Source organism: Bufo gargarizans, chromosome 3 (genome assembly GCF_014858855.1).
Source record: "Bufo gargarizans isolate SCDJY-AF-19 chromosome 3, ASM1485885v1, whole genome shotgun sequence".
NCBI lineage: Eukaryota > Metazoa > Chordata > Amphibia > Anura > Bufonidae > Bufo > Bufo gargarizans.
Window position 1 is genome coordinate 484,177,820 of NC_058082.1, and position 72,089 is coordinate 484,249,908.

The window sequence follows — 72,089 nt, forward strand, 5'->3', positions numbered from 1 at the left end:
TTACTTCCGACTGCTCAGAAACTGCTGTTTCCAAAGGTATAAAAGGAGTGGTCGAGAACCTAACTGAAAGACGCAAAAAAGCTAAGGCATATTATGATAAAGGAGCCAAGGAACTTCCCGAACTAAGCATTGGTCAGTCCAGTGCGAATACAACCATCGCCGTCGTCAACAGATGAAATTTGGCGACAAGGTATTTGTTTGGAAAAAGTTGCTCCTCGATCTTATATAGTGGAAGCAAATGGACAGTTGTACAGAAGGAATAGGACGTTTCTGAGGACTGCGGATGACAAATCTGACATTGAAATAAGTGAAGTGATTACACCAGGTACATCTCCAGATGAGACAACTCCCAAAGAAACAGGGATGGATGATCTTATGCAACAATGTGAAGCTCCTGCCACACCAAGACGTACTAGAACTAGGGTTATTAGAACACCAACAAGATATAAGGATTTTGTATGCTAGATACATTATAAAAAACATTGTCACCTTTGGAATGTATTATGGTATCCAATCATCTTATGTTATATATTACTTGATTTCACAAGAAAGGGAGGATGTTAGCAGTTATACATGTTAACATGTTTACTGCCACCTGTAGGCTATATAGATATGACAGTTTAAAACCTTTGTTATATTGTTTGTGTCTGAATAAGGTTGTTGTTGAAATACCTCACATCGCCTCAGGAAACAGGTGACACTAGATGTTTCCGCATTATACAGTAAATAGGGTCCAGATGATTTCACATATTGGGTGGGTCAAATATGGCACCAATTGGGGGCAGATTGATGACAGGTGTGGGTGATGGCAGGGGGGCGGAAGTGGAACTGATTTGGTGCACGATTCATGTGGGCAGATTATGGCAGGGGGGGGTTCAGTTTATGGTAAGTGGGGCAGATGGCAATAGTGTGTCTGTCAGCATTTAGGCAGTTTATGGTATGGCACTTGGAGTGTGACAGATGGTACAGGTGGAGGCAGATGGCAATGCAATGCAGCCAATGGCAATGAGGGTGGGCAGATGGCACTGCAATGGGTAATCAAAAACAATTTCATGTATGTTTATTAGAATTTTTTTAGCGTCTACAAGTTAAAACAATAAAAAAATATATTGACACTGTCACCAGGTTGAAAGAGATGCACGCCAATGAAAATACGTTTATAGCTAGTCTAGACGTAGAGGCATTGTACACGAGTATACAACATGATTTGGGCATTAAAGCGGTAGAATTCTACCTATACACAAAGGGCACACAATTCCATGAACACAATTATTTCGTCACTACACTTTAACATTTTTTACTCACTCACAATTTTTCCACATTTGATGGACAGTATTATTTACAGACGAATGGCACCGCGATGGGCACGGTTTGTGCACCAAGTTTCGCAAAATTTATTTTTAGGGTGGTGGGAAGATAAATATGTATTTACAGAACAGAATACACAGTACACTGAACACATTTTATTTTGGTGTAGATACATAGATGATATATAGATTTTTTGGGATGGCACTGAATATGATTTTCATCAATTCACTCAGTCTCAATAGCAATGATATAGGGTTATCCTTTACGGCGGAAATTCACAAGAATTATCTAAAAATAAGTCTTGGACTTGGTGGCAGTGTCACAACGGAAGTGTACAGGAAACCTATATCAACCAACAGCTTTCTACATTGGGAGAGTTTTCACCCACAGCCTCTCAAGAAAGGTATTCCAGTGGGCCAATATTTGAGAGCTAAACGGAACAGCTCCAATGAAACAGCATTTCTAGATGAAAGACGCATTCTATACCAGAGATTTCTAGCTAGAGGCTACCCTAAAAAAGTATTACATAGAGCCTATAATAGTGCAAAAAATAGGGATAGCCTTTTTCAGAGGAAGCAAACAGAGGAGAAAATAATAAGGTGTATATGGACCTATGACTCACAACATCAACGTATATACGGTATAATTAGACGGCATTGGCCAATTTTGAGAGCGGATAACGACTTGAAGGAAGTACTCCCTGTAAATCCATCAATCACGTATAGGAGAGGAAAGAATTTGAAAGAGACAATGGTACATAGCCATTTCCAGAGAAAGAAAAAAATTTACGAAGACGTGGCTGACAACAAAGGGATCATATCCGTGCGGAGGATGCACTTTCTGCAAGTACATGTCTCCGAAAAAAACATTTACAAATACAAGTGATGAGAAAATATATAGCATAAGGGACTACATTAATTGTAGGACGGCAGGAGTCGTGTATGCTATACAGTGCGATTGTCCTAAAATTTATGTTGGGAAAACAACACAAGAATTGAGAAGAGGAATCTCAAATACCAGTGAAGAAACACCCCTGTCAGAACATATAAAAAAATATCATAACGGGAGTCCCTCACGATTAAAAATATGGGGGATACAAAAAGTCAAGTCAGGTCCCAGACAGGAAGATATTGATAGGAAGCTACGACAGGAAGAAACTAAATGGATCTACCGTTTGAAATCTCTCTCACCTACAGGAATTAATGAGGGTTTTACATTTTCCTTGTTCTTGTAATAAATTAAATGAAGATAGAACACGACATGGCATAACATCCTTTATTTATTATAGTATGGAAAATGATAACACTGACAATGACCATTACAATAAAAAATACTGGTGATTTAAGAGGAACCATCCTGATTAAAAATATAAATATAATAAAATTAGCAGAAAGTACAATACTTACTATGAAGAAATAAGAAATAGTCAATCTGGGAAGGTTTTTGGAACCTGTAAATAAAGAAAACAACAAGAGAATATTATTCTTAAAAATACATAGAAGATAAAAAGAATATGCACATATAGTGACATTCCTAGATATAGGCAATAAAAATAAAATATCTATAATAAATAATTAATTATTGATCATTTTGATAAGTAGGCATAAGGGAAAGGAATAAAACTGCCCCTAGGAGCCCTGGCGTATATACATATCTATATAAAGAAATAATGCTGATATACATATGTGAAAAACCTTCATTCGGGAAACAATCTGAAGCTGCTATACCGGTCAGGGGCGTAGCTATAGGTGGTGCAGAGGTAGCAGTCGCTACCGGGCCCAGAAGCCTGAGGGGGCCCAAAGACCCTTGTGCTGCATAAGAAGACACACAAAGCACTGAGGGAAGGGGGGCCCAATCCTAACTCTTGCACCAGGGCCCATGAGCCTTTAGCTACGCCCCTGATACCGGTGTTGACATACATTAGAGGAAGAGCATATTGATGCATACAGTCTGAACAGAATTTTGAAGTTGGTGCGCATGCGCTGAAATGTGTAGATCGTTTTTGTAAAATATCTCTAAGTCCTAAGATTGGAAAAGAAAAATCTTAAAGTTGGCGCGTATGCGCCGAATTTCGGAGATTATGGACACAGATCGATTTGGAGGAATTTTTCGAAAAAAGCCTAAGTGGGCACGCATGCGCAGACTTATTATGTCAAAAAGAATGTGAAAATATCAAGATGAGATTAAAAATCAGAGGATATCCAAGATGGATGTTAGAAAGAGGACTTAATATAGTGTCAAATAAATGTAGATATGATCTATTATTTGGACCTAAAAAAACCGCTAAATAACTGTAAATCGAAAGATCAGTGCAAAAAATTAAACTAATAAGGAAACCATGAATAATGATCACACACAAATTAAAGAGGCAAATAAACGGGAGATAGTAGAAAAAGACCCACCTACCCTGGTTTTGACATACAGCCGGCAGTTCAATAAAATAAGAAGCAATGTGCAGAGGTGTCTGCCTATTTTATTTGATGTTAACATTCTGTACAATGCTTTGAAAAATGGCTGCAAAATAGTACCTAGAAAAGGTTCCCTTTCCCCTTCCCTGTTTGTGGCCAATAAAAATAAAAAATCGCAGAGTGCGTGGATCAAATACAAAGGCTTCACCAAGTGTGGTAGCCATCCTTGTAAAACATGCAAATATGTAACAGTTCAAAAAAGCTTCCACAATGCTGACCACTCAACTACTTTCCTCATAAAAACATACATCAATTGCAATAGCACGGGGGTGATCTATGTTATACAATGTGTGGAGTGTGATTTGATGTATGTTGGCAGCACCATACGCAAGCTGAAAAATAGTCTTAATCAAAAGAAAGAATTTATGTATATTTATCAATAAACCCTTTACACTGGTAACTAGGATCCAACCTTGTAGTTTTCTCTAGATGTCATCTGTCATGTATCATACCATGTGCTATTCATTACATCACATGTAATACCAGGTACGTCCACCATGGTCTATTCCAACACGTCTATTCATATATTATATATTATATTATATTACAATGATATGAGGTTTGCAGCCATTGTTATCCATCTTCATCCATTTTCGCATGTAGAGTTTTCTACAGGTTTACATTTTATTTGTATTTTGATATTTTGTATAGCCCTGTTCACATGATGCGGTTTCTCACACCCTGCACTTGTGCTTGCTTTTGACAAGCGAAAGTTTTAGCCGTACTGTGCATGGCCCAAGCGCAGGGATGCGGGAGGAGGGTCATGTGGGGCCATTTTAACTAATGTTTACTGAGAATGATACTTCAGGTGTGAGTCTGTGGGTTGATTGATTCATGACATCATGTTACCACCACCCACTAGTTTGGGGAGGGTACATGGGTCTTTAAATTTAAGGACCACATTGTTACGACTAAGGAGAAGGTCTCAGAAACGCGTAAACAACAGCTTGTTTGTGATACTGCTCCGCATATGATGTGATTCAATAAAGAGGAAGATTTTATGGGAAGAATAAGTGCCGGAATCGTCTTCTTCATTTTATTTTGTCTACCATACGCCCAGGAACCTGCTGGCTTGACTCCAGGCACACGGGATACTACATGCAGATTAGGTGAGCTGGACGAACGTTTCCTTTATTATGTTTTTGGTAAGAAGTGACATTCTAAGTCTAAAGATATGCGCACTAATGAAAATCCTAAAAAGTCAGTGTGTATGCGCCGTAATTTGGAATGTATGTATGCAGATCGATCTGAACAGGTGAATCGATTTGGAGAATTTTTCAAAAAACATCGCTCTAGATGGATATGCAGGTGCAGACTGTTTTTAATAAGAAGATACACTCTAGGTTCAAAGACATGCGTACTAATGTAAATTGGAAAACATGGAGTTGGGGCGCATGCGCCGAATTTTCGAGTGTATAGGTGCAGATTGATTTAAGAAAAATTGCGCCTGCGTAGATCCCTCTTGGAGAGAAAAAATGCTCGAGGTTTTGGAGCATGCGCAGTACACTTAATATATCGAGGAAATGCCGGAGAGGTGAGTAGGAGGAGCGATGTTATGTAATACTATCGGAGGGTGTTAAGCAGAATATGCTGCCCTATTAGGTGGGAGGATGTAGCGGTAGGTGGAAACAATGATGCATCCCGGCCTACCAGCGTGCGGAGTCTCTTAGGCTGGGTTCAGACCTGAGCGTTCTGAAACGAGCGCTCTGTATGCGCGATTGTACGGGCGTTTACAATCGCGCATACAGAGACAGGCGTGCACACATTGTCGCGCGTTCCCGAATATCTATGTGCGGGAACGCGCGACAAACGCCCAAAAAAAAGCTCAAGCACTTGTTTGAGCGTCGGGGGTTTTACCGCGCGATCGTACGCGCTGTAAAACGCCCAGGTGAGAACCATTCCCATAGGGAATCATTGGTTCTTGCCTGTTGTGCGTTTTACAGCGCGTAGGAACGCGCTGTAAAACGCTCAGGTGTGAACCCAGCCTTAGAGAAGGAAGGATAGCCAATAGAGGAATGATGCGATTGGATGCAGAATAGAGACCAGGTGATACCGAACCTTTAAAAGATGGGTCCTGCCCCCAACACACATACCTGCACGATCCCCTGAAGACGCTGGGTGTCCAGCGAAACATGTCGGGAGGCAGGGGCTTTATATGTGTGTAATTTTAGTAACCGTGGTTAGCAGAGAGGGAACTCCGCAAGAGGAGTAAATTACAGCTAGTATAGTGACCCAGCAAGTGTAGAAACAGGAAAATAGTGGCTGAGAGAGACTACCATACATGCTGCTGTGAGAGACAATAAACAGCAGCAAACCTCAATCCAAAAGAGAAGATCTGTGACCACTGGGGATTTTTAAAGTGTTACAGTATTTTTGGTTTAAGTAGTTTTAATAAATAGACTCAAATAAAAGTGAAGTTTTATAAAATTAGTAGCACATGAAAAAAGACGTAAATAGGTCCCAAGGACCATCAGTAGTGCACTAGTAAACTAATCGTCATACATGTTCTAGGAGGTTCTATGATTCCTTAATAGTAATGAGGCACAGAAAATGGCACAAAACTAAGAGTTATGTTCTCGTCTCGCTGTGATGTTGCTCTCGACTCCTCCCTCTGGTTTTGTAATCTGGGCTCCATCACAATTAATGATGTGGGTTTGTGGTTTCACTCAGGGCATAAAATAAAATTGATTCAGGATTTTATGGACGCTCAGATGAGATTTGTCAATTGGAAATCAGCATCAATTGGTGTGGATTTGCATGCGGATTTGGTGCAGATATAATAACTATTAGTATCTACTAGAGACATTCCAATGGGAAGAGAGTTACCAATGGGTGACACTAGATGTTGAGCATGGGCCTGATTATTGCAGGGGTAGGAAAGATGTCATATAGGGGTCAGATTCCAGAGCAGTGTGGTTGATGGTGTGTGGGGGGGGGGGGGTGTTTGGCGTGCGGGGGGTAGTTTATGATATTTTGGTGCGGTCATGGAATAGGTGGCCGATTGTCGAACGGCGAGGGGGTGTTGGGCAGATGGGTCAGCGGTTGGGCTGATGTCAATTTTGGGCGTGAACAACGCACTTTGGTTTGGTCAGTGAATAGGGGCCAGATTAATGCACGTGTGGGGTCGGGCAAATATGGCACTGATTGGGGGCCGATTGCATGGGTGGCGGGTGTGATTATTTGTGCGGTTATTGAATAGAGGGCTGATTATTGCAAGGTTGGGGAGGGGGGAGCTAGTTTAGGTGGCTCCGAGTTTGGGCTGATGGCAATTGGGGGCATAAACCATCGCAGGCCTCTTAGTCATCGAGGGGAGGTGGAGATAGAATGGACCAGGACCTGCAGCAAGTAAGTATATTTCTCTATATCTATATTAAACAAATATTTTAAAGTTTTAACCATTTTTTTTTTATGGTTTATTAGGAACCTTTTACTAGATCCACCAGGCAGGATCCCCCAGTCCCCTCCAGAGACCGTGGGAAAGGTCGTGGTGATCGGGAACGTGTAATTAGAATTTTTCATTTGTACATTCTGTAATGTATGTTTTCCTTTTTCTTTCAGAGTTGCAGAGTCTCCACTGGGGAAGATAGGGAGTTCGTTGTCCCTCGTATAGACTCAAACTATAATATATATATAAAAAAGACGATATCGCTAAAGATGTTTATTATAAGTAGTCTGCCCGTTTTAGCAGCGAATGTTTTGTCTGACAATTAGTTTACTATCAATGATGGTTGTTCTCTTTTGTTAATTGTCATAGGTTCAATAGCTTTTGAAAACTAGATACTTTTATTTCATTACTTGATTGTTATATATTTTCATTGTAATACATGTCATGACAATGATATGTACACCAACCTTATTTACGTTTATGATTTGATTTACACTATCATTTTATTGTAAAACAAAATTTGTTCTTTGAACTTGAAAAACTTGAATAAAGAAAGAATTTAAACAGTTATATTTAAACAGTTGAACTTTTACTTAAAGGGGTTGTCCGGGTTCAGAGCTGAACCCGGACATACCCTTATTTTCAACCCGGCAGCCCTCCTGAGCCTGGCATCGGAGCATCTCATGCTCCGATGCGCTCCCGTGCCCTGCGCTAGATCGCGCAGGGCACAGGCTCTTGTGTTTTCAATAACACACTGCCGGGCGGTAACTTCCGCCCAGCAGTGTGTTCGGTGACGTCACCGGCTCTGAGGGGCGGGCTTTAGCTCTGCCCTAGCCGTTTTACTGGCTAGGGCAGAGCCAAATCCCGCCCATCAGTGCCGGTGACGTCACCGTGCTGCCTGTCAGCCCCATAGAGAGCCCGGTATGTCACCGGAACTCAGAAAAATGCCTTTGCCCTGCGCGATTTAGCGCAGGGCAAAGGAGAGCATCGGAGCATGAACTGCTCCGATGCTCATGTCAGGGGGGCTGCCGGGGTGAAAATGGAGGGATGTCCAGGTTCAGCTCTGAACCTGGACAACCCCTTTAAATCAATTTTCTCCAGGTAGTCAGTACAGTTCATTTGTATGGCATAAGTAATGACCTCAGAAATTTGTTTAGCTGTAATCCTTTAACAACCTGGTCAGTTGTCAGTTAAGGAGTTTTGTTTTTTTATACAGGTCTACACTAGGTTCACTTTCTAGCACTCTGTTACTGAATATAATAATTTCTTACTGGTCAGTAGCTATCCATAGGGCAGCTCCCGAATGGCAGGCATCAGTCTTCTGCTCCGTTCTATGTCCATAAAGGCATGTGGTAAAGGATCATTTAGCACATTAATCATCCGGTTGTGTCCAGGTACCTTGAAGTTCCTCCTGGTCACTAGTGCTTGTGAAGTCCATTGGCTAGTTTAGCTCCAATCTCCACTAGGCTTTCTCTATATTCAAACGTAGACTTACTGGTCTGTGCTGTGCTGCTGTAATACTGTACTCGGTCCTCCTTAGGGCTAAGGGGGTGAAATGGCAGCTACATGGTGAATTAGGCCTGTTCTGCTCCTCATTTAAAGGGATTCTGTCACCAGATTTAACCCTATTAAGCTAGCTGACATTAGCGATGTGCTAATGTCAGCTAAACCTAACTAGCCTATTCCTACTTTTATCTATGACCCCATTACGCGAGAAATCTAACTTGTATAATATGCTAATTAGCCTCTAGGTGCAGGGGGGTGTTGTTCCTGCTCCTAGAGGCTCCGTTTTTCCCACCTTTGTCGCCTCCCACCAAGTCCTGATTGACAGGGCCAGGCAGCGCTTGCATCTGTCTGCCAGCTTTGTGCTCTGGTGAAATCTCGCACCGGTGCAGGCGCGGTAAGGAAGCTGGCAGCCTGCGAGCATCTTTCCCTCACTGCGCCTGTGCCAAATGCTTAATGGCTCAAGATTTCACCAGAGCAATTTTTGCATACATAAAAGAACATCAAAAGTGAAAAATATGAAAAATATCGTTCTATCCATCTATCTGGGAGATGTAAACCTATTCTGAAGAGATCAACAGAGATCTGCCCCCTTCCTTCAAATTCAATATATGTTGATCTCTTCAGAATAGGTTTACGTCTCCCAAATAGATGGATGGAATAAGATTTTTCATATCCATCCACGTGGGACGCAATGAAAGGATCACCAAACAGTGAGTAACACCACCCGATTGCCTTGCCGCCACATCGCTCCTTCAAAGGTATACGAAGGAGAAAAAGAGAAAAAAACTACTTCATCTCAATCAAATATGTATACATACGATATATAAGATTCTATCCCAACGGTGTGTGTGTTATATACAAACCCCGAACACACAGGGCATGTGAAGGGGAAAAAGACAACAACAAAAATCTATATGAATTCCTACTTCAACAATATTTTTAATATTTGAGATTTCTCCTCAAAAGTGTGTGTCATATGCAAATCCTGAATATACAGTGGTGTGCTGTCTGGGAGAAATGATTAGCTTTATCAGCTCCATTACCACGTTTTTGGGAGATGTATGAATTATTTCTCCAACTCTTTTAATCACAAGGGAGAACCTTAAGACGCAAAACCATCCCTATTCAAGACAGATATTCCAACAAAAGAGAACAACCATCATTGATAGTAGACGACTAATTGTCAGACAAAACATTTGCTGCTAAAACGGGCGGACTACTTATAGGGAACATCTTTAGCGATATCGTCTTTTTTTATAATTTGAGTTTTACGTGATTTTTAGGTGATTTTATAAGCGTGTTAATCCATTTGTATTGTAATAAATACAGTCCTGATCAAAAGTTTAAGACCACTTAAAAAATGGCAAAAAAATCATATTTTACATTTTTGGATCTTAACAAGGTTCCAAGTAGAGCTTCAACATGCAACAAGAAGAAATGAGAGTGAGACAAAACATTTTTTGAGCATTTAATTAATTGAAAATAACGATTAAACTGAAACAGACTGTTTTTCATTTGATGGCAAAGGCAAAAAAACTCTCCCTTTTTGAACGTGGTCGGGTTGTTGAACTGCATAAGCACCATCGCTGCTGAGGTGGGACTCAGTAAGACAGTCATTTCCTAAATGATCCTGAGAGTTATGGAACAAAAAAGTCAAGTGGAAGACCCAAAATAATTCATCAGCACTGAGCCGGAGGATCCAATTGGCTATCCGTCAAGACACTGGACGATCCTTGACCCAAATTAAGGCCCTTACTGGTGCTGACTGCAGCCCCATAACCATCAGACAGCATCTGAGACTGAAGGGCTTCAAAAACAAAAAACATCTTCAAAGACCTCGTCTCCTTGAACGCCACATAACTGCTCGTTTGGACTTTGCAAGAGAGCACCAAACATGGAACATTCAAAGGTAGAAGAAAGTTTTATTCTCTGATGAGAAAAAATTTAACCTTGATGGTCCTGATGGTTTCCAACGTTACTGGCATGACAAGCAGATCCCACCTAAGATGTGTTCTACGCGCCACAGTGGAGGGGGCGCCATAATGGTCTGGGGTGCTTTTTCCTTCAGTGGAACAATGGAGCTTCAGGAAGTGCAGGGGTGTCAAACGGCCGCTGGCTGTGTCCAGATGTTGCAGAGAGCATTCCTCATGACTGAGGGCCCTCGTCTGTGTGGTAACGTCTGGGTTTTTCAACAGGACAATGCTGCAGTACACAATGCCCGCAAGACAAGGGACTTCTTCCAGGAGAATAACATCACTCTTTTGGCTCTTTTGTTCCCCTGATCTAAATCCAATTGAGAACCTTTGGGGATGGATGGCAAGGGAAGTTTACAAAAATGGACAACAGTTCCAGACAGTAGATGGCGTTCGTGCGGCCGTCTTCACCACTTGGAGAAATGTTCCCACTCACCTCATGGAAACGCTTGCATCAAGCATGCCGAAACAAATTTTTGAAGTGATAAACAATAACGGCAGAGCTACTCATTACCGAGTTCATGTTTGGAAGTTGGATTTCTGTTTTCGGGGGGTTTCGTTTTCTTTTGGAGGTGTGGTCCTAAACTTTTGATCAGCTGAAAAACAGCCTGTTTCAGTTTTCTTCGTTGTTTTCATTAAATTGAATGCTCAAAAAATGTTTTGTCTCACTCCCATTTCTTCTTGTTGCATGTTGAAGCTCTACTTGGAACCTTGTTAAGATCCAGTCATGTTAAATATGATTTTTTTTGTCATTTTTCAAGTGGTCTTAAACTTTTGATCAAGACTGTATTATCAAGTTTTTATATCAAACTCTTTTCTTCCATGTGAACTCTCTGCTAGAGTGCCTGCCTCTTTTACACAATCAAGTTTTATTCGGAAAGGGTGATTCTATAGACAAGAGCACCTTGCCAGGGTGATCAGAAGTGAGCCGTCTTCTTACTTTTTATCTATAACATGTTCTCCACTTCTGTCTGCAAAGGGTTGTCTGAGACAAAGGATGGTTTGAAACGTTTCTCACATGCAGCCCCCTATGATCCAAAGGGACAATTGTTCTCCACTTCTGTCTGCAAAGGGTTGTCTGAGACAAAGGATGCTTTGACACCTTTCTCTCATGCAACCCCCTACATTATGAAGTAGACAATGTCATATACTGTAAGTATTAACACAAGGCCTTATATTTTTTCTCTCCACAGAACTGTCAGCAGCACTCGGGAGCCTGGACCTGCTCTTAAAGCGGCCCTGGAACCGGCCGCCACCACCAGCCATCCTGTCCCTCATACACCTGTTGGGGTCAATCCGGGTCCCTCTTTTCAGCGTATGCTCTTACATTGGAGACAAAATGTGAGAGCTATGCTGAATAGCAGGAGATCTGGTAGGAGCCATCGGGAGGACTATGAGGACCTCGTAGAGATCTTTTTCGATGCTCTGGAAGGTTTTGCAGGTGAGATGCGTCGAGCATTGGATGACTTGGCACGCCGAAGTCGGTGCATCAACTCTCTGCGAACAAACATTACCTACAAACCTTTGTCCCCCGAATGGACCAAATAACTCCTGAGCAGGTGCATGAGTTCAGAAATTTGATGAAGAAAAGGTCGTGGGAAATTATGCACCGCCCCCCATCCCACTTTTTTCAACATGCCCCCCATCCACCAACCTTCCCATTTCCACAATCCGTCCCTTTCCCAATCCCCGAGCATGTGTACAATCTGCCATCTTTCTCTTTCACACCTTCTCTTCCTCACTATCAGGCTCCAACTTCTTTGCCTACACCTCCTTCTACACATGCCCGGGAACAATCCAGTTCCGACCCTTCCACTCTCCACACCCCCCAGAATTCTTCCTGCATCTTTTCCTGCGGCCCGTCGTTTTCAGTCCTCAACAGAAGACAGGGGGGCTACTGCTGTCGGTTTGCATAGGTCCACCCCTCAACGCTCCACCTCCCCTCAACGTTTTTCTATCTTATATATTTATTTATTTTTTTATATTTTTTGGTTTAAAATTAAAAAATATTTCTATATGTAAAAAATAAATGTTTACATTACTGTGTGTAATTTTTTTTTATTTCTATATCAGCAACTGTGTCCACTCCAGCTGTGGACACAATGTAAAATTCCTAGGAAAAATATAATTAGAGTTTCTTAATAAAAAAAAAAATGTTTTATATGAAATTTATTTTTCCCACGCCTGCAGTCCCAAAGGTAGGAAAATATTTGATGTAGCATGATCAATAATGGGCTTTCTTAAAGCCTCTTATTGATCAGATTCTAGCTGATTGGCTCATGAACAAGCAAAAGCATGTTCATCGGCCAATCTGGTGCAAATCCACATGAACCCTTGTGGGAGTCACGGTACATGTAAATCGGCCTCATCAACAATTGAATTTACTAGAGAGTAAAAAAAAAATATATATTTTGCTCTTTAGCAAAGATGAAGCTGGCACAGAAAGTAGCGTCATTACCACAAGGGACAGGAAATTAACATAATACTGTCAGTTTTTGACCGGGTTCAAAGCTAAATATGGAACAGCGCCCAGCCAAAGAACTCAGCAGTTCAAGCTGGAATGCTCTCCCTTGCCATGCATTGGATCACGCATAGAAAGAACTGACAATAACACACTGCATGGCGGAGAATTCCTACAAACGGTGTGTTTGAATATTTCATAGTCTGTGAACGCCTAGCTGTAGCCATGTCATAGCTGTTTGACCGGCTATGGCAGGGCTGCAGCTGGCCCAATAGTATGAGTGATGGCATGGCAATCACAGATGGACGCAGGCCAATGCCTGGCAGCACTATGAAGTACGTGTTTATCCATAATGCCAGGACCCTGCAATATTTCACAGTCTGTGAAGGCCTAGCTTTAGCAATGTCATAGCAGTTTGACAGGCTATGGCAGGGCTACAACTGGCCCAATATTGCAGGGGATGGCACGGCAATCACAAATGGACGCAGGCCTACGCCTGGCAGCACTATGGAGAACACAGTACGTGTTTATCCGTAATGACAATACCCTGGTTGGTTAACTAAAAAAAGTTGACAGGTGTAATGCATTAAATTATTATTATTTTTTTATATACAAGAAAACATTTACAAAACATTATCCTGCCAACTCACTCTACCCGCATCAGAGACAAAGTAATCGGCAAAACGGTCCCTCATTCTAGCAACGGCGAGGGTAGAGCGATATGAAAAATGTTGCATCTTGGTGAGTGTACAATCAACCTCTTGTGGGTCCAGGCACAGTGGTTCCTCAGATAAAAGATGGTTATGTAGAACTACACAAGCCTTCACTACATGCAGACTTCTACATTCAGCTTCATTGAGCGAAGTGCGCATGCGCCGGCACTTCCTCAACCTCCCGATGACCTGAACTGTCCGGAGGTTGAGCGAAGTGCCGGCGCATGCGCACTTCGCTCAATGAAGCTGAATGTAAAAGTCCGCACGGGCGCATCAGGCACAGGCCTGTGCGCACGCGCGGGATCTTAGAGAAGAAGTGAGTGAGGGGGGAGTGAGGGAGAGCCGGAGGCGTTGAAAAGGATTCTAAGGCAGCGCTGATGACTGCATAAGAGGAGCTGGGCACATCGCTGATGACAGAAAAGGAGGAGCTGGGCACATCGCTGATGAAAGCAAAGGAGGAGCTGGGCACATCGCTGATGAAAGCAAAGGAGGAGCTGGGCACGAACGGCGGCGGCGGCGGGCGGCATCTTGGAGACATGAGCGTCCTCCTGGGCACCTTAATCTGATGAATGACAGGTTAGATAAAACGTTTTTTACGCTAAATGAGCACACAGATTTAGCTTATAAGACCACATTAGGAATCACAAGGGCACCATGAACATAACCATATTTTTGAATGTGGGGGTCAAAAACTGGTGACAGAATCCCTTTAATAACTGGTTGAACCTCCTTTGGCAGCAACAACTTCAACCAAACGTTTCCTGTGGTTGCAGATCAGACATGCACAATGGTCAGGAGTAATTCTTAACCAAATTTATTTTTATTAAAAGAGTAAAGTACACCTTTCAAATACATACCATCACAATCACGGTAAAAAGGAAATATGACAAACATTCCATAGATGTGACAATCTTTGCATAGTAGTACAGTATATGATATCTGGATTGAAACCATTATTTGAACCAACAATAAAAGTAGCGAGCAACAGGGAAGGGAAGGGAAGGTAGGGGGGGCGGAGGACCTTTCTACTCTGTCAGTTAAACTTCCTATAGTTTTTCCATGGAGACCAGATTTTTAGAAAGCGAGGTTGCGTGAGGGTTTCCCAATGAACCAATTCCTCAAATCTATAGATATGATCGACCTTGTCTCTCCACATCAGCACAGTAGGAGGTTCAACATCTTTCCAAAGCAGTGGAACAAGCAATCTAGCCGCTGTGATAAGCATAGTGGGAAGATCAGATCTAGAGTGAGTAAGCGAGTCATTGGGACACCAGAGGAGGATCAGCTTGGGATCTAGCTTGACTTGAGTAGCACAGACAACGTTAATCAAAACTTCTATGTTTGACCAAAATGCTTTGATCCTCTCACAGTGCCACCAAATGTGTGAAAGGGAACCTGTGTCTTTTCCACACCTCCAACACGTACTTGGGATGTCTGCGTTAAGCCTATGCAGAAATTCCGGGGACTTGTACCATCTTGTGAGAAGCTTATATGAGTTCTCTTGTATTCTGATACAGTGGCTGATACATTGGAGGGGGTCTTTGTTTTCTTTGTGGATTATGGTTATGTGAGCTTCCAATGATTGGGGGGGCAGTGAGCCACCGGACAGGAGGAAGTTACATAGTGTCCGAAAATGAGGGGTCAAAATGTCCCTGAAGGTTTTATGATATGATATGGGGAGTCCGTCTGGATCTGGGCTTTTCCCTGATGGAATGGAGGATAGAACTTTATCAATCTCTTCAGTTGACACCGGGGCAACCAGTTGAGAAGCCTGAAGGGGGCTGATGGAGGGTAATTGAAGAGTAGAGAGGAACTCTTCTGTGGCTTGCTCAATAGAATTGGAGCCAGGACGGTTGGGAGTGGGTAGATTATAAAGGTTGGCGTAAAATGCACAGAAAGCTTTTGCTATATCATGGGTCGATTTGTGCTTATTGCCTTTTGCGTCTATGATTGCGGGAATAAAGGATTCCGCGTGGCGCTGCTTAACCATGGCAGACATCAGTCTATTCCTTTTGTTCCCATGGGCATAGGCTCTAAACTTGGAGCAAACGATAAGTTTCGCAGATTTTGCATTAAGCAGATTTTTCAATTCCGTCCTGGTCTCCGCCAATTCAGCAGCCAGGTCAGGAGTAATTCTTGACCATTCCTCTATACAGAACTGTTTCAGTTCAGCAATATTCTTGGGATGTCTGGTGTGAAACGCTTTCTTGAGGTAATGCCACAGCATCTCAATCGGGTTGAGGTCAGGACTCTGACTGGACCACTCCAGAAGGCGTATTTTCTTCTGTTTAAGCCATTCTGTTGTTGATTTACTTCTATGCTTTGGGTCGTTGTCCTGTTGCAGCACACATCTTCTGTTGAGCTTCAGCTGGTGGACATATGGCCTTAAGTTCTCCTGCAAAATGTCTTGATAAACTTGGGAATTAATTTCTCCTTCGATGATAGCAATCTGTCCAGGCCCTGACGCAGCAAAGCAGCCCCAAACCATGATGCCCCCACCACCATACTTCACAGTTGGGTTGAGGTTTTGATGTTGGTGTGCTGTGCCTCTTTTTCTCCACACATAGTGTTGTGTGTTTCTTACAAACAACTCAACTTTGGTTTCATCTGTCCACAGAATATTTTGCCAGTACTGCTGTGGAACATCCAGGTGCTCTTGTGCAAACTGTAAACATGCAGCAATGTTTTTTTTGGACAGCAGTGGCTTCCTCTGTGGTATTCTTCCATGAAATCAATTCTTGTTAAGTGTTTTACGTATCGTAGATTCGCTAACAGGGATGTTAGCATATGCCAGAGACTTTTGTAAGTCTTTAGCTGACACTCTAGGATTCTTCTTCACCTCATTGAGCAGTCTGCGCTGTGCTCTTGCAATCATCTTTACAGGACAGCCACTCCTAGGGAGAGTAGCAGCAGTGCTAAACTTTCTCCATTTATAGACAATTTGCCTTACCATGGACTGATGAACAGCAAGGCTTTTGGAGATACTTTTATAACCCTTTCCAGCTTTATGGAAGTCAACAATTCTTAATCGTAGGTCTTCTGAGAGCTCTTTTGTGCGAGGCATCATTCACATCAGGCAATGCTTCTTGTTAAAAGCAAACCCAGAACTGGTGTGTGTTTTCTATAGGACAGGGCAGCTGTAACCAACACCTTCAATCTCATCTCATTGATTGGACTCCAGTTGGCTGACACCTCACTCCAATTAGCTCTTGGAGATGTCATTAGTCTAGGGTTTCACATACTTTTTCCACCTGCACTGTGAATGTTTACATGGTGCGTTCAATAAAAACATGGCAACATTTAATTATTTGTGTGTTATTAGTTTAAGCAGACTGTGATTGTCTATTGTTGTGACTTAAATGAAGATCAGATCACATTTTATGACCAATTTGTGCAGAAATCCATATTATTCCAAAGGGTTCACATACTTTTTCTTGCAACTGTATGTTTGCCATCCACAGCTCCTACACAATTAGGGAATTGGCTTGTTTCCATGGACTTGTCTGCTATTTGAAGCCACCGTTCTGTTGTTTGATGTGGTATGAAATCCTCATGCAATACCGCCCACAATGCACGACAAGTATCTTTGACTACTCTTGAGATTGTAGAAATTCCAATGCGATATTGGTAATGTAACGATGTCAGACTTTCTCCAGTAGCAAGAAACCTTTTAAAAAAAGAATACAATTTAAAAAAAGAACTAAGTTATATAATATATAAAACACTATCTACAAACGACAAATTTTTTACCTTACTGTCACCATTAGCCGCTCTGCCGGGGAAATGGCCCTTCTGTAGCGGGTATCCTGTCTTTCAATGCTAGATGATATGCACTGCAGGAGCTGGTCATAACTGTCAACCGTCATGCGCATATAATTGAAAAAAAAAAATCTGGATTCGCACGCATCTCTAAATACATTACTGAAATAAAACCTCTGGTCATCCGTTTGGAAATTATAGGGTATATCCAATAACGGCGTCTTCTTCATTCCTGGTCTCATCTTCTCCATTTTGCTTTCAGGATTACAAACCTAAATCGGAGACGCAAGTGTGCTGGCAACATGCTTCCACAATACAATGAGCCTGAATGGAGGGGTACCAGCTTTAATTCTCTTTCAATGTGGGTGGACTGTGAGAGACACCTTTTTATTAAAAAACAGATCCGCTGAACGGAAGCCAAAATGGAGGCAAATGGAAAGAACAGATCCGATTTACAGGCGGATCCGTTTAAATGAATCCGTTAAAAAGGTCTCCGTATCCTTCCGTTTTGCACTTCTTATGACAGATCCGTTATGAACGGATCCTTGAAACACCAGTGTGAAAGTAGCCTAAGAAGAAACTGTTCAGATAACAAAACCTTAAAAGAACAGATAGGTGTACTTAAGAAAAGATTTAAAGATAAGGGCTGTCCTGCAAAACTAATAAACACATCCACAAAAAGAATCCTCACAGTTACCCAGAAGGACACTTTAAGGAGTAAAAGAACCAAACAGGAGAATTCAAAACCCTCACATCTCAACCTGATTACCTGTTACATTACAAAGCACCCAGAAATAAGGAAGTTCCTAATGAAACATTGGGTGATCCTACAAAAAGACCCCATCATAGGAAAGAACAACCCAAAATTTCCAAACTTAACCTTTGGGAGAGTACAAACACTTAAGAACATACTGGCACCATCCTGTCCCAAACTAATTAAACATCTCACCAACCAGACGACACCTAGCAAAAAAAGACAGATAGAAATAGGCTCCTTTAAATGTGGCATAAGGAGATGTAAATGTTGTAATATTATTGCAAATGACACAGAAGAAATAAAGTTACCAACATTAAAGGGACACTGACAGGCCCAATTAGCATATTTAGGTATATATATGTCAGTACAGGTCTTATAAAGTCTATTAAAATCATCTAAGTATCCCCCCTGTCCACCTTATAAATACCGAAATATAAAGTTATAAAACCTGCTTGTCTGGTCACCAATCTGCCCAAGGGGCGGCGTTTCATCACAAAATGCGCCCAGCCAGCCGCTCCCAACTGCCGTTCTGAAGCCCCGCCCAGCTCATCAATATTCACTTCGCTGGGCGGCGGCTACAACTCTCCCGACTCAAGTGCCCGGCGCATGCGCATAAAGCAGGGGCTGCAGCGCTCTGTACGCAGGCGCGATGTGACCCCGGCCGGGCGCATGCGCTGAAGATTGGACGGAGGATGTGCCCAGAGGATTGAATGGGCCATGCGCAGGATCTTGAGTTGGGAGAGTTGTAGCCGCCGCCCAGCGAAGTGAATATTGATGAGCTGGGCGGGGCTTCAGAACGGCAGTTGGGAGCGGCTGGCTGGGCGCATTTTGAGATGAAGCGCCGCCCCTCGGGCAGATTGGTGACTGGACAAGCAGGTTATATAACTTTATATTTCGGTATTTATAAGGTGGACAGGGGGGATACTTAGATGATTTTAATAGACTTTATAAGACCTGTACTGACATATATATACCTAAATATGCTAATTGGGCCTGTCAGTGTCCCTTTAAAAAACTCCATTACATTGCGGTCCAACATGACTTGTGGTACTACTAATGTTATTTATTTGTTACAGTGCCCCTGCTTTACTTTGGGCGCACCACACATACTTTGGGAGCATAGGTCAAACATCAAACGTAAGATCAGTGGTTTTATAGATCAGGTTGTTACGGACGCGATGATAACAAACATGTGTAGTGTATTATTTTTTTTTTTTATTTTTTTTTTATCAATTATAAATGTGTGGCTATAAGAAGAAATTCGATTTTTTTCCCCTTTTTTGTTTCACTTTTTTGTTTTCCTTTCTTCTTTTTTTTTTTTGGACCCAGATCCGTTTGGTTCTTGAAGATCCAGTGGGTCTGATGGTTTACAATACACTGCAGTACACTATATAGTGTACTGAAGTGTATTGTCACTCACAGTAAGCCTGATGGAGACTCCTGCCTTTAGCAGGAGCCTGATCAGCTATACCAAGGCAAGCCGGATGACTGCTAAGGCGTCCAGTTGCCATGGTAACTATCGGGATGCTGCCACAGCAGCGCGGCGCCAGATGGGGAAGGGAGCTCCCTCCCTCTTTTAACCCATCAAGCATCAGGCCGCTGCCACAGCACATCAGAAGCCCGATGGGAGAGGGAGCTCCCTCTATCTCTTAACCCCTTCCATACAGTGGTCCCTATGGACCGATGTCGGCCATTTCAAGCAGAGTGTGAGCTGTATATTATAGCTGACACTCTGCTAACCCCTCGGCCATCCTGAAACAGATCGGGGCGGAAGGGGGATCACCAGCGCTGACGGCGGCCATCCTGAAATTAGGGGGACACAATGAGGGCTGGAGCCCACAGGGGGGGATATTATATATACATACATTTTAGAAGGTTCTGATCCCCACAGTCACAGACTATGTGGATCAGAATCTTTCAGCCGGCATTAGGATCGTGTGATTGACTAGTCTGTACAGACTAGCCAATCAGAGCGATCGCTGGGGGCAGATTGGGCATGTGCTGCTCTTAGGCAAATTAGGAAAAGCAGTGCAGTTACAATAACAGGCATGGACGAGCTTTCTACATGTCGCGTGCAGCCATGTACGAACTTGCTGCACCACAGCAGAGCAGGACTCAGGGGGCGTGGCTTACTATAAAAATATTACCAGACATATATTATTTAAATAAAGTATATTTGGAATATCTTTTTTTTAAATGTTTTTTAATAAAGACATTGTATACACAACATAGAAGTACAATCATCAATTTTATAACAAGATGGAGACTCACATTATGCTAATCTTTCTTTACTGATTTGATAGCAGCAAACAAAGGTTATTCATCAGTTAATAAGAATGGAATGTATGGTTCAGTAATTGGACAATAATGGTACCGTCCAGGTGAATATAATGACCCCTCAGGTAAAACACCCCCTTTTTCTTTGCTGCTCAGTCAAGGATAAGTACTAATAATTATTTTTCTCTGTTAACTTGATAAATGTATATATATATATATATAATATATATACATACATTTTGTATATATACATAATATATTCCCCTTATTACCTAATCATTTTCATTCCCTTAATGATTCCATATTCCTAGTTACTGCTTGGTGTCAGTAACTGTCCTGTTTTTTCCATCTCAGTCACAGCTTGCCCTGTGTCTCTGTTTTTTTTTTTCCGCACTTTTACCTCCCCTTAGACGCGTCAGCCCTCTCTCTGCATCGCATCATTCTGTTCCTGTCAGCCGACATTTTCCTCAGCTGTGACTCAGCTAACTATCCGGCATCAGATTTAACTGTGGTGTGCTGACGCCACCTTCAGCTAGTAATACTAACTGTCCTGCTACAGTATCCTTTATTAATCCTCCATTGGTTAACCTCTCTCCTTGCCTTCATATCAATTTCATTAATCCCTATGGTAATAAGAATTAATTGATAAATATTATTAGGTAAATTAATAATATTAAATAAATAATTTCATATACATATCTTTATTTTCCTATATATATATACTTCTCTCATACATGGAGAACGAAAAAGTTACCATAATGTCTAAAACGAAGCAACATTTTGAACTTATTGATGAAAATCTACTGCAATCCATGGTAGACCTATCGGTCTCTAAATCCGTGCAGACTGCAGTTCGCTCAGCAATGTCTTCCATTCATGAAGTAATTGCAAAATCAGTTACATCAGCAATGAACCGCTCTACCTCCATTGAATCACTTTTGGGTCCATCCACACCCTCAGATTTCTTTTGGTCTGCAGAAGACTCAACCTTGCATATGGTGGCAGGTTTAAAACAAGGCAAAGCTAGCCAAAAAAGACGACAAACACCAAAGAATGGAGTCACATTCAGAGGATCAGGTTCATTTGGAAGCTTTATCAAAAAGCACTAGTCAAGAGGTCTCTAAATTACCTCAGAAAACCCTTGGCCCCTGAGGAAGTATACCAAAAGCGGGTGATTAAGGCCTCTTCTAACAGAAAACCAAACTCCTTCTCTATATCACCAAGTCAATCCTCCTCTATTAAGGCTGATATTTCAGATCCTGATGACAAATCCTAATATGAGGATATATCTGAAGAAGGAGATAATATGATAAACCCACTGAACATATTATTCAGGATAGCGCGGCATACCATACTTTGATCTGGGTCAGATCAAACGTCCGTGATCAGGGGAGTGGATTCCTCATCCCCAAGTTTCTAAATTTGTTAGCTTATGGGGGAAAAAATCCCTAGACAAAAATGCGAGAAGTAAATAAAAAATCTGAGTTCCCCAGGCCTACCCTTACCTATAAGTTAGCCACTACTCTGGATTTGGACCCAACATTGGTCAAATATCTGGCCAAGTCGGGTAAGAACCCAAAAAAGGGCGTGGACCGTTCATTCAGATTGGTCCAAGACAAATTCCTAGACCTACTAGGACCTTTAACCAGAATTCTGGATTTAACGGAGGAGGCAACCATGTATGGAGATCCCATAGACTTGCCTACTCTCAGAGGATGGGCACAACGAGCAACGAGCCCTATGTTTATTTCGCAATGCAAATGCCTCCTTATGTATGGAACGAAAAAGGTCAATTTTAATGAAATTGGATCCACAACTCGTTCACTTGGCATCTTCCAATTCTACCCCATTAGCTGATAATTACCTTTTTGGGAATCATATATTAAAGAAATCAATAAATTTGTAGGCTTGTTCTCATCCCTAGACAAAGCCCAGTCAGCCATATTGAGTCTTCCTGCCAGGAAACTGAAAATAATTCGGAGGGAAATTTGCTCCATCTTGAACAAACAATTAGTATCCCTACGAGCCATCGCTCGTATTGTGGTATTACTTTCTGCTTCCATTCAAGCAATATTTCCCGCACCTCTTCATTACAGGGCACTTCAACGCCTCAAAGCCCAACACTTGAGAGATGGCTTGGGTTACTCGAACGACATATCCCTTACCTTGGACCCCAAAGAAGAACTTCTATGGAGTCTTCATCATATTCAATCATGGAATGGAAAAACTATTTTCAGTTCCGTTCCAGATCTGATCATAGAATCAGATGCCAGTCGTCTCGGTTGGGGTGCTCGGTACAGTCCCCTTTCCACAGGGGGGAAATGGTCAGAAGAAGAAACACTTCTTCATATCAATTGCTTGGAACTTTTGGCGAGTTCTTTTGCCCTCAAGAGTTTTGCCAAAGACAAGTCTCATTGCTGTATTCTATTGCGGATGGACAGCATCCCAGCAGTAAAATATGTCAATCGACTAGGAGGTACCAAATCAAAAATGTTAGCCAATATCGCAAAAGATTTCTGGCATTTGTGCCCAAATCAAGATATCATATTGAAGGCAGAATATCTCCCAGGATTGTCCAATTCCGTAGCAGACTGGAATTCTCGTTTCCTGATTGACAACAGCGATTGGAAATTAGATCCTCTGGTTTTAATCAGATCGACTCTCTCTGGGGCCCTCTCCATCTGGACTTATTTGCATCCCGTCTAATCCGTCAACTTCCTTGGTTCTTCAGTTGGCGTCACAATCCGGAATATCTGGGCACGGATGCGCTACTTAAAATTTGGCCAATGAAAACCATTTATGCATTTCCACCGTTTGCCGTAATTCCAAGAATTCTTCTCTTGACTAGAGTTGAGCGGACACCTGGATGTTCAGGTTCGAGAAGTTCAGTCCATTCTCAGATATTTAGGCCCCGGCACCCAGGCAGAGGAGAGAGGTCCCGTAACAGAGAATCTGGCTTCATGTCAGCAGAGACTCAGTCTGCATGTCATAGCAGAGAATCAGGCTTCACGTCAGCCACCAGTGCAACAGTCCATTGTCATATATTTAGGCCCAGCACCCAGGCAGAGGAGAGAGGTCCCGTAACAGAGGATCTGGCTTCATGTCAGCAGAGAATCAGTCTGCATGTCATAGCAGAGAATCAGGCTTCACGTCAGCCACCACTGCAACAGTCCATTGTCATATATTTAGGCCCAGCACACAGGCAGAGGAGAGAGGTCCCGTAACAGAGAATCTGTCTTCATGTCAGCAGAGAATTAGTCTGCATGTCATAGCAGAGAATCAGGCTTCATGTCAGCCACCAGTGCAACAGTCCATTGGCATATATTTAGGCCCAGCACACAGGCAGAGGAGAGAGGTCCCGTAACAGAGAATCTGGCTTCATGTCACCAGAGAATCAGTCTGCATGTCATAGCAGAGAATCAGGCTTCACGTCAGCCACCACTGCAACAGTCCATTGTCATATATTTAGGCCCAGCACCCAGGCAGAGGAGAGAGGTCCCGTAACAGAGAATCTGTCTTCATGTCAGCAGAGAATCAGTCTGCATGTCATAGCAGAGAATCAGGCTTCACGTCACCCAACATTGGAACAGTCCATTGGCATATATTTAGGCCCAGGCACCCAGGCAGAGGAGAGAGGTCCCGTAACAGAGAATCTGTCTTCATGTCAGCAGAGAATCAGTCTGCATGTCATAGCAGAGAATCAGGCTTCACGTCAGCCACCACTGCAACAGTCCATTGGCATATATTTAGGCCCAGCACCCAGGCAGAGGAGAGAGGTCCCGTAACAGAGAATCTGGCTTCATGTCAGCAGAGAATCAGTCTGCATGTCATAGCAGAGAATCAGGCTTCACGTCACCCAACATTGGAACAATCCATTGGCATATATTTAGGCTCAGGCACCCAGGCAGAGGAGAGAGGTCCCGTAACAGAGAATCTGTCTTCATGTCAGCAGAGAATCAGTCTGCATGTCATAGCAGAGAATCAGGCTTCACGTCAGCCACCAGTGCAACAGTCCATTGTCATATATTTAGGCCCAGCACCCAGGCAGAGGAGAGAGGTCCCGTAACAGAGGATCTGGCTTCATGTCAGCAGAGAATCAGTCTGCATGTCATAGCAGAGAATCAGGCTTCACGTCAGCCACCACTGCAACAGTCCATTGGCATATATTTAGGCCCAGCACCCAGGCAGAGGAGAGAGGTCCCGTAACAGAGAATCTGTCTTCATGTCAGCAGAGAATTAGTCTGCATGTCATAGCAGAGAATCAGGCTTCATGTCAGCCACCAGTGCAACAGTCCATTGGCATATATTTAGGCCCAGCACACAGGCAGAGGAGAGAGGTCCCGTAACAGAGAATCTGGCTTCATGTCACCAGAGAATCAGTCTGCATGTCATAGCAGAGAATCAGGCTTCACGTCAGCCACCACTGCAACAGTCCATTGTCATATATTTAGGCCCAGCACACAGGCAGAGGAGAGGTTCATTCAACTTTGGGTAGCCTCGCAATATAATGGTAAAATGAAAATAAAAATAGGATTGAATGAGGAAGTGCCCTGGAGTACAATAATATATGGTTAAGGGGAGGTAGTTAATGTCTAATCTGCACAAGGGATGGACAGGCCCTGTGGGATCCATGCCTGGTTCATTTTTATGAGCGTCAGCTTGTCCACATTGGCTGTAGACAGGCGGCTGCGTTTGTCTGTAATGACGCCCCCTGCCGTGCTGAATACACGTTCAGACAAAACGCTGGCCGCCGGGCAGGCCAGCACCTCCAAGGCATAAAAGGCTAGCTCTGGCCACGTGGACAATTTAGAGACCCAGAAGTTGAATGGGGCCGAACCATCAGTCAGTACGTGGAGGGGTGTGCACACGTACTGTTCCACCATGTTAGTGAAATGTTGCCTCCTGCTAACACGTTGCGTATCAGGTGGTGGTGCAGTTAGCTGTGGCGTGTTGACAAAACTTTTCCACATCTCTGCCATGCTAACCCTGCCCTCAGAGGAGCTGGCCGTGACACAGCTGCCTTGGCGACCTCTTGCTCCTCCTCTGCCTTGGCCTTGGGCTTCTACTTGTTCCCCTGTGACATTTGGGAATGCTCTCAGTAGCGCGTCTACCAACGTGCGCTTGTACTCGCGCATCTTCCTATCACGCTCCAGTGCAGGAAGTAAGGTGGGCACATTGTCTTTGTACCGTGGATCCAGCAGGGTGACAACCCAGTAGTCCGCACACGTTAAAATGTGGGCAACTCTGCTGTCGTTGCGCAGGCACTGCAGCATGTAGTCGCTCATGTGTGCCAGGCTGCCCAGGGGTAAGGACAAGCTGTCCTCTGTGGGAGGCGTATCGTCATCGTCCTGCCTTTCCCCCCAGCCACGCACCAGTGATGGGCCCGAGCTGCGTTGGGTGCCACCCCGCTGTGACCATGCTTCATCCTCCTCCTCCTCCTCCTTATCCTCGTCCTCCAGTAGTGGGCCCTGGCTGGCCACATTTGTACCTGGCCTCTGCTGTTGCAAAAAACCTCCCTCTGAGTCACTTCGAAGAGACTGGCCTGAAAGTGCTAAAAATGACCCCTCTTCCTCCTCCTCCTCCTCCTGGGCCACCTCCTCTTGCATCATCGCCCTAAGTGTTTTCTCAAGGAGACATAGAAGTGGTATTGTAACGCTGATAACGGCGTCATCGCCACTGGCCATGTTGGTGGAGTACTCGAAACAGCGCAACAGGGCACACAGGTCTCGCATGGAGGCCCAGTCATTGGTGGTGAAGTGGTGCTGCTCCGTAGTACGACTGACCCGTGCGTGCTGCAGCTGAAACTCCACTATGGCCTGCTGCTGCTCGCACAGTCTGTCCAGCATGTGCAAGGTGGAGTTCCACCTGGTGGGCACGTCGCATATGAGGCGGTGAGCGGGAAGGCCGAAGTTACGCTGTAGCGCAAGGATGTGAACGCCGGAAGCGCGAACAGACGGCCCGCACTTTATGCAGCAGCTCTGACATGTCGGGGTAGTTGTGAATGAACTTCTGCACCACCAAATTCAGCACATGCGCCAAGCAAGGGATGTGCGTCAAACCGGCTAGTCCCAGAGCTGCAACGAGATTTCGCCCATTATCACACACCACCAGGCCGGGCTTGAGGCTCACCGGCAGCAACCACTCGTCGGTCTGTTGTTCTATACCCCGCCACAACTCCTGTGCGGTGTGGGGCCTGTCCCCCAAACATATGAGTTTCAGAATGGCCTGCTGACGTTTACCCCGGGCTGTGCTGAAGTTGGTGGTGAAGGTGTGTGGCTGACTGGATGAGCAGGTGGAAGAAGAGGAGGAGGAAGCCGAGAGGGAGGAGGTGGCAACAGGAGGCAAAGAATGTTGCCCTGCGATCCTTGGCGGCGGAAGGACATGCGCCAAACAGCTCTCCGCCTGGGGCCCAGCTGCCACTACATTTACCCAGTGTGCAGTTAGGGAGATATAGCGTCCCTGGCCGTGCTTACTGGTCCACGTATCTCTGGTTAGATGGACCTTGCCACAGATGGTGTTGCGCAGTGCACACTTGATTTTATCGGATACTTGGTTGTGCAGGGAAGGCACGGCTCTCTTGGAGAAGTAGTGCCGGCTAGGAACAACATACTGTGGGACAGCAAGCGACATGAGCTGTTTGAAGCTGTCTGTGTCCACCAGCCTAAATGACAGCATTTCATAGGCCAGTAGTTTAGAAATGCTGGCATTCAGGGCCAGGGATCGAGGGTGGCTAGGTGGGAATTTACGCTTTCTCTCAAATGTTTGTGAGATGGAGAGCTGAACGCTGCCGTGTGACATGGTTGAGATGCTTGGTGACGGAGGTGGTGGTGGTGTTGGTGGTACATCCCCTGTTTGCTGGGCGGCAGGTGCCAACGTTCCTCCAGAGGCGGAGGAAGAGGCCGAGGCGGCGGCAGCAGCAGAAGAGGTAGCAGGGGGAGCCTGAGTGACTTCCTTGTTTTTAAGGTGTTTACTCCACTGCAGTTCATGCTTTGCATGCAGGTGCCTGGTCATGCAGGTTGTGCTAAGGTTCAGAACGTTAATGCCTCGCTTCAGGCTCTGATGGCACAGCGTGCAAACCACTCGGGTCTTGTCGTCAGCACATTGTTTGAAGAAGTGCCATGCCAGGGAACTCCTTGAAGCTGCCTTTGGGGTGCTCGGTCCAAGATGGCGGCGGTCAGTAGCAGGCGGAGTCTCTTGGCGGCGGGTGTTCTGCTTTTGCCCACTGCTCCCTCTTTTGCTACGCTGTTGGCTCGGTCTCACCACTGCCTCTTCCTCCGAACTGTGAAAGTCAGTGGCACGACCTTCCTTCCATGTGGGGTCTAGGACCTCATCGTCCCCTGCATCGTCTTCCACCCAGTCTTGATCCCTGACCTCCTGTTCAGTCTGCACACTGCAGAAAGACGCAGCAGTTGGCACCTGTGTTTCGTCATCATCAGAGACATGCTGAGGTGGTATTCCCATGTTCTCATAATCAGGAAACATAAGTGGTTGTGCGTCAGTGCATTCTGTGTCTTCCACCGCTGGGGAAGGGCTGGGTGGATGCCCTTGGGAAACCCTGCCAGCGGAGTCTTCAAACAGCATAAGAGACTGCTGCATAACTTGAGGCTCAGACAGTTTCCCTGGTATGCATGGGGGTGATGTGACAGACTGATGGGCTTGGTTTTCAGGCGCCATCTGTGCGCTTTCTGCAGAAGACTGGGTGGGAGATAATATGAATGTGCTGGATCCACTGTCGGCCACCCAATTGACTAATGCCTGTACCTGCTCAGGCCTTACCATCCTTAGAACGGCATTGGGCCCCACCAAATATCGCTGTAAATTATGGCGGCTACTGGGACCTGAGGTAGTTGGTACACTAGGATGTGTGGCTGTGGCAGAACGGCCACGTCCTCTCCCAGCACCAGAGGGTCCACTAACACCACCACGACCATGTCCGCGTCCGCGTCCTTTACTAGATGTTTTCCTCATTGTTATCGTTCACCACAACAACAAAAATATTATTTGACCCAATGTATTGAATTCAAATTCAGGCCTTTTTTTTAAAGACAACTAACACTATCTGGCTATCTATTTAGGTACCGTATTACACTAATACAGGCACAGCAGTAACCACAGATTTAGCTGACTATAAATTTGAGGCCTATTATTTAGGCGCTGGGTGACAGGTTTAGGTTTACTGACAGAATTAGACTTTGAAATGCACAGTAGCGTGTGTGTGAAGTTATTCAGAATGACCCTATGTGCACCTTGAATATTATATACCCTTTTAGGGATAGATTTCAAATAGCTCTGATACAGCAGAAACCACTAAATTAGGAAATTGCTAAATTGGGAATTGTATTTCAACCCAGAACAAAAACTGTGCTTTGACGGACACTAAATAACTTGCCCAGCCACAACAGTACAGCAGTAACGACAGATTTAGCAGGATATAAATTTGAGGCCTAGTATTTAGGCGCTGGGTGACAGGTATAGGTTTACTGACAGAATTAGACTTGGAAATGCACAGTAGCGTGTGTGTGAAGTTATTCAGAATGACCCTATGTGCACCTTGAATATTATATACCCTTTTAGGGATAGATTTAAAATAGCTCTGATACAGCAGAAACCACTAAATTAAGAAAATTGCTAAATTGGGAATTGTATTTCAACCCAGAACAAAAACTGTGCTTTGACGGACACTAAATAACTTGCCCAGCCACAACAGTACAGCAGTAATGACAGATTTAGCAGGATATAAATTTGAGGCCTAGTATTTAGGCGCTGGGTGACAGGTATACGTTTTACAGACAGAATTAGACTGGGATATGCACAGTAGCGTGTGTGTGAAGTTATTTAGAATGACCCTATCAGCACCTTGATTCTGATATACCCTTTTAGGGATGTATTTAAAGTAGGCCTGATACAGCAGAAACCACTAAATTAGGAAATTGCTAAATTGGGAATTGTATTTCAACCCAGAACAAAAAATGTGCTTTGACGGACACTAAATAACTTGCCCAGCCACAACAGTACAGCAGTAACGACAGATTTAGCTGGATATAAATTTGAGGCCTAGTATTTAGGCGCTGGGTGACAGGTATAGGTTTACTGACAGAATTAGACTTGGAAATGCACAGTAGCGTGTGTGTGAAGTTATTCAGAATGACCCTATCAGCACCTTGAATATTATATACCCTTTTAGGGATAAATTTAAAGTAGGCCTGATACAGCAGAAACCACTAAATTAGGAAATTGCTAAATTGGGAATTGTATTTCAACCCAGAACAAAAACTGTGCTTTGACGGACACTAAATATCTTGCCCAGCCACAACAGTACAGCAGTAACGACAGATTTAGCTGGATATAAATTTGAGGCCTAGTATTTAGGCGCTGGGTGACAGGTATACGTTTTACGGACAGAATTAGACTGGGATATGCACAGTAGCGTGTGTGTGAAGTTATTGAGAATGACCCTATCAGCACCTTGATTCTGATATACCCTTTTAGGGATGTATTTAAAGTAGGCCTGATACAGCAGAAACCACTAAATTAGGAAATTGCTAAATTGGGAATTGTATTTCAACCCAGAACAAAAACTGTGCTTGGACGGACACTAAATAACTTGCCCAGCCACAGCAATAACCACAGATTTAGCTGGATATAAATTTGAGGCCTAGTATTTAGGCGCTGGGTGACAGGTATAGGTTTACTGACAGAATTAGACTTGGAAATGCACAGTATCGGGTGTGTGAAGTTATTCTGAATGACCCTATGTGCACCTTGAATATTATATACCCTTTTAGGGATAGATTTCAAATAGCTCTGATACAGCAGAAACCACTAAATTATGAAATTGCTAAATTGGGAATTGTATTTCAACCCAGAACAAAAACTGTGCTTTGACGGACACTAAATAACTTGACCAGCTACAGCAGTAACGACAGATTTAGCTGGATATAAATTTGAGGCCTAGTATTTAGGCGCTGGGTGACAGGTATAGGTTTACTGACAGAATTAGACTGGGATATGGCCAAAAAATAACCACACTATTGATGGTTAAATGCACTTGGTGTGACAGCTTGACCAACCACACTACTGAGGGTTAAATGCACTTGGTGACAGGCGCACCTTGCCCCTGATGTAGTATATGGCCAAAAAATAAACAGACTATTGCTGGTTAAATGCACTTAGTGTGACAGCTTCACCCTGATGTAGGATTTAGCCAAAAAACAACCACACCATTGAGGGTTAAATGCACTTGGTGACAGCTTGCCCCTGATGTAGTATATGGCCAAAAAATAACCAGACTATTGTTGGTTAAATGCACTTGGTGTGACAGCTTCACACTGATGTAGGAATTAGCCAAAAAACAACCACACCATTAAGGGTTAAATGCACTTGGTCGCAGCTTGTGCTGGCACACCACAAGACACAAAATGGCCGCCGATCACCCCAGAAAAAAGTGACTGACAAACGGTCTGGGCAGTCAAAAACAGTGAGCAATTGAGTATCAGCAGCTCAATGATCCACAGCTGCAGATCGATCAATTAATCAAGTCCTTTGGAGGAGTTAATCTGCCTAATCTCGCCCCCTACTGTCGCAGCCGCAACCTCTCCCTATGCTGATCAGAGCAGAGTGACGGGCGGCGCTATGTGACTCCAGCTTAAATAGAGGCTGGGTCACATGGTGCTCTGGCCAATCACAGCCAAGCCAATAGTAGGCATGGCTGTGATGGCCTCTTGGGGCAAGTAGTATGACGCTTGTTGATTGGCTGCTTTGCAGCCTTTCAAAAAGCGCCAAGAAAGCGACGAACACCGGACCCGGACTTTTACGAAAATGTCCGGGTTCGGGTCCGTGTCACGGACACCCCAAAAGTTCGGGTTCGCTCATCCCTACTCTTGACCAGATCACAGAAATCGACAATGGTCCTGATAACCCCACTCTGGCCGACTCAATCTTGGTTCCCTCAAATTCTAGGGATGTCCATAGATTTTCCACGCATCCTTCCAACTCATCATTTGATTCTAGTGGATCCATCAGGGAATCATCATCCCCTTGTCTTATCAGGCCTACTATCTCTAGTAGCTTGGTTCCTCTCAGATCAACAGAACCTAATAGTGAACTTTCACAATCGGCTCGAGATATCCTCTTGGACGCATGGGATCCAGGTACCAGATCAGCTTATGGATCAGCCTGGACAGTTTGGTCTGATTGGTGCATACAACGGGATTTGGATCCCATACATGCATCTATAACCCAAGTCATTAATTTCCTCTCTGATTCCTTTGACGCAGGTAAGGCTTATCATACCATCAGTATGTATCGTTCAGCCATATCCTTTTACCATGCACCGATTCATGCTTTACCATTAGGGAAACATCCCTTAGTTTGTAAACTTATGAAAGGTATTAAATATAGGAGACCCCCTTTACCTAAATACCAATCTATTTGGGACATCATGGCAATTTTAGATTTAATTAACTCATAGGGAGACAACAATCTTCTCCCATTAAAATTATTATCCTACAAGCTTACAATGCTTTTGTGTCTCATCTCTTTTAAAAGAGTCTCATATGTTGGAGCTTTAGAAATTTCTCAAAGGCATTTTTCTCCTCAGGGAGTTACCTTTTCTAACCTTCGCATAGTTTTCTTCCCAGCTTTTCCTCATCAAGGAAATTTGTGTGTTGTACGTTGTTTAAAATCTTACGAACAAAAAAACTGAATCTCTCAGGAGTCGTTCGACTTCTCAATTGTTTATTTCTTTTTGCAGACCTCACTTACCTGTGTCTTTTCCGACCTTAGCTAGATGGATTAGACAAATCATGTCACTAGCGGGTATCGATACCTCCGTTTTTGGAGCCCACTCGACTAGAAGTGCCATGTCCACTAAAGTTAGGAAGGCAGGAGGTTCCTTGGCAGACATATTAAAAGCTGCTAATTGGTCATCAGAGTCTACTTTCAGAAACTTTCATTTTAGACCCAATCTACATGTTTCTATGTCTTTGTTTTAATTTAATGCCTTTATATGTGCATTCATATGTTTTCTATTAATGTATAAGCTTTAAACAAGCATAATGTGAGTCTCCGTCTTGTAATAAAATTGGGATTTTCCTGTCCTTGGTGACGGAAAATATGGAATTTATTAAAGTCAGGAGACAAACATTATGCTTATCTTTCTTTACTGATTTGATAGCAGCAAACAAAGGTTAATCAACAGTTAATAAGAAAAAAAAAAAAAATTTAGTCATGTATGGTTCAGTAATTGGTCAATAATTGTACAGTCCAGGTGAATATAATGACCCCTCAGGTAAAACACCTCCTCTTTCTTTGGTGGAGTAGTAGAGAATGAAGACACAGGAAATTGAAGAAACACGTGTGGAATCGGGATAAACAAAACTGGAAACAGTTGAGTATGGAAAACTGAGTGGAGATCAACTTTAAGGATGGATGATCCATTTGAAGATTAGTAATAACCTGAAAACTAGAGTCGTGACTTGGTTAGACTGTAAGAGAAAACAAAATATAAACAGATAGGGTTGGGTAATGAGGGTGAGATAATGTTCGTCTCCTGTCTTTAATAAAATCCATATTTTCCATCACCAAGGGTAGGAAAATCCCCAATTGTATACACTACACATTATAGAAGTACAGTCATTATTAAAACATGTACAAAATGTCCTGCCTTTAGAAAAAAGGAATATCTTTTTACCCTACCTCCAACAATGTTGTGTAAAGTACTGACCAACCCCTTTAAGAACTATCTTCCGCATATACTGTAGAATGTTCCGCTCTCAAAACACTGACTCTGTGTGGTTCTAAATAGACAGCTAAACACTTGTCCTAGACTCCGGTAAACAGAAGCCCACTGGTTGAGTTGTCTACCAAAGGAATCCAACTTTATTTTATAAAATTTTCTTACAAGTTTGCTGTTTGTGAAACTGAAATACAATACATAACAAAAAACACATTTATCACTGATTAAAAATGAAAAAAAAAAAATTCCCTACACATGTTTGATACCACCGCGTCCATAACGACCTGATCTATAAAACGGTCATGTTACTTTACCCGAGCAGTGAACGCCATAAAAATAAAAAATAAAAAACCTATACATATTAGGTATCGTCGCGTCCGTAATAGCCTGCTCTATAAAAATATCACATGACCTAACCCCTCAGATGAATACCGTAAAAAAAAAGTGTAAAAAAGCAATTTTTTGTCACCTTACTTCACAAAAAGTGAAATAGCAAGCGATCTAAAAGTCATACGCACCCCAAAATAGTGCCAATCAAACCGTCATCTCATCCCGCAAAAATCATAGCCTACCAAAGATATTTGCCCAAAAACTCAAAAAACTATGTCTCTCAGACTATGGAGACACTGAAACATGATTTTTTTTGTTTCAAAAATGAAATCATTGTGTAAAACTTACATAAATAAAAAAATTGTATACATATTAGGTATCGCCGCGTCCGTGATAACCTACTCTATAAAAATATTACATGATCTAACCTGTCAGATGAATGTTGAAAATAACAAAAAATTTTAATGGTGCCAAAACAGCTATTTCTTGTTACCTTGCCTCACAAAAAGTGTAATATAGAGCAACCAAAAATCATATGTACCCTAAACTAGTACCAACAATACTGCCACCCTATCCTGTAGTTTCTAAAATGGGGTCAATTTTTGGGAGTTTCTACTCTAGGGGTGCATCAGGGGGGCTTCAAATGAGACATTGTGTCAAAAAAACGGTCCAGCAAAATCTGCCTTCCAAAACCGTATGGCATTCCTTTCCTTCTGCACCCTGCCGTGTGCCCGTACAGCGGTTTACGACCACATATGGGGTGCGTCTGTAAACTACAGAATCAGAGCCATAAATATTGAGTTTTGATTGGCTGTTAACCCTTGCTTTGTAACTGGAAAAAAATAATATTAAAATGGAAAATCTCCAAAAAAAGTGAAATTTGGAAATTGTATCTCTATTTTTCATTAAATCTTGTGGAACACCTAAAGGGTTAACAAGGTTTGTAAAAATCAGTTTTGAATACCTTGAGGGGTGTAGTTTCTTAGATGGGTCACTTTTATGGAATTTCTACTCTAGGGGTGTATCAGGGGGGCTTCAAATGGGACATGGTGTCAAAAAAAAACAGTCCAGCAAAATCTGCCTTCCAAAAACCATACAGCGCACCTTTCCCTCTACACCCTACTGTGTAATCGTACAGTCATTTACGTCCACATATGGGGTGTTTCTGCAAACTACAGAATCGGGGCAATAAATATAGCATTTTGTTTGGCTGTTAACCCTTGCTTTGTTACTGGAAAAAATTTATTGAAATGGAAAATTTGACAAAAATTTTATCACCATTTGCCATTAACTCTTTTGGAACACCTAAAGGGTTAACGACGTTTGTAAAATCAGTTTTGAATACCTTGAGGGGTGTAGTTTCTAGAATGGGGTCATTTTTGGGTGGTTTCTATTATGTAAGCCTCACAAAGTGACTTCAGACCTGAACTGGTCCCTAAAAAGTGGGTTTTTGAAAATTTCAGAAAAATTTCAAGATTTGCTTCTAAACTTCTAAGCCTTGTAACATCCCCCAAAAATAAAATATCATTCCCAAATTGATACAAACATGAAGTAGACATATGGGGAATGTAAAGTAATAACTATTTTTGGAGGTATTACTATGTATTATAGAAGTAGAGAAATTAAAACTTGGAAATTAGCAATTTTTTTACAAATGTTTTGTAAATTTGGTATTTTTTTATAAATAAAAATAAATATTTTTTGACTTCATTTTACCAGTGTCATGAAGTACAATATGTGACGAAATAACAATCTCAGAATGGCCTGGATAAGTCAAAGCTTTTTACAGTTATTAGCACTTAAAGTGGCCTGCAAAAAATGGCCTGGTCCTTAAAGTGAAATAAGGCTGTGTCCCTAAGGGGTTAATGATAGCCATAACTTCTGCCATGAAAGTACTTAAAGTCTCATGAGTAAAATGAGTAGGTTTAGCTTGTAGTAACATTCTATCTAAAATGCATCTAGCTTCACCTATTAATCTATCCCAAGCACCACCCATGTGAGATGAGTGTTAAAAATCCATGTGCATACTTTGTCTTGAAGATAGTCTAGAAGTTCTGCATCATTTGAGCATATACAGACGTGGACAAAATTGTTGGTACCCTTTGGTCAATGAAAGAAAAAGTCACAATGGTCACAGAAATAACTTTAATCTGACAAAAGTAATAATAAATTAAAATTCTATAAATGTTAACCAATGAAAGTCAGACATTGTTTTTCAACCATGCTTCAACAGAATTATGTAAAAAAATAAACTCATGAAACAGGCATGGACAAAAATGATGGTACCCCTAGAAAACACAGAACATAATGTGACCAAAGGGACATGTTAATTCAAGGTGTGTCCACTAATTAGCATCACAGGTGTCTACAACCTTGTAATCAGCCATTGGGCCTATATATATGGCTCCAGGTAATCACTGTGTTGTTTGGTGATATGGTGTGTACCACACTCGACATGGACCAGAGGAAGCAAAGGAAAGAGCTGTCTCAAGAGATCAGAAAGAAAATTATAGACAAGCATGTTAAAGGTAAAGGCTATAAGACCATCTCCAAGCAACTAGATGTTCCTGTGAGTACAGTTGCACATATTATTCATAAGTTTAAGATCCATGGGACTGTAGCCAACCTCCCTGGACGTGGCCGCAGGAGGAAAATTGATGACAAATCTAAGAGACGGATAATCCGAATGGTAACAAAAGAGCCTAGAAAGACTTCTAAAGAGATTCAAGGTGAACTTCATGCTCAAGGAACATCAGTGTCAGATCGCACCATCCGTCGTTGTTTGAGCCAAAGTGGACTACATGGGAGACGACCAAGGAGGACACCATTGTTGAAAACGAATCATAAAAAAGCAAGACTGGAATATGCCAAACTACATGTTGACAAGCCACAAAGCTTCTGGGAGAATGTCCTGTGGACAGATGAGACAAAAATCGAAGTTTTTGCCAAGGCACATCAGCTGTATGTTCACAGACGAAAAAATGAAGCATATCAAGAAAAGAACACTGTCCCTACTGTGAAACATGGAGGAGGCTCTGTTATGTTCTGGGGCTGCTTTGCTGCGTCTGGCACAGGGTGTCTTGAATCTGTGCAGGGTACAATGAAATCTCAAGACTATCAAGGAATTCTAGAGAGAAATGTACTAGCCAGTGTCAGAAAGCTTGGTCTCAGTCGCAGGTCATGGGTCTTGCAACAGGACAATGACCCAAAACACACCGCTAAAAACACCCAAGAATGGCTAAGAGGAAAAAATTGGACTATTCTAAAGTGGCCTTCTATGAGCCCTGACCTCAATCCTATTGAGCATCTTTGGAAGGAGCTGAAACATGCAGTCTGGAAAAGGCACCCTTCAAACCGGACACAACTGGAGCAGTTTGCTCATGAGGAGTGGGCCAAAATACCTGCTGAGAGGTGCAGATGTCTCATTGACAGTTACAGGAAGCGTTTGATTGCAGTGATTGCCTCAAAAGGTTGCGCAACAAAATATTAAGTTAGGGGTACCATCATTTTTGTCCATGCCTGTTTCATGAGTTTATTTTTTTACATAATTCTGTTGAAGCATGGTTGAAAAACAATGTCTGACTTTCATTGGTTAACATTTATAGAATTTTAATTTATTATTACTTTTGTCAGATTAAAGTTATTTCTGTGACCATTGTGACTTTTTCTTTCATTGACCAAAGGGTACCAACAATTTTGTCCACGTCTGTATGCAGCTCCTTGCATGCTCCTACAAAGTTAGTACCTATATCAGAGCGAATCAACTAAGCTGGACCACAAACAGAAAATAATGTTCTTAGAGCATTGATGAAACTGGATGCAGACATGGACTCAATCAATTCTATATGCAATGCTCTTGTAGAAAGACATTTGAAAAGAAAAGCCTAGCGTTTGCTGTCAGTGCTACCTCCTCTAGTGAGGCGTGTTACAACTGCCCAAGGACCAAACACATCAACACCCACACTAGTGAATGGAGGCTCAGGATTGACTCTATCTTTTGGTAACTCTGCCATCTTTTGGCTTTTCAATCTCCCTCTGAGCTTATGGCATATGATACATTTATGAATGATTGTAGACACTAGACGTTTTCCACCAAGAATCCAGAAACTTGCAGCTCTGATTGCACCTTCTGTTATGTGGCGCCCTTGGTAAACTATTTGATTGTGATAACATCTTACAATCAATGTAGCAATGTGGTGATCATGAGGAATGATGACAGGCTGCTTCTCCTCATCTGACAGGATGGCAAAGGATAAACGGCCACCTACTCTCAATAGTCCATCTTGATCTATAAAGGGACTGCGTTTTGTAAGACGGCTTTGTTTTGGAAGTGTCTTTTGTTGTTCAATACAGTCGTATTCTTGTCTGAAATATGTGTGTTGTACAGAAGAAATTATAGCTGTCTTGACTTGTGAAAGTTCTTCTAAACTGACTCTTTCATGGAAAACCCCAGCTTCCAGGTCGATCATCATTGGTTTTCTTCTGGAAGCTTTTGGCAACATGAATTAATCTTGCTATAACTCTGCTTAGTCTCTTCCAGTTAGAAAATCTTTCAAAACAATGTGCCCGCAGTCTAGTGTCAAAGGCTTTAGTACTGAAGCTTACTAGTGTTGATCGAGCATCGCGGTGTTCGGCCTAATACCGTGTGTGCTTGAGCGCGATGTTCGAGTCTCCTCCCCGCCAATAAACGTGCAGGTAAGTACTGCCACTCACTGTAATGCCGTAGCCATGTTGGTTCCTGGCATTACAGTGATTGTCTGGCCGGAACGCGTCATCGGGTGCTTTATACACGTGGTTGGGCCAGTCTTAGTCAGGGAGAGCTGTGCTGTAGAAGAGACAGATACTGTAGGGAATTGAATTTTATTTTTTTGTTAGGCAGGGTTGGTGTTAGAGACCCAAAAGTCCTTTTAAGGACTATAGTTGTGTCTGGCAGCAATATATATTATTAGCGCAACCTGTGCTAATTTGCATGCAATTGTTAGAGACCCATAAGTCCTTTTAAGGACTATTGTTTTATCTGGCAGCAATATATATTTTTAGCGCAACCTACGCTAAATAGCTTGCAACTGTTTGGCTGCTGCAGACAGTGACATTATTTGCGCTACATCTCCTGTGTAACTCTCCTGTGTAACGTGTTAGCAGCCCAAAATTATCAGTGACATCTAGTGTACTTTTTAGGTAGACGCTGCGGACAGCAACATTATCTGCGCTACATCTCCTGTTTAACGTGTGCTCATAATAAAAATATCTGTGACATCCAGTGTACTTTTTCCGTAGACAGTGTCCGCTGCGGACAGTTACATTTCCTGCGCTACATCTCATGTATAACGTTTGCGCATCTTAAATATCAGTGACATTCAGTTAAATTTTTTCGCTGCTGGTGACAGCGAAATTACCTGCGGTAAATCTCCTGTATAACGTTTGCACATCCTAAATATCAGTGACATTCAGTTTAATTTATTTGCGCATACACTTACAAAACCTGCGCTAGTGTATGTGTGACATACTAGCAAGCATATATACCATTTAATATGCAGAAGGCGAGCAGTAAGGAGCGGGGAAGTGGCCATGCTGCTGATGGTGCACGCAGAGGCCGTGGTCCTGGCCACGGTGAAACTGTGCCTGCTGCCAGAGCACAAGAAACACTCATCCACGATACCTAGCTTCATGTTCCAGTTTGCAGGGCGGTGCAGGACACCACTCTCGAAGTCAGACCAGTGCGACCAGGTGGTCGGTTGCATTGCAGCAGATAATGTTTCCAGTTGGTTAAGCACCATCCTGTCTTCCGCAAAGTCCAGTCTCAGTAGCCAAGAGTCTGGTCAACAGAATCCTGACCTTCCTTCCTCCCACCATGGAGAGTCTTGCCAAACAAGTGATCCCACACTTGGATATTCCGAGGAGCTCTTTTCATCTCCATTCCTTTATTTGGGCCTCTCGCCAAGCCCGCTTGAAGAGGCACATGAGATCGTGTGCACCGATGCCCAAACTCTGGAGCATCCACACTCACAAGTAGATGACCGTGGGGAAAGGCAATTAGTGTCTCAAGAGGTTGATGATAAGGATGAGACACAGTTGTCAATAAGTGAGGTTGTTGTTAGGTCAACAAGTCAGGAGGATGAACAGAGTGAGAAAGTGGAAGAGGAGGTGGTGGACGATGAAATCACTGCCCCAACCTGGGAAGGTTGCAAGCCAAGCGAGGACAGCAGTACAGAGGGGGAGGGATCCTCAGCACCGCAGTGGGGTGGCAAAAGGGAGAAGGTGGGCCATACCAAACAGGTCTGCAACTGTTCCCCGGAGCACCCCCTTGTGGCAATCTCCCTTGCCAAGGTGTATGTGTTCCGCAGTCTGGCGCTTTTTTGAGGAATTGTAATTTGCAAACTGTGCCGTACCAAAATGAGCCGGGGCGTGAACACTAGCATCCTCACCACCACCAGCATGATCCGCCACATGGCATCATCCGCCACATGGCATCAAAGCACCCTAATAGGTGGACCGAACGCCTGGGTCAACAATCAGAGTCTGCGGGTCACACCACTGCCTCGTCTTCCCCTGTGTTACGTGCTGGCCAATACCCTGTCCAAGACGCAGGGGGATGCCTCCCGCCCTGCACCTGGACCTTCGCAAGCACCATCAGCTAGCACAGTGTACAGATGTCCATACCCCAGGCCTTAGAACGAACACGCAAATAGGCAGCCACCATCAACAGGCCACTAAATACGCACCTTGCTAAATTGCTGGCCCTGTAAATGTTGCCATTTAGGCTTGTGGACACTGAGGCTTTCCGCAGCCTGATGGCGGTGGTCCCTTGTTACTCAGTCCCCAGCCACCACTATTTTTCTGAGTGTGCCGTCCCCACCTTACACCAGCATGTGTCCCATAACATCACCAGTGCCCTGACTAACGCAGTTATTGAGAAGGTCCACTTAACGACTGACACATGGACAAGTGCTTGTGGCCAGGGACGCTACATTTCCCTGGTGGCACACTGGGTGAACGTTGTGGACGCTGGGAGCGAGTCGTACACTGGGGTGACATAGGTGCTACCAGCGCCAAGGATTGCGGGCCCTACTTCCATTAGGATTTCCGCCACCACCTACATTAGTGGCTGCAACCTCCCCCCCTTTCTCCACCTCCTCCTCCACTTCCACCTCTGAATTCTTATCTTGCAGCACCAGTCAGCCATCAGTCAGTAGCTGGAAGCGGGGAAGCAGCAACAGGCCGTGTTGAAACTAATTTGCTTAGGTGACAAATAGCACACCGCCGCAGAGCTGTGGCAGGGTATAAGGGACCAGACTGAGCTGTGGTTCTCGCCACTCAACCTACAACCAGGCATGGTTGTGTCTGATAATGGCCGTAACTTGGTGGCGGTTTTGTAGCTCGGCAGGCAAGCTCACACACATACCATGCCTATCCCACGTGTTCAACTTAGTGGTTCAGCGGTTTCTCAAAACCTACCCCAATTTGCCTGAGCTACTGGTGAAGTTACGCCGCATGTGTGCCCATTTCTCAAAGTCATCTACAGCTGCCGCCGGTCTGGCCACGATGCAGCAGCGCTTGCAAATGCCAGCTCATTGACTGTTGTGCGACGTGAGCACGCACTGGAACTCCACTTTCCACATATTGGCCAGGCTTTGTGAGCAGCAGAGGGCAGTAGTGGAATACCAGCTGCAACATGGTCATCGCCTTTCCAGTCAGCTTCCGCTCTTCACAAGCGACTAGTGGGCATTGATGTCTGACCTCTGTGAGATTTTACGCAACTTTGAGGAATCAACACAGATGGTGAGCGGCGATGCCGCTATTATCAGCGTAACCATCCCACTTCTGTGTCTACTGAACGCTCGCTGCTCACAATGAAGGCAGACACTTTGCATGTGGAAGAGGTGGAAATGGGGGAAGACAGTACACAGGGTGATTGCCAGACCACCCTCCGTTCGTCTTCTCAGCGCAAATTGGATAATGATGAGGAGGAGGAGCAGGAGACTGTTGCGTCCGCTACAGAGGTTAGTACCCACAGCAGGGTTATTTCATCCGTTCAGCTTGGATGGGCTAAAGAGGAGGAAGAGGATGAGGAGATTGAGAGTCATCCTCCTGATGAGGACAGCGAAGTCTTGTCTGTTGGGACTCTGGCACACATGGCTGACTTTATGTTATGCTGCCTTTCCCATGGCACTCGCGTTATAAGCAGTATGGCCAACACCGATTACTGGTTGTTCATCCTTCTTGACCCCCGCTACAAAGAGAACTTCTCATCTCTCATTCCTGTGCTGAAGATGACTAGCAAAATGGTGCAATACCAGAAGATCCTTGTGGAAAAATTGCTCCAAAAATGTCCAGCTGACAGCAGAGTATGTAGTTCCTTGGGCAACCAAGGAGGGGAGACGAGGGGAGCACACAGCTGTTCCAACAGATACAATGCAACACTCTCCAAGGCCTGGGACAGTTTCATGACACCCCGCCAGCAACCTCACCCTTATGCGCGGCCTAGTGTCACAAGGAGTGAAATGTTTTGGAAGATGATGAAGGAGTACGTAGCAGACCATGTCAGCATCCTCAATGATCCCTTTGTGCCTTACAACTATTGGGTATCACCAAAGAAATTGCACAAAAATCGGCTATTGGGTGTCTAAGCTGGACACGTGGCACAAACTGGCGCTCTACGCCTTGGAGGTGCTGGCCTGCCCTGCCGCCAGCGTTTTGTCGGAACGGGTATTTAGTGCTACTGGGGGATAATAACTGATAAGCGCATCTGCCTGTCAACTGAAAATGCTGACAGGTTGACTCTTATTAAAATGAACAAGGCCTGGATTGCCCCTGACTTTTCTACTCCACTAGAGGAAAGCGGCTGAACATAAAGGCACTTTAAATGTGGCAGTTATGGTGTATTGAATACACTGTATTCCCATGCACCCCTTCTACCACAAAAAAGGTATATGGTTCAATCTTCCTTTTCTCATCCTCCTCCTCCATCATATCCACATGCTTATTAGGCTGCCCTCGCTCCTAATGTTTTAGATGGTCAGCTCAGCAGCAGGCCCTCAACCATAATTTTTTTGATGGTCAGCTCAGCAGCAGGCCCCCAACCATCATTTTTTCGATGGTTAGCTCAGCAGCAGGCCCTCAACCATAATTTTTTTGATGGTCAGATCAGCAGCAGGCACTAGCCCCTAATGGTTTAGAGAGTCAGCTCAGCAGCAGACCCTTAACCATAATTTTTTCTATGGTCAACTCAGCAGCAGGCCCTCACGCCCAATGTTTTAGATGGTCAGCTCAGCAGCAGACCCTCACTCCTAATGTTTTAGATGGTCAGATCAGCAGCAGGCCCTCACCCCTAATGTTTTCGAGGGTCACCAGCAGGCCCTTGCTCCTAATGTTTTTGAGGGTCACCAGCAGGCCATTAATCATAATTTTTCAAGGGTGTGTATGGAACCCTCCTTTATGTATAATAAAAGGTGTATTGGAGTGCCGGTTCCTTGTAATTTTTGGCAGTCCTTTCACTTAGTGCATAGGCTTTATGAGTGTAGGAGTTCCACTACCTGAACAATTGTATCACAATGTGAATGAGGCCCTCCTTTATGTGATATACAGGTTGTATCGGAGTGCCTCTTCCTTGTCATTTTTGGCAGCACTTGCACTTTTTATACAAGTAAATATACAGGAAAGAATGTTTCCTAACAATTTTCCCTCTAAAATCGATTTTTATCTTCGGTTTTGTGCGTATTATTGTCAGTCTGTAAAAGTGGCGTACTACTCAAACAACATCGTTCCCAGCAGCGACCTGGGAGTCCCAGATGCATCCAGACATCCTCCCCATGCTGTTCCCGAACCATTTCAGTGGTGTTTCCATCAATTTTTGACCTTTTTATGTGATCCTGAAATTAGGTCAGAAGTAGTAAGCTTTAGTGTTGATCGAGCACCAAAGTGCTCGGATGCTTGAGTAGAACACCTCGGGATGCTCGGGTGCTCTACCGAGCACCCGAGCACAACGGAAGTTAATGGGAGAACCCGAGCATTAAACCAGACACCCCTGCTCTGAAGAGGGAGGGGTGTCTGGTTTAATGCTCGGGTTCTCCCATGAACTTCCGTTGTGCTCGAGTGCTCGGTAGAGCACCCGAGCATCCCGAGGTGTTCTACTCAAGCATCCGAGCACTTTGGTGCTCGATCAACACTAAAGCTTACTACTTCTGACCTAATTTCAGGATCAGCTTCAGGTTCCACTAAAGGGTAAACATTAGTGTCATCAGGATTATCTACAACGGTCTAATACAGAAAAGGTGGGCCTGAGAACCATATAGAGTTCTGAAGGCAAGCTATAGGTAGCATAATCTGCAGGATTTTGTTCTGAGGGCACATAGAACCATAGAACCATTGCTCTGGACAGGTTGTTTGTCCTATTCACCCGATACTATTTGATCCTATTCACCCGATTGGAGACATATAAGAAGAATCTCTTTGTAGTGTTGCAGATATAGCTTAGGACAGTTCTACTGTCTGTAAATAATTTCACAGCATCTAGGTTTAGGTCTATCTTATCTCTCACTAGATCATACAGTTCAACCGCTAGTACAGCTGCACATAACTCTAGGTGTGGAATTGTATGTGCCAGCCTAGGGCTCAGTTTGGATTTTCCCATAACAAATCCAACATGGCAGACTACCTTCAAGTAAGCGACTGCACCTATTGCTATAACAGATACTGTACATCTGAAAAAATGTACCCTTGAATACCTTGAGGGGTGTAGTTCCTAGAATGGGGTCATTTTTGGGTGGTTTCTATTATGTAATCTTCACAAAGTGACTTCAGACCTCAACTGGTCCTTAAAAAGTAGTTTTTTGAAAATTTCTGAGAAGTTTTAAGATTTGCTTCTAAATGTCTAAGGCTACTTTCACACTAGCGTTCGGGTTTCCGTTCGTGAGCTCCGTTTGAAGGGGCTCACGAGCGGACCCGAACGCTTCCGTCCAGCCCTGATGCAGTCTGAATGGAGGCGGATCCGCTCAGACTGCATCAGTCTGGCGGCGTTCAGCCTCCGCTCCGCTCGCCTCCGCACGGACAGGCGGACAGCTGAACGCTGCTTGCAGCGTTCGGGTGTCCGCCTGGCCGTTCGGAGGCGTGCGGATCCGTGCGGATCCGTCCAGACTTTCAATGTAAGTCAATGGGGACGGATCCGTTTGAAGATGCCACAATGTGGCTCAATCTTCAAGCGGATCCGTCCCCCATTGACTTTACATTGAAAGTCTGAACGGATCCGCGCAGGCTACTTTCGCACTTGCGCACTTGCGAATTTTTTTAAAGTTATTAATGCAGACGGATCCGTACTGAACGGAGCCTCCGTCTGCATTAATATGAGCGGATCCGTTCAGAACGGATCCGCCCGAACGCTAGTGTGAAAGTAGCCTTAGCCTTGTAACATACCTAAAAAATAAAATGTCATTCCCAAAATAATCCTAACATGAAGTAGACATATGGGGAATGTAAAGTAATAACTATTTTTGTAGGTATTACTATGTATTATAGAAGTAGAGAAATTGAAACTTGGAATTTTTTTTTACTCCATTTTACCAGACGATCTCAGAACGGCCTGGATACGTCAAAGCGTTTTGAAGTTATCACCACATAAAGTGACACTGGTCAGATTTGCAAAAAAATTGCCTGGTCCTTAAGGTGAAGTTGAGCCCAGTCCTTAAGGAGTTAAAGGGAACCTGTGACCTCCAACAAACATCCCAAGCCGGCAGCAGTACCTGACAGTAGCCAGCAGCATGTTTGTAACGATCATTTTCTGCAGGCAGATGAAGCAAAAGTTGTAAAAACGTTCTTTAATCCCCTGGCCGGCGCACTTCTCTAGTCCGGCTTGAAGTCACGGAGACAGCGGCCTCATTGCTTCAAGTCACGTATTCACGCCCCCTTCCCTCCCCTTCGCTGTGACTGACAGCCGGCAGTTCGGCAAAGCCAGCCAACCTGTCGTGCATAAGCGCTGTCAATCACAGGTAAGGGGCAGGGAAGGGGGCGTGGTTACCGTGACTTGAAACAAGGAGGCCGCTGTCTCCGTGACTTCAAGCCGGACTAGAGAAGCGCGCCAGGCAGGGGATTAAAGAACGTTTTTACAGCTTTTGCTTCATCTGCCTGCAGGAAGAAAATGATCGTTAAAAACATGTTGCTGGCTACTCTAAGGTACTGCTGCCGGCTTGGGATGTTTGTTGGAGGTGACAGGTTCCCTTTAACTATCTAAGACCTCGTTGAGTGGACATATGCCTGGGCTACATCGGCATGACGCAATTCAACTGGACTAGTAAGATCTAACCATTTTTTTAACAGTCTTTCTTCTTACACACCGCCTCTAGGGTGTAATCTATTAAAATTAAGTTTTACATGCCATACTGCCCCCCTTTAATACCCGTTTTCTAATTCCGCAGTATCCTGGGGGAGGTCATCACTTGTATCTCTCTCAGACAGACGACCTTCTGATTTTTGAGGATGATGAAGGGCCACTTCTAGTTAAGGGATCACACTATCAAAATGGGAAGTGCGAGATGGACTCTCTTGTCAAGAGACTCAATAGTAAAGTCAGTAGCTCTTCTTCCTGAAGTTTCTATTACTCCTGCACATGTCTTTAGGCTAGGTTCACACCTGAGCATTTTACAGCGCGTTCCTACGCGCTGTAAAACGCTCAACAGGCAAAAACGAATGTTTCCCTATGGGCATGGTTCTCACTTGAGCGTTTTACAGCGCGTACGAACGCGCTGTAAAACGCCCTACGCCCTAAGAAGTACAGGAGCTTCTTTGGGGCGTATTGTCGCGTGTTCCCGCCCATAGACTTCAGCGGGAACGTGCCTAAATGGGCGTTTGCTTGTTTCCGCCTTTAAAAACGCGCGTACGTACGCGCTTTTCTCACATGACAACAGACCACTCCCAGGTGACCAGCCACATTTCTTGGCAGACATCATGGAGGATTGTGCCATAGACAGCGAGACCCTGATTCGGCTGGTACAGGAGAAGCGATTCCTGTACGACATGCAGGATCCGCAGTACAAGAACAGGCGAATTAGGCAGCAGGCCTGGGAAGACATTGGAAAAATGATATGGCCAGAATGGGAGAGTATGTTAAAGCAAGTGAAAGAGGCAAAAGGTACAGACATGTGTGCATTGGCATGTGTATTGTAAATGGATCATTATATTCCTCCATGTGTGCACAGGTGTGCCAACTGTATGTTATAGTATATATAGTATATGCACAGTTATTGAATGTGATTTCTGAGACTGCTGATGTCACCACCAGCCTCCATTGTGTGTGGTGTGAGAGTAGGTGTGCCCATAATTGCAACATGCAAATTCTCAAAAAAAATAAAAAAAGGTGTTTACAACATAGTCTAATCAAAATCAACTTTATTAATACAAACTACAACTACACAATGCACCACAGAACAAAGAGAAGGCAAAGTCTTTATTATAATAATTAAGCTTGTATAGCTTGCAATTGCCATGGCATCTCCCCCTCCGGTGATATGAAATAGGCCACAAACGTGTCCCTAATGGTGGCTCCATGTGTGGTACCACGGACGCCGGTGCAATTTGTACTCTCCATGGAATGCACCAATAAATCCTCAAAACTGAATCCATCCCTTTGGCGTACAAAATTGTGAAGGCAACAAACTGCCTTAACCGCAGAGATGGCGTTCTCCAATTTCAGGTTGATTGGAGAGTGCAGAAAGCGCCATTTATTTGACAGTATGCCAAATGCACACTCCACCACCCTGCGAGCTCTGGTTAGTCTATAATTAAAGACCCTTCTCTTAAGGCACTGTCCTTGGCTTGAGTAGGGCCTCATAAGATGCTCACCTAGAGAAAATGCCTCGTCTCCTACAAATACGAAAGGCATAGCCTGATCAGCGGTGCCAGGCAGCTTGGTGTTCCCCGGAAGGTCCAGAGCATTGGTATTCAACATTTGTCCAAATTCTGAATGAGCAAATCCTGCAGAGTCTGAGCTGCTTCCATACGATCCAACATCTATGTATCTGAAGCAGTAGTTGGCATCAGATACGGCAAAAAGGAGAACGGAAAAGTATTTCTTATAATTAAAAAATCTACTGCCACTCCTCTTGGGTTTTATCACGCGGATATGCTTTCCGTCTAGCGCTCCCACACAGTTAGGAAAATTGTATGTTTGGTAAAATGTGTGGGCAATTTTCTGCCACTCATCCTTTTTCAGTTTGGACATCACAACAGCATGAAGGATATCCCATATGGCACTGCATGTTTCCCGGATGATGTTGCTTGCTGTCGATTTACCAATCATGAAGGCATAGTGCAGACTGACCAATGACTGTCCAGTTGCTAAATACCTAAGAAATGGAAAAGGAAAGATAAATTACATTAGTTGATGTTTATATCTCTTTTCAACAGTCAATATCCTGAAATCAAAATGGAAGAGCCTCAAGGATGCCTTCATACGGCACAGACGCAAGGAGCGGGAGTACAGAAGCAGAGCTGCTGCAATGGCCCCATCCAGCTACGTTCATTCTGAACAATTGGCTTTCCTAGCGCCCTGCACAGAAATGCGTAGGTAGGTCAATTCAATACTAATGTTTGTGAGGGTTATGTGTGACAGTACATTCATTCACAATCATATATTGCACTTACTTATATATACTTTACTTTTTACAGCACTGACAGTAGCTGGAAGGCTACAGAGAGGCAGGATGAGGAAGATGAGGAGGCCACCAGGGAAAGTGACGCCTGCGTCTCTACTAGGCCCGCAAGTACACCGCCACCAAATCCCACCACACCATCATCAACCCCCACACCTACTGCCCCATCTGCCCAGGAACCGACCCGTGGTAGGGCATTTACCAGATCACGGAGAAAGAGGCCGGAACGAGAAGAGGACGGCTCATTGATTGCCTGGATGCCATGGCCCATCCGGTCCCCAGGGTCTCGTGCGAGGCCCTTTTCCTCCTCAGCATGGAGGACAAAATGAAAAAAGGTGCCCAGTAGTCGACAGACTGAAGTACGGGACGCAATCACACGCTGTATTGACTCCTTCATTCCACCTGATGGTACCACACATCAGACTATTGCGCCTATACATGCAACACCCATGCACACACACACGCCCCAAACATACCCACAAACACCCATGCAACACCATCACGACACATGGCAGCCACGCACACATTCGTCCTATGGTTATCCCTCCACCAACCTGGGGCACAGCACCACCACCACACAAACGCCGATTGGTGCCCGCTCATGTGGAATGAGGGAGGGAATGCAGGAGGACGCGCCGGACTTTGCGTTCTCACAATACCAAAACTTGTGAGTTAGATCTGTCACTCTAGGCACCTTTTTCATTTTGTCCTCCAGGGTGTTTAACCACGTTGAGGAGGCAAAATGCCGTTTACCTTGTCTTTGTTTCATTGAAAATATTGCACTTGTTTCTTTGCAACGTTTGCACTTTTATTTATAATTATAATGTTATTAATATTTAACTCTCAAGCGTTGGTGTCTTTTTGGTTATATTTTGGGGGGTTGGTAGTTTATTTGGTTAAACTAGGTATGGTTGCGCTACACATATTTCAGACAGTCACACATGCCATACCCCCTGCACAAACACACATAGGTCACAACCTGCAGCAGCACAGGATTATTTGTGCAGTGATTTGTCTACTTACCGCAACGTTATGATCAGTCTTTCCGCTGGTGCTATGCTGTCCCTCATGAATGTCTCCTGCCGTTGCAAATGGATGGACATCAATCCCAAGAGCTCATCAAAGCTGTTGAAAAAAAAAAATTGTGAGGGTTAACTATACTGACAAAAAAACAAATGTAGCATGCTACCATTATGAACACCACTACAATAAGCTTTGTATATGTACTAACCTGTATATGGACATCTGTATGTACGAAAAAAAAATCTCCTCGTGTGCACGTAGGTTATCGTACATCGCCCAGAACTGTCCTCTTTGCTGTCGGTTCGCAATCACAGGATGGACCCAGAACCGTCGCCTGCTCAGTCTCCTTCTCCACAAAAAACGCATTATATGCACTGCTGCGACTATTGCTGCTGTTCGCTGTCGTTTGCGGAGATCCATGGTTATTACAGACTGTCACCAACACACTCTACTCTATACAAAAACACACAGGAAATAGCTCCGCAGGAAGTCTCTTTCATTGGACACCTCGAGTGTAGACATGGCAGTTTTTCATTGGATGCCTCTTTGGTCAATCACACAAACGCGCGTTTCCAAAATACTACGCGCGTTTCCAAAATACAAAAACGCCCCAAAATACACCTCAAAAACGCCCGATAAAAACACCTGTAAAAATCGCTTATCGAATACGCTCAGGTGTGAACCCAGCCTTAGGGTGTATGGGACTGCACTCGATGTAATGTTGAAGGCATTAAAAAAGTCTGACCTTGCCAGTGACCTGTTACTCTGTTCATCCAGTACCACATACATCTTAACTGCTTTCTACTTTTCCCCTGTGGGTACACTGTTGCTAGGCAGATCTTGGAACATGCAACTCTTGCAGTTTCAATTTGTTTTTGTTGTTTAGCTTGGGGAAAGACTCAAGTCTTTTCATTAGAACACCTTCAATTGCCTCTGGTGATCCATATCTTTCCTCTAGCCTTTACCAGGCCATATCAAGTCCTGTTGAAGAGTTAAATATGTGTATCCTGTGCATCCTTCTTGCATGCTCTGCTGACTGAGTCCCAAGCCATTTTATCATCATGTCTAGCATCTCAGTTGATGGTAAGTCTAAGTCTTTGACTGCATTCAGAAAAGAAGACCTTCCATGCCCAGTAAGTCTCGGGGCATTCATCAAACTTGAGAAAGCCCAAATTAACCATTTCTTTACGGATAAGATATTTAGTGACATATTATAGTGTACTCTGGTGTTTGGATTGCTGTAGTAAGGATTCATCTTTAATCGCTCTGGTACTGCTGACCTCATGGGTTTGTTTTCGTACACTCAGGGATTCTGCTGGTTTTGGTTTAAATCCAGCTGACTCTGGATAGGGGAACTTTTTTGTTGCATTGCTGCTTGAAAGTTCTTGGACATACTCCCTTGTGCGTTCTACTGAGGAAAGGGGTTTCTCAGGCACATCTGGGCCTTCGTAGATAGACCCACTTCCAGACCGCTCAATATCACATAAGCTGCAGCCTCTACTGCTGCAGCGGCGGCTGTACACTGACGCTGAAGAATATGCAACCTTGCTTCTGTTCAGATTTTTCTTTTTCTTTCTCTTCTCTTTCCTTTATAATGGCGGCCTCTTTCTCAGCAAATTCTTGCTAAATATGAGCTGCCTCTGCTTTGGCTCGAGCCCTGACTAAAAGGGCACTTGCTGATGAAATCTGACTAGGCCTTGATGATCTAGACGGGTGTGAGCGTGTATGATCTTGCTGGACACTTAGCATGCTCTCCCTGCCTTGATGTGTCCCGGGTAGCTGATCTTCAGCCTTAGGGTCCATTCACACGTCCGCAAATTTTTTTCGGATCTGTTCCAATTTTTGCGGAATAGGTGCGGAACCATTCATTTTCAATGGGTCCCGAAAAAGATGAGGACAGCACAATGTGTGTTGTCCACATCCGTAATTCCGTTCCGCAAGTATGAAAAAATATGAAGCTTGTCCTATTATTATCCGCAAAATGCTGATGACATGCGGATGTCATTCCGTATGCCATCCGCATTTTGTTCCTGGAAATTAAGTCCTGCCCTCAGAAACCAAAGAGCAAGGCCCTGGCAGAGCAGGATCCTGTCTTCACCAGAGAAGAGTTGCCAAGTTTTGAAGATGCCACTTGTTGATGTGGAAAAGCTGATAACCCTCATTGAAGAACGTCCCAACCTATGGGATACCAGGTCTGACTCCTACCACGGCCGAATTCTAAAAGACAGGTCATGGGAGGAGATAGCAAAAGAAATGGAAGGATCAGAATGGGAGAAAGCTGACTCCAAAAAGCGTCACACCATCAGTGAGTAAGACTTTATATATGTATATGTATGCCCATCTTTTTGGTATGAACTGCGTGTATTCAGGACTGGGCAAACTGTAGCTCTCCAAACTACAACTCCCACCATGACGTGCTGTAGAGAGTAGTCATTTTTCAGCATTTGGAGAGCAGCGGGTTGCCCATGCCTTCCATATTGCATCAATATATGTACAGCTGCATATGCATGCATTTTTCTTGCCTTTCAAACATTTTAACCCCATATAGCAAATACAGTATATGTACTAGAATAGTGGTTGGATAGTTTGATATTCTCATATATGATGAAATATTAAATTTATGAAAATATTAAAATATATGTATTGTTATTAAAAAAAAATGTATTCCTAGTTTCTCGGATCAAAAATCGATGGTATTCCTGTCGAGATCAGTTCAAAAGGGAAATTAATATGAAACAGAAAAGTGATGACGGGACATTAAAAAAGAAGCCATATCTGTATACCGCCCACCTACAATTTCTAAGACCAATAATGGAAACAAGACCGCAAGTAATTTTTTATTATTATTATTTAAAATTATTCTATTTCTATATTTTTTTGATGAATTGAGTTAGATTTTAAAGGGCTCATGTAAACTACCATATACCCTCCGATACATACTGTCCATGAGCGGGCCATATGTCCTGGAGTGGCATATTTTATTTGCGTGTTAGTACACAGCATCATTGATTACAATGATACTGTGCACGTTGGGCAGAACTTGAGACTATGGTCCTACACTCATATGATCATATTATATGACTGCAGGACAATAGAACAGCGGGTGACCCGACGTGCACAGCATCATTGTAATGTGCTCCCATACGCAAATATCCGATCCAAATAGGTATGAGCGAACCTCAACTTGACCCCGAAATTAACTTACTTATTTTCTATAATAAAATGGTAATAAGTGAAAATTATAACATTCCTAATACAGATTGCTAACTGAAATGTCCATTGAGGGTTTTTATTTAAAAAAACTAACTCACCTAATCCACTTGATTGCACAGGTATACTCTTCTTCCTTCTTACAACAGTACCTGCAAAAGGACCTGCGCTGACGTCATGAACCTGCAGCCCTCCAGCTGTTGGAAAACTACAACTCCCACCATGCCCCTCTGTAGGCGGATTTCTGTAGGCTGTCAAAGAATAATGGAAATTGTAGTTTTGCAACAGCTGGAGGGCCGCAGGCTCATCATGCCTGTCCTATACTATTCATTAAAAACCTATAGAAAGTTTATTTTTTGTATATTATATAAAAATAAAAATTATATATTTTTTTTATATATTTATAGGACTGTTGATAACCTGAGCATTGACACACAAGAATCTACCAGTCAAGCTGCAGGAACGTCTGTGCAGGCTTCTGTGGAAAATCCAAATGCACCTCCACCTCAGTCATCTGAAGAACATGTGCAGACCGAAGGTGTATCTGAGAGTGTGCCACAAGATATTCCAGCAGAACAGCCGGTAAATACACAGCGTCGTTCTTCTGGTAGACGTAGGGGTCCCCCTCCCGAAGATTCTGCTTTATATACTCGAACCATTGTTGAATCAAAGGTTCTGGAGTATCTAAACCAGAATTGTGGTGAGAGTCCCGATGAAACTATGTTAAAAAGTTTGGCCCCATTATTAAAATGTCTACCAGAAGAACGAAAAGCTAGATGTATTTCAGCTATGGCACTTGTCCTGGACCTATTTGAACCACAATTTAGAGGTACAGTAGCTCGGGATGCCATGCTAAATTGGAGGCCATTCAGACCTACTGTTTCCCATAATCCGCCTCCTCATAGATATTATACTTCCGAAGCTTCTTCCCAGGGGAGTGCACAATATGTAGATCAATACCAAGGATCATCAGCAGGAAGTCGTCTCCCCATTTCCAATCCTGGCCCTTTTACTAGGGAACTTTTTGATTTATAATTTAAGTTATTTTCTGATTTTGTTATTAATCTAATAAATGTTATTCTGTTTAAATATAATGTCCAATAGTTTTTATTGAATTTTTTTTATTTTCTGTAGTGTATCAGGCCGTGCCTCCACACAACAAAAATTTTGTGCATGCACTAAATTTTTGGAGAATGGACGGATCACGAACCCATTCAAGTTGAATGGGTCTAGATTTGTCATCATCAGTGATGGCCATACTTACACTATATATGAAAATGCACTAGCTTAGGTACAGACACATGTTCTTGGCCACCAGAGCGGGTAAAGTTTTTTACTATTGTATGCAAGCATGGCCACCACTGGTTTTCAGAGTGGTCTTTTACCATGGAAGCGAGCAGTGTATAATGTGATGAAAAAAATATTATATCCAGTAAAATAAGCAATATGGACTATTTATAGCAGGGATGGCCAACCTGCGGCACTCCAGCCGTTGCAAAACTACAACTCCCAGCATGCAAAGACTGCCTACAGCTATCAGCCTACAGCAGGGCATGGTGGGAATTGTAGTTTTACAACAGCTGGAGAGCCACAGGTTGGCCACCCCTGATTTAGAGAGTCAGTAATGAGTCATTTTAAAAAAATCTTTATTAATTATTTATTACTTAGCAATTTTTTACAATACTTATATTTTTTTATTTTTACATTAAAAATTATTTTTTAAATCACTGCTATCCTCATTTCTATATTGATGTAAAACACTGTAATAAACAGTGTGGGTACAATTGAGTCTTGAAAAAATCGAGTAACGATTATTACGCTTTTTAAGATGTCATTTGTACTGAGGTATTGGAAGGTATTTAAACCAAATTCAAAAAAAATTAAAATTATAATTCACTATCAATATATTAATTTAAATTGATAGTGGAATTTGGAAATGACAAAATACCTTAGCCCGCAAGCCCACGTCAAGGGTCTTCATTCTCTTGCGAGTCCCTAAACTAAACTAACAGAGGATCTAACTAAACTAAGAAAATTTAAATTTGTATAGTAATTTGGAAACCAGAATCAAGCTGAAATCAACAACTTTCACGGATGGCTTCCTACTGCCATGGTAATGCTCCCTCTAGACTGCAGAAAAAGTCGTCATGGACTTCCCGAACAGCTAGTCCAGTCCGGCTCTGATCAAAAATCACTGAAGATGTCATATTTTGACAAATATCTGCATCGTGTAAAGGAGCACATAGAAGAATAAGAAGGCATGGAAGTGATAATATGACTCCCACAGAGCCCTGATCTCAACAACATCAAGTCTGTCTAGGATTACATGAAGAAACAGAAGGATCTGAGCAAGCCTACATCCATATATGTTTTGAACAATCTCTCTATTGGGGTCATTTATTAAGACCGGCGTCCTAGACACTGGTCTTAATAACCCTGCCCTAGCGCTTGATGGGCCTATGTTATGTAGAGGCGCCGGCCTCTATGCCTAAAACAGGTGTAAAAAATGATAAATGAGAGGGGCCTGCTCCTTCCCCACCAAAGCCACGCCCATTTTTTTAGAACTGGTCTAAGTGGTGTGGAAGGAGAAGGAGAAGAAGTCGCTGATTCAGCTGAAAATCCCCTTTGTGACAGATATATGCCAAAAAGGGGCTTATATCTATTATTAAATAACCCCCCGCATACCTAGAAGAATTGATGCGGTGTGGAAGGCAAAGGGTGGTCACACCAAATATTGATCTGATTTTGATTTCTCTATTGTTCATCCATCCATTTTCGTTTTGTTTATGGGACTGATCTATGCCTAGGCCATGTGACTGATGAACATGACGCCACTTGCCTAGAAAGAGGCTGTGTTGCTCACCGGAGCACCAAGGTCTCTTTAAACAGCTGATCGGTGAAGTGCCAGGACTCAGACCCCACGATCACATACTGATGACCTGTCCAGAGGATAGGTCATCGATATAAAACATCTTCATATCCCTCTAGGCTAAAACTGTTCTATGTTTTAGATGCAATGACCTACTGTACCAGCAGAGGGAAGCAAATGCATACAATGTGGTAAACTACAGCTACAGCATATGGTGACCCTGCACACAAGTATAATTTAGATAGAATAATACATCCATACACACATTACATATTTAAACAAAAGGGAAAAACAGCACATCAATAACGCTAAAAGTCCAAATACTAAGGGGGAGATGGAACAAAACTGGCACTTTCTTTATATCCCCTGTGCTGATACGCCTTATTAATGACAAAGCTTAGCCCCTGCAGTCCGTGCACCTAACCAGAAGTCTATGACAGCTCAGAACTGCCGTAGATTTCTGTCTCCTTTTACGGCAGAAAACTGCGGCTGGCCATGCCCCCTTCCAACCTTCGTCACATCCCCTATTAGAAAAGTGGTGAGGACAGCCAAAAAGGGGAGTTAAGCTAATTTTTCTCCAAAACAGCAGGACTTGTTCCCAGTATGCCATGGACCAAAAATGTAAAGACAATTGGTGAATCAGGGACAGGGTCTGCTTGTAACTTGTCATTGTTAAATACCACAGGATGCCCTATACATGAAAAGTCTGAAGACCTAAACTGAAAACAGAACATCCTCTTGCTCCTCTATTTGCGACTTCTCTCCGCTCACGCCAGGTTTAAAATTGTGGCCGGGGAAGGGCTGGCAGGCCCCTCTCATTTATCATTTTCTATCCCTGTTTTAGGTGTACAAAATGGTCTGAATGTAAGACAGCTCGGAAGCTGTCTTACATTTCGAACTGGTGCTAGATGCTCTGAAGTTAGAAAGGCCTGCGCCTCTTCATAACTCCGGTGGGTCCACTGCCAGCTATGGGACTTAATTCAGACCAGCATCTAAAATGTCGGACTAATAAATGTGCCCCTTAGTCTCTATCATATTTCTACAGGTGGCAGTAAAAATGAGCTTTATTGGCTAGGACCTCTTTTTCCAGGACATGTCCTCTTTCTGGGACCTGAAAACTTTTTCCAACTGCCAATTATAAGTTAACAAAAATATTCAGGATTCTCACTGGGAGGAGAAGGGGCGCTGTCGGGAGGACACTATATGAATGCTTCCAGCCCCAAGTGTCCTCCTTTTTGAAAACCATAATATGACCACCCTACCCCAATGTCTTTTCCTTTCTTTAAGGGGTTATCCCATGCTTTATGTAAAAAATGAAAATCAGACATCATATATAACATGACAATCTCTTTCTAACAAAGCTAGAACCAGCCCTGTATCTCACACATTCATTCTCTGCTAGATTTATATCAATCTGAAAGCTCAAGGGGAGTGTCTTTTCTGCTGCAGCTAAGGGGGCGTGTCCATGATCTCCCTATCACAGCTCAGGAGGCAGCTGAAGGATGAAACTGAGCATGTGCGGCCATCTCAGTGAGCAGGTCAAAGAAATAAGGAAAAAAGCAAACCGCAGGTGGCGCTATACAGATACATTTCATTGAATAACTCAGTGGCTATGCCAAATTTTTAATTACATGCAATTACAAAATTATTCAGATGCAAGTGCTGGTTTGAAAACTGTAGAATATTTTTCGTGGGACAACCCCTTTAAGGCAAACATTCACATTAGATATAAGTAGGGTGTCAGTTCAACGATCGTTACAGGACCGGTTTACAGATTACTCACTTTAGTCCTTATTGCTCGTTATAGTTATTCGAATAGCCAATACACAAATGATCATAGCCAGCAAGTTATGAACTATCGTCTTGACTCCACCTTTTGTGGGATGGGATCTACTGAACATTTGCAGAAGATTTAGGCCTCTTTCACACGACCGTGTCCGGATAAGGTCCGGATGCGTTGCGGCAAACCTGCGCGAGTAGGTACCCAATTGCAGTCAGTTTTGACTGCGATTGCGTTCCGTTGTTCAGTTTTTATCGCGCGGGCGCAATGTGTTTTGCACGCGCGTGAGTGATAAAAAACTGAATGTGGTACTCAGACCCGAACTTCTTCACAGAAGTTCAGGTTTGGGTTCAAGGTTGTGTAGATTGTATTATTTTCCCTTATAACATGGTTATAAAGGGAAAATAATAGCAGTCTGAATACAGAATGCTTAGTACAATGTGGCTGGAGGAGTTAAAAAAATTATAATTTAACTCACCTTAATCCACGTGCAGCCGGCATCTCTTCTGTCTTCTTGTTTGAGGAATAGGACCTTTGATGACGTCACTGAGCTCATCACATGGTACATCACATGGTACATCACATGATCTTTTACCATGGTGATGGGTCATGTGATGGACCATGTGATGAGCGCAGGGACGTCATCAAAGGTCCTTTTCCTGTGCACAGCAAAGAAGAAGACAGAAGAGAAGCCGGGCTGCGCGATCAAGTGGATTAAGGGGAGTTAAATTATTATTATTTTTTTTAACCCCCTCCAGCCCTATTGTACTATGCATTCTGTATTCAGAATGTTATTATTTTCCCTTATAACCATGTTATAAGGGAAAAAAATAATGATTGGATCCCCATCCCGATCATCTCCTAGCAACCGTGTGCGTGACAATCGCACCGCATCCGCACTTGCTTGCGGATGCTTGCGATTTTCATGCAGCCCTATTCACTTCTATGGGGCCTGCGATTTTCACGCAACGCACAAGTGATGCGTAAAAATCACCGCTCATGTGCACAGCCCCATAGAAATGAATGGGTCCGGATTCAGTGCGGGTGCAATGCGTTCACGTCACGCATTGCACACGCGGAAATCTCGCCCGTGTGAAAGAGGCCTTATCCAGTTGCACCACACAGAATCAACTATTGTCTATCGCCCAAAAATATTAATAGTGGCCGACTTATTTCCAGATGATTATGGTTGTCCAACAGACTTTCAAAATGATCATTTATTTAACGCAAATTACCTGAGGATTGTCTTTGTTGATTGAAATTGTTCATTTTTAACAACTTTTCACTAATGTGTATGGGCACCTAATATTCTACTGTGCCAGTACTACTGTGATGAATAGTGTCGTAATTACCCCTTTGATATTTTTAACTCTGCATTTTTTGTTCTTAAATACTGTACATCTGAGAAAATTACATTAATATTAGTTTATTGAAGTTTGAGCTGTACAATTTCAACACTTGGTGAGTCTGACATGTGCATTATGTAGTAAAGCCATTCAGTTGTAATGTGCTGAAGAATAATGCCAGGAGGGTGGTGGTGGTGGTAGGTGGAGGTCAGCAGAGACAGCCTGGCTTCTGGATAATGGACCATTGTTCTGTACATGACATTACTACAGCGCTTATTGTGATGAATGTGACTGTAACGCTGAATGACACAGGAAAAATATAGATGTGAAACGTCCAATATGTTAATTTAACCGCCTCCGGATCGCCTAAAGCAGATCTGCGGTCTGGAGGCGGCAGCTGGGCGCTCAACGACGCGTCATCTCGCGATACCCGAGATTTCCTGTGAACGCGCGCACACAGGCACGCGCGTTCACAGGCACTGAAGGTAAGCGAGTAGATCTCCAGTCTGCCAGCGGCGATCGCTCGCTGGCAGGCTGGAGATGTGATTTTTTTTAACCCCTAACAGGTATATTAGACGCTGTTTTGATAACAGCGTCTAATATACCTGCTACCTGGTCCTCTGGTGGTCCCTTTTGTTTGGATCGACCACCAGAGGACACAGGTAGCTGTGTAAAGTAGCACCAAACACCACCTACACTACACTACACCCCCCCTGTCACTTATTAACCCCTTATGAACCCCTGATCACTTCATATAGACTCCCTGATCACCCCCCCCCCCGTCATTGATCACCCCCTGCCATTGATCACCCCCCTGTCATTGATCACCCCCCTGTAAGGCTCCAATCAGACGTCCGTATGATTTTTACGGATCCACAGATACATGGATCGGATCCGCAAAACACATACGGACGTCTGAATGGAGCCTTACAGGGGGGTGATCAATGACAAGGGGGTGATCACCCATATAGACTTCCTGATCACCCCCCTGTCATTGATCACCCCCCTGTAAGGCTCCATTCAGACGTCCGTATGATTTTTACGGATCCACAGATACATGGATCGGATCCGCAAAACACATACGGACGTCTGAATGGAGCCTTACAGGGGGGTGATCAATGACAAGGGGGTGATCACCCATATAGACTTCCTGATCACCCCCCTGTCATTGATCACCCTCCTGTCATTGATCACCCCCCTGTAAGGCTCCATTCAGACGTCCGTATGATTTTTACGCATCCACAGATACATGGATCGGATCCGCAAAACACATACGGACGTCTGAATGGAGCCTTACAGGGGGTGATCAATGACAAGGGGGTGATCACCCATATAGACTTCCTGATCACCCCCTGTAAGGCTCCATTCAGACATTTTTTTTGGCCCAAGTTAGCAGAAATTGTTTTTTTTTTGTTTTTGTTTTTTCTTACTAAGTCTCATATTCTACTAACTTGTGTCAAAAAATAAAATCTCACATGAACTCACCATACCCCTCACGAAATCCAAATGCATAACATTTTTTAGACATTTATATTCCAGACTTCTTCTCACGCTTTCGGGCCCCTAAAATGCCAGGGCAGTATAAATACCCCACATGTGACCCCATTTCGGAAAGAAGACACCCCAAGGTATTCCGTGAGGGGCATATTGAGTCCATGAAAGATTGAAATTTTTGTCCCAAGTTAGCGGAAAGGGAGACTTTGTGAGAAAATACAAAAAAAAAATCAATTTCTGCTAACTTGTGCCAAAAAAAAAAAAATTCTATGAACTCGCCATGCCCCTGTCACGACCCTTGGTCATGGTCGTGACTCCTTGGGAGCCGCATGCAGTTACCCGCGGTTTTGGTGTTGTGTCAACCGCAGCTGGGGGCACTTAGGGGTTTGCCTCAGGTGCGGTTGCCGCGGATAACAGGCATGCTGTCATGGTCGTACCTTCTTACTGTTCTCCTTCGTTTGACATGTGCTGGCGGCCATCTTGGTTTCTGGGTTTCTTGTAGCCTCCCACCCTGCGGCTTCTCCTTCCCACTGGGAGGAGCTGGATGCCCAGCTCATATATATAGGAGGTCTGTGGCTTCAGTTCCTTGCTTGGTCCCCCTGTGTTCACATGCTTCTAAGACTGCTGCTGCTTCTGGTTCCTGATCCTGGCCTCGTCTGACTACCCCGTTGGTTCCTGATCCTGGCTTCGTCTGACTACCCTGCTGGTTCCTGATCCAGGCTTCGTCTGACTACCCTTCTGGTTCCTGACCTCTGTCTACGCAAGACCCTGCTTCGGTTTAGCCATCCGTTTGGACTTTTGCTTACAGCTTGATTTTCAATAAAGCCTTCTTATTTCCACTTATCTCTTGTTGTACGTCTGGTTCATGGTTCCATGACATTAGGACCAAGCCATGAATTCTGACGGTACAGGGCCATCCTCGCTACCTACGCTGGTTGCCAGACTTGATCAGCAGGATCACCTGTTGGGTCGGTTCGCTGTGGCGTTGCAAACCCTGCTTGAACGCACGGCTCATTTCGCTTCCGTTGCCGATGGGTCGGTTGTCGCTCCTGGGCCCGCTCCTACTGCCGCTCCGGTTGTTGCGCCAGAGTCTACCCCGACACCTGTTGCTGCGCCTGCGGTGTCTCGGGGTATGACCGGTTCTGCCCCCCTTCCACAGCGCTTTGGGGGAGAGCCAACTCAGTGCCGAGGTTTCCTTAACCAGGTGGGCATTTATTTCGAGTTGCTGCCACATGCCTTTCCTACTGAGAGATCAAAGGTGGGCTTCTTGATCTCGCTGCTCTCGGACAAGGCCTTGGCCTGGGCCAGCCCTTTATGGGAGAACAACAATCCGGTGGTTGCCGAGTTTTCCGGTTTTGTTGCTTCTCTTCGGAAGGTATTCGATGTGCCGGCTCGTGCTGCCTCTGCTGCGAAGCTCCTTATGTCCATCAGACAGGGTTCACGATCCGTAGCTGAATACGCCATTGAGTTTCGTACCCTGGCAGCAGAGGTGGGCTGGAATAATGAGGCTCTGGTCGCTGCTTTCTCTCATGGTCTCTCGGATGCCTTGAAGGATGAGGTTGCAGCTAAGGACCTACCAGTGGAGCTCGAGTCTCTTATTTCTTTCCTGATTTTGATTGACACCAGACTCAGGGAGAGACCTTCCTTTAAGGAGAGCCTGCGGAGGTCTTCTAACAGATTGGCGCCTACGTTTGCTGTCCCACCCGTGCCTCCCTCTCCTCCCACGCCTCCTGGGGATGACTTGTCTGGGGGTGAACCCATGCAGCTGGGGTTTGCTCGCCTGTCCGAGGGGGAGAGGGTACTCCGGAGACGCGAGGGCCGATGCATGTACTGTGGTCTCGGTGGGCATTTTCGGTTGGCATGTCCGAACCGTCCGGGAAACGCTCGCACCTGAGATCCTGTCGGGGGCAGATCTTGGGTGGAGTCTCCTCGTCCCCGGTTTCCCGTGTTGACAAACCACTGATCACTGTTGTCCTCTCCTGGGTCGGGGGCTCGGTGACGACCCAGGCGTTGGTGGACTCTGGTGCTGGTGGTTTGTTCATTGATAGTGTGTTCGCTGCCGCCAATTCCATTCCTCTGCAGCCTCGAGGTTCCCCACTGGCTCTTGAGGCGATAGACGGCAGACCCCTTCTGCCGCCACACGTGACTCATGAGACCCTTCCAGTGGGGATAGCCATTGGTGCCGTTCACAGAGAGTCGGTCTGTCTCCAGGTGATTTCGTCTCCACACTACTCGGTGGTCTTGGGGTACCCCTGGCTCCAGAAGCATAATCCGACTTTCGATTGGAGATCGGCCGAGATCCTCTCGTGGTCACCGCAGTGTGGGGCTAGTTGCATCCATGGGCCTGTCAAGTTGCTGTGTACTTCCTCGGACTCTCTGTTGCCTCCTGAATACGAAGAGTACCGGGATGTATTCGATAAGGTGCGCGCGGTTGCCCTACCTCCGCACCGCCCATACGATTGTGCCATAGAGTTACAATCTGGTGCCGTTCCTCCTCGTGGCAAAGTCTATCCACTGTCGGTAGCGGAGAATGAGGCCATGGAGGAGTACGTGAGGGAGGCGCTTTCACGCGGACACATTCGCAAATCCTCGTCCCCGGCAGGGGCTGGATTTTTCTTTGTGAAAAAGAAGGGCGGTGAGTTGAGGCCTTGCATCGATTACAGGGGTCTCAATCGCATCACGATCAAGAACGCTTACCCGATACCCTTGATTTCCGAGCTGTTCGATCGCCTCAAAGGGGCCACGGTCTTTACCAAACTCGACCTGAGGGCGGCATATAACCTGGTAAGGATCAAGGCGGGCGATGAGTGGAAGACCGCGTTTAACACCAGGACCGGTCATTATGAATCCTTGGTTATGCCCTTTGGGTTGTGCAATGCGCCCGCAGTCTTCCAGGAATTCATCAACGATGTTTTCCGTGACCTGTTGCAGCAGTGTGTGGTGGTCTATTTGGATGACATCTTGGTATATTCTGAATCCATGGAGGCCCACATTATGGATGTCAGACGAGTGTTGCAACGGTTACGAGAGAACAGGCTGTTCGGTAAGCTTGAGAAATGCGAATTTCACCGATCCCAGGTAACCTTCTTAGGTTACATCATTTCCGCTGAGGGGTTCTCCATGGATCCTGAGAAGGTTTCGGCTGTCTTACAGTGGCCCCAGCCCAGTGGTCTCCGTGCCCTGCAGCGCTTTTTGGGCTTCGCCAATTATTATCGGAAGTTCATCAGGGACTTTTCTATGCTAGCCAAGCCTCTCACGGATCTGACCAGGAAGGGCAGTAATTTCCAGGTCTGGCCGCTCGAGGCCATCCGAGCTTTTGAGGCTCTAAAGTCCGCCTTTGTGTCGGCTCCGATTCTGTCGCATCCCAACCCTGGGTTGCCCTTTGTCCTCGAGGTGGACGCGTCTGAGACGGGAGTAGGCGCCCTTCTGTCTCAGCGTAGAACACCAGAGGGTCCTCTGCTTCCTTGTGGGTTTTACTCCCGGAAACTGTCTTCCGCGGAGTGCAACTATCAGATTGGTGACAGGGAGTTATTGGCCATCGTGCAGGCCCTTAAAGAATGGAGGCACTTGCTCGAGGGTTCGGTGGTTCCGGTTCTCATCCTGACGGACCACAAGAATCTGACCTACCTTTCTGAGGCCAAGAGATTGACACCACGTCAGGCCAGATGGGCTCTGTTCTTGTCACGTTTTAATTACGTGGTCTCCTACCTACCCGGTTCCAAGAACATCAGAGCGGATGCCTTATCACGGCAGTACTCCGAGCTGTCCGGGGAGGAGTCGATTCCGACTTCGGTCATACCTCCGAATCAGATCCTGGCCGCCATTCGCACCAGCCTGACCTCTCCCCTGGGTGAGCAGATTTTGGCGGCTCAATCTGGTGCTCCCTCTGGGAGACCCAACGGCAGGTGTTTTGTGCCTGAGGAGTTGCGCACTCGGTTGTTGCGAACCTACCATAACTCCAAGGCCGCGGGGCATCCTGGAAAGAATCAGCTGTCCTGGGCTGTTTCACGTCTGTTCTGGTGGCCTTCTCTACGTTCCGACATCGCCGCATATGTAGCGGCATGCTCCGTTTGTGCCCAGAGTAAGTCCCCTCGGCACCTTCCGTTGGGCCTTTTGCAACCCATAGCCACCGGGGAGCGCCCATGGTCACACCTGGGGATGGATTTCATTGTGGACCTCCCTGCATCCCGAGGCCATACGGTCATTCTCATGATTGTGGATCGGTTTTCCAAAATGTGCCACTGTGTTCCTCTCAAGAAGTTACCCTCTGCACAAGAGTTGGCCACGATTTTCGCCAGGGAGGTCTTCCGGTTGCACGGTTTGCCCAAGGAGATTGTGTCGGATCGGGGGAGTCAGTTTGTGTCCAGGTTCTGGCGCGCCTTTTGCTCCCAGTTGGGGATTCATCTCTCTTTCTCCTCGGCCTACCACCCTCAGTCCAATGGGGCCGCAGAACGATCCAATCAGGCCTTGGAGCAATTCCTTCGTTGCTATGTCTCCGATCACCAAGACAATTGGGTTGACCTCCTGCCTTGGGCTGAGTTTGCCAGGAACACGGCGGTGAACTCTTCCTCTGGGACGTCTCCCTTCATGGCCAATTATGGGTTCCAACCTGCCGTGTTACCGGAGGTATTCTCTCCCCAGGATATTCCGGCTGTGGAGGATCACCTTTCCGTCCTACGTGCTTCTTGGGTACAGATCCAGAGGTCCCTTGAGGTCTCTGCGCAGCGCCAGAGACTCCAGGCTGATCGCAGACGAGCGCCCGCTCCTTCCTACCAGGTCGGAGACCGTGTATGGTTGTCCACCCGCAACCTCAACCTTCGAGTGCCCACTCCCAAGCTGGCGCCTCGCTTTGTTGGTCCCTTCCGAGTGCTTCGCAGGGTAAACCCGGTAGCCTATGCCCTTGCGCTTCCTCCTGGCATGCGGATCTCCAACGTGTTTCATGTCTCCCTGTTGAAGCCATTGGTGTGTAATCGTTTCACTTCCTCGGTTCCTCGGCCCCGTCCGGTCCAAGTGGGCAATCGTGAGGAATATGAGGTGAGCAATATCCTGGACTCACGCCTGGTCCGCGGTCGGTTGCAGTTTTTGGTCCATTGGCGTGGTTATGGTCCAGAGGAGCGTTCCTGGGTTCCCTCCGCAGATGTCCATGCTCCTGCTTTGCTCCGAGCCTTCCACGCACGCTTCCCTCAGAAACCGTTCCTTACTCCGCGGAGGAGGGGCCCTTGAGGGGGAGGTACTGTCATGGTCTTACCTTCTTACTGTTCTCCTTCGTTTGACATGTGCTGGCGGCCATCTTGGTTTCTGGGTTTCTTGTAGCCTCCCACCCTGCGGCTTCTCCTTCCCACTGGGAGGAGCTGGATGCCTAGCTCATATATATAGGAGGTCTGTGGCTTCAGTTCCTTGCTTGGTCCTCCTGTGTTCACATGCTTCTAAGACTGCTGCTGCTTCTGGTTCCTGATCCTGGCCTCGTCTGACTACCCCGTTGGTTCCTGATCCTGGCTTCGTCTGACTACCCTGCTGGTTCCTGATCCAGGCTTCGTCTGACTACCCTCCTGGTTCCTGACCTCTGTCTACGCAAGACCCTGCTTCGGTTTAGCCATCCGTTTGGACTTTTGCTTACAGCTTGATTTTCAATAAAGCCTTCTTATTTCCACTTATATCTTGTTGTACGTCTGGTTCATGGTTCCATGACACATGCGTGCGGTTGCCCTTGGCAACGTGTTTTATGTGCACTCCCTTTGTCTGTTTGTTGTGCACGAGGTGGTGTGTAGTATGCACTTGGACTCCTCCCTTCACCTGCGGTTGTCCGCGGCAACGTCTGGTGTTGTTTGCATATAGTGGAAGTGTCTCAGCCTTTTGGCTGTTCTTTAGGACACGGTTGCCGCGCATGCCGTTGCCGGCGGTAACGGGTGAGTGAGTTTGTGTGCTTTCCCCTTTATGTGTGTTTTCCCTTTCCGGTGGTGCTGGAAGGGTTAACTCTCTTCCCAGTGTGTGTGATGTCACTGGGTGTGTTCTGACCGGTGGGTGTGGCCACTTAGGCCTATAAAGCCTCGTTCTCTGGCTTGGCTCAGTAGGTTGCTTTCAGCCAGGCATAGCTGGAGCAACCTCCTGTACATTACCATCTACCAGTAGGGGCCTCCCTTCTGGTCATAAAACTATGTTTCACGGTGTTATGAAGGTGTGTGTGTGGGGTTTACTTATTATTGCTGCTTATGGTCCTGGGTTCCTGTGTGATGTCTGGTGTGTGCTGTGTCCGTTGGTGTCCTGAACAAACAGCACCTGCACATGGGTTCCTGGTTGTGTTGTCTGTGGCAGGTGAGTGATGTGTTGGTTCCATTTGCCTGTCACTGCCATAAGGTGTTTTCTGTTTCCCCTTGTTGCTTGGCCATTGAGACTCCTGCTCCTCCGTGCCAAGGAGGAGTAGGTCATCTCACCCAGCTCCTAGGTCAGGGATCTGCGGAGGGTCAGCAGGGATCCGAGGTTCCTGAGTATGGGCCCTCCTACCATCAAGGTCGGCCCATGCAGGTAGGAGACAGGGTCAGAGTTAGGGACGCAACAGGAGGTGACCTGCTCCCTAATTCATGTGTTGTTTGGCCAAGTGGTAACCCTACCATCTCCTGGCACCGCACGGCTGGGGGTTTCCCCCACACCCAGCCGTGACAGCCCCTCATTGAATACCTTGGGGTGTCTTCTTTCCAAAATGGGGTCACATGTGGGGTATTTATACTGCCCTGGATTTTTAGGGGCCCGAAAGCGTGAGAAGAAGTCTGGGATCCAAATGTCTAAAAATGCCCTCCTAAAAGGAATTTGGGCCGCTTTGCGCATCTAGGCTGCAAAAAAGTGTCACACATGTGGTATCGCCGTACTCAGGAGAAGTTGGGGAATGTGTTTTGGGGTGTCATTTTACATATACCCATGCTGGGTGAGATAAATATCTTGGTCAAATGCCAACTTTGTATAAAAAAATGGGAAATGTTGTCTTTTGCCAATATATTTCTCTCACCCAGCATGGGTATATGTAAAATGACACCCCAAAACACATTCCCCAACTTCTCCTGAGTACGGCGATACCAGATGTGTGACAATTTTTTGCAGCCTAGGTGGGCAAAGGGGCACACATTCCAAAGAGCACCTTTCGGATTTCACCGGTCATTTTTTACAGATTTTGATTTCAAACTACTTCGCACACATTAGGGCCCCTAGAATGCCAGGGCAGTATAACTACCCCTAAAAAGTGACCCCATTTTGGAAAGAAGACACCTCAGGGTATTCCGTGAGGGGCATGGCGAGTTCCTAGAATTTTTTTTTTTTTGTCACAAGTTAGTGGAATATGAGACTTTGTAATAAAAAAATAAAATAAAAAAAAATCATCATTTTCCGCTAACTTGTGACAAAAAATAAAAAGTTCTATGAACTCACTATGCCTATCAGTGAATACCTTAGGGTGTCTACTTTCCGAAATGGGGTCATTTGTGGGGTGTTTGTACTGTCTGGGCATTGTAGAACCTCAGGAAACATGACAGGTGCTCAGAAAGTCAGAGCTGTTTCAAAAAGCGGAAATTCAAATTTTTGTACCATAGTTTGTAAACGCTATAACTTTTACCCAAACCATTTCTTTTTTTACCCAAACTTTTTTTTTTTTTTATCAAAGACATGTAGAACAATAAATTTAGTGAAAAATTTATATATGGATGTCGGTTTTTTTGCAAAATTTTACAACTTAAAGTAAAAAATGTCATTTTTTTGCAAAAAAATCGTAAAATTTTGATTAATAACAAAAAAAGTAAAAATGTCAGCAGCAATGAAATACCACCAAATGAAAGCTCTATTAGTGAGAAGAAAAGGAGGTAAAATTCATTTGGGTGGTAAGTTGCATGACCGAGCAATAAACGGTGAAAGTAGTGTAGTGCAGAAGTGTAAAAAGTGGCCTGGTCATTAAGGGGGTTTCAGCTAGCGGGGTTGAAGTGGTTAAATATCTTATTTGACATGGTGCTTGGTCTGTCTAGTTAAAGCCTTGATACAGGGTTGGAGCTACCACTGGCCTGGGCCTCATTACCTGCCTGTGCTCTCCATATCAGGTGCGATGCAGTGACATGATCTGTATTCAAACGCATACTTCATCTAATATGCAATCAGAGGTTCTTAGCAGATCTCTTTTTTTAAACAAAAAGTATCTGGGCCCATCCGTTAGCAGCAAGGTAACCTCGTCACAGATGGGTACCTAACTCTAAACCTATTTTGTGGCATTAAGTTTCAAGGAGAGCTTAACCCATAAAAAAAAAAAAAAAACACTGCAACTGCTACCATTATTACCTCTCAGGGTGAGCAGGCAATCACTGGCGTAACTATAGGGGTCGCAGTTGAGACCGGGCCCCTAAGCCAGAAGGCCCCCTTGCCAGTGGTGCTGTATTTTTCCCTTTATAAGATACAATGCAAGGAAATATTAGCGAGCGCTTTCATTATGGAGTAGTGAAGCGCTGTACTTACCTCTCCCCCTACTTGCCCTTCTCATATCCCACGTTGCTGTGTCCTGGCTGCCTGCACCATCAGGACGAACAGAGCGCTCTATGACCTGACGCTGCAGGCAGTCAGGTGACTGCAGCGCGGGCCCCGAGAAGAGAGCCAGGAGCGGGAGAGTGGTGGCAGGAGAGGTAAGGTAATTTATTTATTTTACAGTCTGATCTGAGGTCTGATATGGGGGTCTGGATGTCTGATTAAAGGTCTGGCGGTCTGATATTGGGGCGGGGTCTGACATGGAGGTCTAATGGGGTTCTGATCTGAGGTCTAAAACTGAGGTCTGATAAGGGATCTGACAGAGAGGTCTAAAGGGGATCTGGTCTGAGATGGGGGGGGGTCTCATCTAGTGTTTTATATGGGGGTTTGATCTGAAAGGTAAGGGGGTATTTTTTTGTACTGGTGCACAATATAAAGGGGTATTTTTTACTGGTGGACTACCTGTGTGGTACCAGTATTTTCAGGGGGACTGTTTCTACAGGATAGTATTGGGGGGCACAGCTGACACAGTATTGAGGGTCAGGATGGGGTGTTGAGAAGGTGGGAGGATGATGGAAAAGTAGGAAAGTAAGATGTCTGTTAAACCCTGCAGAGACCAGACACGGCTGAAAGAAGTCACCATGGTGGTCTGGTCTGAAAGAAGATGAGGAAAGAGAATATCTACATCAGAGGAGACGTCACTGGAGGTAAGAGTTACATATGTAGGTCTGTATGACCCTGTATGTTCTGTAGTGCTGTATGTAATGTTTTCCAAGTATGTCTTTAAAGGGGCTGTCTGTTTTTTTCCGTACGAGCGCCGCCTTCTCTGCTTTGTTAACCTGCTCCCCACTGCAGAGCAGAGAAAGCAGCTCTCATATTAGTGCTGCCCTCTCTTCAAACAGCTGATCGGCGATCCTGAGGATAGGTCATCCGAAGTAAAAAGAGGACAACTCCTTTAACAGTAGCACTGGCGTTTAAATTTTTGCCTCAGGCAGCAGAAAAGCTAGGTTCTCCAGCGCTAAGGGAAGGGGGTGGGGGGCCCAAGCTGAACTCTTGCACCGGGGACTTTAGCTACATCCCTGCAGGCAGTGACCTGTTGCGTTACTCTGTGCCAGCAAGCCTTCCATGAGCAGGAGGTGCATGGTCTGCCATAAACATCACCTTAGGCTAGTTTCACTCTAAGGCCTCATGCACACGGCCGTTGTGCGGCCACAATCTGTAGTCCCCAATGCACGGGCAACGTCCGTGCGGCGGCCGGGACGGATCTAGACCCATTCAACTTGAATGGGTCTGTGATCTGTCCGCACCGCAAAAAAATAGAACATGTTGCGGACCCATTTAAGTGATGCAGGGAGCACATGGCCAGTGTCCACATATTGCAGACCCGCTGTTTGCGGACCGCAATATGGCCACGACCGTGTGCATGAGGTCTAACAGTGAGATCCAGAAGGGAACTGCCTGCCGGGTCTCTCTGCATCTGACATTGTCGTAAACTACATAATTGCTATCTGCCCCTATTAACTAGGCTACAAACTGGCTACAAACAGGCAAATAAAAAAAAAATCTGTTGAACTAAAACCGCTGCATGCATATGCTGCAAAAAACAAAAAAAAAACACATAGTAAGGCCTCATGCACACGACAGTTTTTCGGGTCCGCATCAGAGCTGCAGTTTTTGCGGCTCGGGTGCGGACCCATTCACTTCAATGGGGCCGCAAAAGATGCGGACAGTACTCCGTGTGCTGTCTGCATCCGTTGCTCCGTTCCGTAGCCCCGCAAAAAAAATATAGCATGTCCTATCCTTGTCCGTTTTGCGGACAAGAATAGGTATTTCTACAATGGGCCGCCCGTTCTGGTCCGCAAACTGCGGAAGGCACACGGGCGGCTTCCGCGGCTTGCGGACCGCAAAAAACATAACGGTCGTGTGCATGAGGCCTTAATCAGTGCATCCTGCATGGTAGATCAAAAACGCAGGTGCACATAGTGTGATGATGCAGTGACATCATCGTAAAGAAAAAAATGGGGGGTCAGTCAGAATATCCCAATACACAGGTGCATGTCGCCATGGCTAAAAGCAAAAACAAACACAATGCAACAGCACTCTGTATAGAAAATGTACTAATGCTACGTTATAAATGCAAGATTTTTGCCAAATACATTTTGTACAAAATTATTTGTGCCTGTCCGGCACTGACAAGGCGATCTCTTTAGGACAAGAACCTACACTAAATACTACCTTGGCCTTCATTAAATTCGGGAAATGCAGGTTCCACATGCATGCTGAGCCCACACTGTATTATACCTCTTTTGGTGCCACAATGGCCTCCAATAAATGCAAGGAGTTGGTACATTTTCTATAGTGAGTATGGGATTATTGTATTTACTTTATTATGTGTGTTTTCACCTGCTGGGCTGAATAGAGGAGCACAAGGGCCCAGGATCATCCCCTGGCCTGTGTTCTCGCCTCCTCAGCCGAGCAGGCATGATGAAGTAGCTGCATTGCGTCCGTTGAAGTGCGGAATGTGTTCTATTCATCAGGGGAACAGGCTAGGTGGGTATTACTATTTTTTTATTGTATTAACACGACCAGGACTACACTAATGTAAAGGGGGCACTAAAGGGGAGCACTACTGTGAGGGGGGACTAAGGGAACAAAACTTCTGTGTGGGATACTGAGAGGTAATTCTACTGTGAAGGGGGCATGATTACTGTGTTTGACACTAAGAGGGCATAACTGTGTGGGGGCAGTAAGGGGGCATGATTACTGCGTGGGGGCACCCTACTGTTTTTGAGCACTAAGGGAACATTCTACTGTGTGGAGACACTAAGGGGGCATTCTTCTGTGTTTATGCCGTATGGGGCACATTTTTAGGATCAGCGTTTTAGACGCCCAAAGCTGTCGGTGGATCTGCCGAAGGTATGAAGAGACGCAGGCCTCTCTATAACTTCGGCGCATCCAGCACCAGTTTTTAATGTATGACCACTTCTGAGCAGTCTTACATTTAGACCATTTTGTACGCCTAAAACAGGTGTAGAAAATGATGAATAAGACGGCCTGCCAGCCCTTTCCCGCCCACAATTTTAGACCTGGCGTGAGCAGGGAAATGTCGCAGACTTGGCGTGAGCGGGGAAAAGTCGCAGACCTGGCGTGAGCAGGGAAAAGTCGCAGATAGCAGCTCAACTGTTAGTTGCCTTAAATACGCCTATATATTCCGCAGTGTTTTACAATCAGGGGGTTGTTTTACAATCAGGGGGTTCAAGTACAAACAGAGTCTTAAAGAGGTTGGCCACTCTGTATTTGCTACTACTGTGTGGGAGGCAGGGAACAAGTTAATTTCCTAATATATGTCATTAACCCCTTCAGGACCCTGCCATTTTTCACCTTAAAGGGAACCTGTCACCGGGATTTTGTGTATAGAGCTGAGGACATGGGTTACTAGATGGCCGCTAGCACATCCGCAATACCCAGTCCCCATAGCTCTGTGTGCTTTTATTGTGTCAAAAAAACGATTTGATACATATGCAAATTAACTTGAGATGAGTCAGGGACAGGACTCATCTCAGGT